The sequence below is a fragment of the Bidens hawaiensis genome, unplaced genomic scaffold, assembly GCF_021521415.1.
Source record: "Bidens hawaiensis isolate Kalapana, Puna unplaced genomic scaffold, B.hawaiensis_p1.1 tig00011192_1, whole genome shotgun sequence".
Classification (NCBI taxonomy): domain Eukaryota; kingdom Viridiplantae; phylum Streptophyta; class Magnoliopsida; order Asterales; family Asteraceae; genus Bidens; species Bidens hawaiensis.
Window position 1 is genome coordinate 515,638 of NW_027491870.1, and position 72,089 is coordinate 587,726.

General features: G+C 38.1%; 3 protein-coding genes and 2 pseudogenes across 4 annotated transcripts; 3 read left to right on the forward strand and 2 right to left on the reverse strand.

The window, feature by feature from the left end:
• Positions 1-25,789: 25,789 nt before the first annotated feature.
• LOC143537484 (uncharacterized) lies at positions 25,790-28,845 on the reverse strand. The gene is made up of 4 exons (XM_077031242.1): positions 28,769-28,845; positions 28,484-28,684; positions 27,293-27,526; positions 25,790-26,134 (listed from the first exon to the last, which is right to left on the reverse strand). The coding sequence occupies exons 1-4, from the start codon at positions 28,787-28,789 to the stop codon at positions 26,087-26,089; spliced, it is 504 nt and encodes a 167-aa protein (XP_076887357.1). The 5' UTR covers positions 28,790-28,845; the 3' UTR covers positions 25,790-26,086.
• Positions 28,846-42,011: 13,166 nt separating this feature from the next.
• Positions 42,012-43,278, forward strand: LOC143537454 (uncharacterized; annotated as a pseudogene).
• A 1,454-nt stretch (positions 43,279-44,732) lies between these two features.
• LOC143537485 (uncharacterized) lies at positions 44,733-47,204 on the forward strand. Its single transcript, XM_077031243.1, has 4 exons — positions 44,733-45,012; positions 45,941-46,298; positions 46,673-46,832; positions 46,919-47,204. The coding sequence occupies exons 1-4, from the start codon at positions 44,786-44,788 to the stop codon at positions 47,095-47,097; spliced, it is 924 nt and encodes a 307-aa protein (XP_076887358.1). The 5' UTR covers positions 44,733-44,785; the 3' UTR covers positions 47,098-47,204.
• A 2,464-nt stretch (positions 47,205-49,668) lies between these two features.
• LOC143537455 (uncharacterized protein At5g48480 pseudogene) lies at positions 49,669-53,305 on the reverse strand (annotated as a pseudogene). Its single transcript, XR_013136056.1, has 2 exons — positions 53,058-53,305; positions 49,669-49,942 (listed from the first exon to the last, which is right to left on the reverse strand). The product of XR_013136056.1 is annotated as an uncharacterized protein At5g48480 pseudogene (transcript).
• A 2,149-nt stretch (positions 53,306-55,454) lies between these two features.
• On the forward strand, positions 55,455-59,819 carry LOC143537486 (protein PEP-RELATED DEVELOPMENT ARRESTED 1, chloroplastic-like). The gene is made up of 9 exons (XM_077031244.1): positions 55,455-55,817; positions 56,748-56,903; positions 56,995-57,063; positions 57,152-57,322; positions 57,410-57,553; positions 58,208-58,366; positions 58,465-58,518; positions 59,084-59,143; positions 59,312-59,819. Exons 1-9 carry the CDS (start codon positions 55,500-55,502, stop codon positions 59,354-59,356), a joined length of 1,176 nt encoding a protein of 391 aa, XP_076887359.1. The 5' UTR covers positions 55,455-55,499; the 3' UTR covers positions 59,357-59,819.
• The last annotated feature ends 12,270 nt before the right edge of the window (positions 59,820-72,089 follow it).

Genomic DNA, 72,089 nt, shown 5'->3' on the forward strand with positions numbered 1-72,089 from the left:
GAAACTAACCAACCCAGCAGGCCAAGAATACACTTACGCTATTCGACTGGATTTTCCAAGTACGAATAACGAAGCAGAGTATGAAGCATTCTTGGCCGGGCTGAGAATTGCGCGTAAGATGGGAGTGAAACACTTGGAAGCCCACGTGGATTCCATGTTAGTAGCCAATCAAATCAACGGGACGTACACGGCCGTGAACGACACAATGGCCCTGTACCTCGCACAAGCAAAAACCCTTATGCGCGATTTTAACGATTGCAAAGTCATACACGTCAAGCGTAGTGAAAACAAATCTGCGGATGCGTTAAGCAAGCTTGCATCATTAGCCTTCACCCACTTGGGAAAGGACATCCGCATTGAACTCCTCGAGGCACCTTCGGTCCCGCACAAGGAAATTTGTGTCATCCAAACAGGCACAGAAACGTGGATGACACCAATAATAAAATACCTTGCGGCAGGTACACTACCAGAGTCAAAAACACAGGCAAGAAAACTACGCTGTAAAGCACTGAATTATCAACTCATCGATGACATCCTTTACAGACGTAACTTTCTTGGCCCACTCTTAAGATGCGTGGACAACCAAGATGCTGACTACCTTCTAAGGGAAGTACACGAAGGCATCTGTGGAGTACACGCAGGTCCACGCGCTGTTGTATCTAAGCTAAACAACGCAGGATACTTTTGGCCGGGGATGCATACGGATGCGCTGGCATACATCAGAAAATGCAGGTCTTGTCAGCTCTACGCACCCAACACGCACCGCCCGAAGAATGAACTTGTTCCAGTCACCTCTTCATGGCCATTTCAGAAGTGGGCCATCGATGTGACAGGCCCATTTCCTACAGCAGCAGGAAACGTTCAGTTCCTAGTGATAGCCATCGACTACTTCACCAAGTGGATTGAAGCAAAACCCTTAGCCCAAACAACCGCGAAACATATCAAAAAATTTATTTGGGAATTTATTATTTGTCGTTTTGGACTTCCACAGAATTTGGTGAGCGATAACGGTACCAACTTTGCTGACAAGAAGCTACAAAAGTGGCTGGAAGAACTTCAAATCACCCACACTTTTACCTCAGTGGCGCACCCGCAGGGTAATGGTGAGGTAAAAAGAGCAAATAAGAGCATCGTCGAAGGCATAAAGAAAAGACTCTTGGAACATAGATCCGGCTGGGTGGACGAGCTTCCGCACGTCCTTTGGGCAAACAGAACGCTAAAAAAGGCCAGTACGGGAGAAACCCCGTTCAGTCTCACTTATGGCACTGAAGCCATGGTCCCGGTCGAAATTGATTTACCCTCACCAAGGGTCTTGATTCAGCCAGAAGACAATGATGCGGAAAGACGGTTAGACTTTATGCTAACCGAGGAACGCAGAGACTTAGCCGCAGTGCGTGAAGAGAACTACAAGCGACAAATGCAAAAGTACTACAACACGCGGGTAAAACTCTGCAACTTCAATGTAGGAGACTACATACTGCGTAACAACGAGGCTTCAAACCAACAACGCCCAGGAAAACTGGCCTCGGTCTGGGAAGGGCCATACATTATCAAAGAAGTTCTGGGAAAGGGCGCGTACCGGCTCGAAAGGTTCGATGGCACTCCCATCCCAAGAACATTGAATGGAGCTCAATTACGCAAATGTTAAATGTAGATCAATTCCAAACTTGTAAAGAAAAGGCCTTGAGCCACTTCTAATGGAAATGATTCTCCTTTCACAATGTGTTGATAGCCTTACCTTTATACTTATGAACTTCCCACACTGATGTGACGGTATTCACCGCATAAATATGGGAAGAAGTAAGTCGCTACGTGTGGAAGGCGGCAAAACCCGCATAAACACAAAACGGTAAAAATTTCAAAAGTTTTAAGGAAAACCTACACGCAGGACAGATGTAGGCAAAGTTTAGCCATCCTAAGTGCAAGTGACGGTCTTACCCGCACAATCACGAACAAGGAGGCAAAACTTCAACCTATTATCTACCACGTTCAAAGGTTAACTTATTCTAAACACTTAGAAAATTTCAAAGGAAAAGATGAGGGAAACTTTCACGCAGGTCAGATATAAGTAAAGTTAAGCCATTCTACTAAGTGTAAGTGACGGTCATACCCGCACAATCATGAAAGAGGAAGCGAAACAAACTTATAATTTGCCACGTTAAAAAGTTAACTTATCTACTAAAGAAATTGCTAAGTTAAATCAAAACATGCGTAAAATAAACAAGGCAAGGAATTAACACAATCTTTATTTCATCAAAATTCAAATATTACAAAGATTGCTGGGTGCATACCCGCATACAAAAGCTATACAAAAATAAAAATCTACTCTAATGGTGGAAAGGGATCTTCAGGATCAAGCTTCAGGACCACTTCCACTTGGACCCGCACCATCAGTAGAGCGTGGCGGTTCAAGGAAAGCTTTAAGGATAGCTAGCCCATCATCAGCAGCAGCAACTTCGTTCACCTTCTCCACCACCGGATGCGGGAAGGCGGCATACTGGTTCACTGCTTGGTCATAAACAGCATCAGTATCCACATCGTACAAAGGGAAGTTGGAAGGCGGGATGCCTTTCTCAACAAACCCTAGACCAAGCAGGAAGCCGGCCTTTTCTCCATCCTCATGAGAAGCGTTGAGGGCTGTGCTCATAGCATCGTCATAAGACGTTTCCGTGAAGACCCGATGCACAACCTACAAAAAAAAAATACAAAGTGTCAAAATCTCTTCCATGTGCAAAGAAAAGAGTAAAGATGAAATTACGCATACCTGAGACAACGCTTCTCGAAGAAGCCATTCCTTGGTAGCCAGAGCTTCCTGGAGGGCAGTTTGAGCTTGGTTACGGGCGCGTTCGGCTTCACTTTGGTTGAGGTTGGCAAGCAACACTTCTTTAGCCGTAGCCTCTTCAACGCCCTTTAGCTTCCGCTCAGTCTGGTCAAGCACCCCCCTCTGGTCCAGGATCTCTTGGAGCTTCTTCGCGTCTTCCATCGCCAAGGCATCATGAGTCTGTTGAAGCGCCTCTAGTTTGGCTTTAAGTTCCTCATTCTCGAGGCGTAGAGGCTCAGCAACAGCTTCAGCCTTGGTGGCCCTTTCAGTTGCGTTCCGAGCAGTTTCCTTGGCCAGCCGAAGCTGTTCGTTAACAGCTTGGGCAGCCTTGGAACGGGCCTCGAGACGGGCCTGAACTTCAACTTCAAGGGCCTTGAACGCCTTCTCCTTCTCCGCAGCAGCGGCGGAGAGCCTCCTATTCTCCTCCCGGACAGCCAGCGCCTGAGCTGCTTCTTAGATACGAGCTGCTTTTAACTTGTCGTTTTCACGACAAAGCAGCTCGACGCGCGGCTGCATCCGGGCCAGGAGAACCCGAAGCTCATTGGTTAGCCTACCCTCCTGGTAGCTAGCCATGGCTTCCCCCAACGCACCACTAGGAGCTGCGTGACGAGCCCACTCCACGCACTCCACAGGTGTGCGAAGGGTTGTTCCTCGGCGGATGTTCCATCGTGGAACATACACTTCATTGGAATCCGACACTGCAAAAAACATAAAGCAGTTAGGAAAAGATGATATATATAAAAAAAAAAGGCCAAAAGAACCCTACGCACCTGTAGGGTCAACAACAGGCCGATAGCCGCCAAACCCATCACCTGAACCCAAGGGAAATCCGTCCAAGAGATCAGGTAGATGGTAGGAGGCAGAGGTTGGCGAGAAGCCCCATGCATACCTGAAGGATCGACCGTCGTTGCCGATGACGGAGGAGGCATGGTGAAGGCCGCCGCGGTAGTAGAAACCAACGGAGGTGAACTCACTGTAGGTGAACTCACAACCGAGGTCGCCGCTGCGGAGTCCGCAGAAAAAGTAACCGCCGGCTCAGTAAAAGATGCGGTAAATATGGCACTGACAGCCGGCGGTGATGTCATCGCAGCTGGAACAGTTGGCTCAACGGAGTGAGCAACTGAACCAGCGGAAGCAGGCGCAGCCGCCTGGGTCGTCGCCTCAGGTAGGCTGACCAAGCCTACCGTCATGGGTCCGGAGGTACTCCTCCCCGCTTCACCCTGGAATGCGGTAGCATCCACACCTGCACAAAGAAGATAAGTATTAATGATGGAAAGCTATGAAGTTAAAAATAAGGGAAGTTTGTACTTACGGGTTTTCTTGAGCCTAAAAGTGCGGACAGGCGGGGATGAACCCGATGGAGCCGGCCTCTTCACGCCGCTCACCGTTGTCATCCTGGGCTCTCCGGAGGTGACAGTCGTCGCAGCCTCCGGAGCAGTGGTCTTATCACCACCGGGATTCCCCGCCACCTCCTCACTCTCGGTCTCTGAATCAGACCGAGGCACCGGATCGGCACTGGAGGCCACCTTCGCCTTCCCCTTCCCGCCGGAAGCCTTCTTCTTCCGCACCAACGAAGGACCATCTGCGGATTCCTCATCTAAACACAAAATTAGAGGAATTCCAGCAGAGGTTTCAGCATTGAGGGGTCGAGGGTTGAATAACGCCTTACCTGGCCGCCTGGCGCTCAGGATCTCGTGGCCTGGCGGGTAGACCTCCACGAACCGATCCGCCGTCTGTTCAAGGATGGGCAACTCGTTCTCATCTAGAGCACGAGTACCCATCCGAGCGGGACTGTCAGCCTCCCGCGGATACAGGAGCGACTGCAAGTCGTTCCCCTCTGAAATAAAAGAAAAACAGTTAGAAGACAAACCTATATAAACAAAGTAGACAGAGCATACCGTAAGGGACAGAGTTCAAACCGTATTCAAGGACGATCGGGATCTTTTGCGCCTCCGCATCCTTCCACACCCGGCTCATCCCGAGCATCACCATCCCGGACTCCGCAAAGCGGTAAACCGGAGATTGGACTCGGGATATCTTTGAGAACCATTCCGCCTCCTGGTAGTTGGAGGCGTGAAGGCTGGGGAGTGCTTGCCCATTCTTGAACTTCATGGCAAGGGGGATGGCGCGAGCGGAGATAAAAAAGAACTCCCGCTTCCACGAACGAAGACTGCGCTCGGTTGCGCAAATCTTCAAACCCTTGATCCGGGTTATCAGAGTATACCACCCCTGGATGCACCTCCAAGAGTAGAAGGTCATCAGGCGGTCGACGAAGGGCTCAACGCCCAGAATCCGGCACACCCACTCGAAGTGGCGAATCTTCGCGATCGCCATCGGGTGCACCTCGGTCAGGTGTACACCGTGCCTCTCCAGGACACGGTACACAAACTTTGTCAAAGGGAACCTAAGATTCCCATAGACAAAGAATGCAACATATACCCCGATCTTGCCTTTGGGGGCATCATACACCGTCTGATGAGGTTCAGGAAACTCAGGCTCGAGAGACTCGAGCATGAACTTCCTGACGATGTACTGATATAGATCGACAGGCAGAGCACACTGGCACTCGCCAGCAGTACTCTTGTCATCCTTGTCGGACGTGGATGACGGGTGCTCGGCGTACACCCCAGCCTCCTGGGCTGTAGCCTCAAGATCGTGAGCAGAAGACATCTTGCAGGTATGAAAAAGAGAACGATTTCAAGAGAATGCTCGACTGAAAAGATGAGTATTCGCCGGAAATCGTTTTGAAGATGAAGAGAAAAGTGAAAGTGTGGATTACAAAAGACCCTCTCCCCCTTTATATACTAATCGCAATTAATGCGATGAATTTAATGCGGAAGAGAGAGAAATCGCAGGTGCAATGAAACCATGACACGTGGCAAAAAGCAAGCTGGCAACAGCTGTTGAAAGGACGCGTGCCAGTAATTTCGCGGCCACGCGCCCGAAAATTCGCGCCCACGCGCCTGAAAAAGCGCCTGGAATGACCATATACTGTCACGTCGCCATAACTTCCTGCACGTCCTGACACTGTCAGAAGAAACCGTCGGACGACGTTTCAATACTTTGGACTGTTCTTATCCTTTCACCAACTCTTCGAATTTCAAAATTTCAAAAAGATTCAAAAGCGGGAAAATACCCCTTACCTTGGCAACCAAGTAACTATAAGACAGGTGCGAGTAAAGTGTTAAGGCAAAACCCTTCACATACTTAGCACCCGCAGGGAATTGACGCCAGGAATACCTTGGAAGTAAAGTAACCGTAAGACGAGTGCGGGTACAGTGTCAAGGCAAAACCCTTCACATACTTAGCGCTCCGCAGGGAATTCAAACCAAGAAGGATCTTCTGGGCCATGCTTGCGGAAACGGGAATAACATCCCCGCATGGCGGGAACGTCGAGAACTATATTGTTTGAAACTCCAATATGGAATTGGTGGTTTTAACATAATTGATCACTATGTTGAAAACTACCAAAACCCCATGAAGAATCCACACAAGTGGGACTCAACGCTCCTGACTTGCGAGGAGGTTACAGACCTACCGCTTCATACCCAAAGATCAAGCAGAAAAGTCGGGAATTTCTGCGTGACATTAGGAAAACCGCGGGAAGAATCCCCACGGAAAACCTTAAAACTAAAAACCCTTTTCAAAACCCCTTGCTAGTCCAAAAGTTCAACTCACTTATTAATAATTCATGAGAAGAACATTGGACTGGGGGGACTTGAAGAGGTAGGTCCCAGCAGAGCCCAGTTGGACCCGCAAGACTCACCTTGAACAGGGACGTCTGCGCAGCGACCAACTGCTTCCGCAGGACCCACCATGCTGAGAGAAGACCTTACGCGCAGTACGCCAGCTGTACCCGCAGGGAAAGCCTCCCAACGGTGAAGTACCCCGCTTGTTCCCGCAGTTGCGGATACAATCCATCAGGGAAGGCTACCCGCACTGATAGCAAGGCTACACGCAAGGCACTAACTCTTGCTACTTCAGTAGTCACCTGAAGGAATGAGCAAGGCGGGAATACTCCCGCCCAAATGAGCCAGTCCGTATGCTTCTGGAAGATCTTTTGTACTATACCTACCAAGGTATGGGCAAAACAGACGATCTGACCAGAACAGCCCATGAACCAACCACAGGGTGACAGCTCACCGACAACAGTACGAGGAGGAGCACCCTCTAGTACTGTTTGTCACTATTAGCCGCTGCCTACTCACCAACCCTTACTATGGGACGTGCGCAGCCTACAGTTGGTGGAATAGTGCATAGCCGGCAGTAAAGGAACAGTATACAGCCGACCTTGTCACTGTCGGCCGCAGCCTATCCACCAACCAGCATGGCTTGTGCGTCGCCCACTGTTGGTAGAACAGGAATACTATTCAGCCGGCTGTACCTTCTAGGAAACCTACCTTCGGCTATAAATACTCCAACACCTTGGAATGGTAAGGACATCATCTGATATCTCATTATCTTATCTTCTCTAGCAATTTCTTAATATACACTTATATTCAGAGCAATCTAGTCTGATTCTCACGCCGGAGGGTGATCACAAGGAGGAACCCCCCCCCCATCTCACTGACGAGCTTACGGTGTCTGTTTTGCAGGTCACCTGAACAACTTTCTTTGCTGGACCTCATCCGTGGGAAACATTACTTAACCCCCAGATTATCCGTAATCTGCATAGGGTCACTTAGTGTTTCTTCAGTCCTTTTTGCAAATGAAGAAACTGGCGACGGGTGTTTTACGACAATTTAAGGTGGTTCCGGTCATGGATGATGACAGGGAGCCTATTTTAATCACGACTCTAACGACGAAGATATGGATGACACAACCTTAATCTAATTTGCAATCTTTACATAATGAGCCCCTTACCTAGAACCCTCTACGTCCCTCTTTAAGTGTCATGATTTGGAAAACACAAAGTTTAAGGTATATTAAATAAGTAATTTTTTTTGTTTACCAAGTGACAATAATGCATTGAAAATTGGGTCTATCAATATTGTTTATTATAATGCTAGTTATGTGTGTTTAAGGGTAAACCTGGAAATTGATTTATAAAATTTGAAAGTGAACATTTGTAGCGGAACAAACAAAAACGAAAATATGGACACTTTTAATGGACGGATAGGAGTACTAAATACATAATAGACATTAAACACTTTCTAATAAATATAATTTTGACCCTGACTTTAATTAACAATTATGACTTATGAGGCTAACATGTATAACTAGGTTTGTTTCGGGTTATCAGTATCACAAAAAACCAACAAATTCGATATATTGCTTGTCATTTTATTATTATAATCTTACTTTATGATTTAAGGATTCGATATCGACAGTCAGATTTTATTACTAATGAGATTGTTTGTTTCCAGCATCTTCAATATCTATATGCCGGGTTCACATTTTCATTAAATTTTGATTGTTAAATAAGATGCATCATATATTGGCACATACAAACATATAAAGTAAGGGGTAAAAAACAAATCGGCGAAGGAAAATACCTTGTAAAATGGACCACATACCACATAGGAAGGAGGCAAGTATAGGCACTACGTACCGTATTAGACACAGCATTGTCGTGAGTTGGAGTTTGTTCGGTCTTGGCCAAATTTGGCACCCCACTTGACACAGGGTTAGCCAAAGATTTAATGTGAAAGCTTATAGTTATAGAAGGAAGCATGTGATACATGCCCTCTCAATGTATGCATTTAAATGTTAAGTTGTTAACTGAAAGGTTACATTGGCGTTTTGTTTCCTTGATAATCCCTTTGAAAAAATGCAAACACGTTTGTATGATTAAAGAATGGATAAATGACACTTGGCATATAATAGAATGAAGAAGGATTAACATTAAACAAATGTAAAAAATCATGTTAATGTTATCTTTAATATACAAATTAGTATTACAATTTTATTTCATGATTCAAGAATTCGATCTTTTACAAATTGTTAGTCAGATTTTGCTATTAATGGGCCCGTTGTTTTTTTCGAACATCTTCAATATGCACAGAGATATGCAGAGGTTCACGTTTTCATCAAATCTTCATTGTTTAAAATGATGCATTGTAAGAAGACACATACAAACATAACAGAATTTGCAAATATTTGAAAAGGTAAGGTAAAAAGTAAAAACAAATTGAGGAAACAAAAGACCTCACAAAACGGACCACATAGGCACATAGCATATAGGAAGGAGGTAAGTCTAGGCACTACGTTGTGTTGTTGTCATGAGTTGGAGTTTCTTCGGTCTGAGCCAAAATTGGCACACCACTTGACACCGCGTTAGCCATGGAGTTAATGTGAGAGCTTACACTTATATATTGGATTTTTAAATGCTTTAAGAAGCTTGGACTTGGTCAAAAAGATGCATCGTATATAGGCACATACGAACATTATAGAATTTGCAAATCTTCAAAAAAAGGTAGGGAAAAAAAACAAATGGTGAAAGAAAATACCTTGGAAAATGGACCACATAGCACATAGGGAGGAGGCAAGTCTAGATACTACGGTGTTTGACAAAATGTTGTCGTGAGCCGGAGTTTGTTCATTCTTGGCCAACATTGGCTCGCCACTTGACATAGGCTTAGGGACAGAATGAGAGCATCCATAATGCATCCGGAACACAAGGTCCGAATTTTTGTGGCATGCTGGGGGACTTTGGGCAAACAAACTTCATCATTGTGGGTTGAAGTCCATGGGGAAGTCTGCTTCTGCATTCAAAAATATGGATGAGAGTAGTGGCCCCCTATGTCATTTCCTCTCACTCTCACTCTCACATACATACACACATATATATACACACACACATTGAGACATGTTCAAAATGGAACTTCAAAAAAGTGGGAAGTTGGGGACTCTCTTCCCAGTCCTTAATCACTTAGCGGGGTAGGGGTTTAGGTTTTCTAGCGAGGGGTTGGATGGGGGTTAGGTTTTTTATCCGGAGGGGAGGGGGGTTTAGTTTTTAGCGAGTTTTTGGGTTTGAGAAAGTCATGTGAGATGTAGAGGATTAAACAACACACAATGTGCACTGTAGGATTTGATGGATAAACTAAGATTGAGTTCCGTAGGTCCCCACTTTTTTAAAGTTCTCTGCTGAACTCACCCCTATATATATATATATATACAAATAAAATATTTTTATTAAACATGGTTTGTGAAGATTAGGTGTTGTGGAATAAAGTGAAGGTTTTGAGAAAAGTTTGGAATATGATGTGACGTTTACGTGATCGTTTGTGAAGTTTTAGCGTTGTAGTTGCTCTTAGTATACAAGTCGGCTATAGGACAAAGACACATGGTTTGTAATAATCTCAAGTTTGAACTTATATATTTAGAAGAAGAAATTAAAGTTAATGCTTATACTTGAAGATTGGATCATATTATACATCATCTCAATGCATGATTTCAGAGGTGCATGGAAAGGTCAAACTGGGGTATTGTTTTCTTGATAATTCCAGTGGCGGATGTAGTATTAGGAGGGGTAGCGTTCTCGTGGGTAATGTAAAAAAATAACTTTTATGTCGTTACCCATGGGAAAAAAATAACGTTAGCCCTATGCGTTTTAAGCACAACCAATTTATAATTTCAACCCAACTTAAGCTCAAACAAAAGTGTAAAGCCCAAACCAATAACACTCATTAACCCTCAAACTAATATATGTTACACTTAAAATATTATATATATACTTATTGGACGATATTTTAGGCCTCACAAATGCTGTATCAACATTTTCAAAATAATATTAATAATAATAAGACTTGTTAGAAGCGTCTAAGCTGATAAGCGGGACAAATCGAGCATTGAATAATTTAAGACAAAACGGGTTTGACAAGATGTTGGCTAGAGAGGCATTTTTTTGTGAAAAAAAACAAGATTCAGATGTTAGATATGATGGAAAGTTATGATAATCAACGAAACCGAAAGAATATCATTACTAAACGGGATCATTTTGAGGTTGAAGTTTTTAATACCGGTATGGATATGCAAATTCAAGAACTTGAAAACAAATTTAGTGAGGTCTCAACTAGTTTGATTGAAAATATGTCCTGTTTAAATCCTTGTGATTCATTTTCTAAGTTTGACATATCAAAGATAGAAACATTTTCTAATATGACCCGAATGACTTTAGTAATGAAGAAAGAGAGTGTATTTCAGGTGATCTTACGACCTTTTATCACACTTTAAATGAAGATGATAAATTTTTAAATTGGGAGGAATGTGTGACCTTGCTCGTGTAATGGTGAAACCGAAAAACTCGTAAATAAATCACCCAACTTTAGTTTTTTGAGTTACATCTCAACTAATTTAATTTAATAAATCTTGGTATCGTGTTGTTTCGTTTCTAGATTTGTATGGAAAGTCCGAGTTCGACTAGTAATATTTTATCAAGTTAGAGCTTGAGCTTGACTAGTAAAAATTTTCAAGTTCAAACTCAACTCGTAAAAAGTTTTAAGTTCGAGCAAGACTCTTTGAATACTTAGTAACTGTTTTATTATTAATATAGTGTATCATAAATTTTTAAGTTCGAGCTTGACTCATTTAAATTTTTTTTCAAGCTCGGCTTGACTATAACACGGTTCACACATCCGTGGACACCACACCAAGGTGAGTGGGTGACACATTGTTGGATGAACCAACCATTTCCCGAAATACTAGACTTTCACCAGACCATACATCTCATATGCGGTGCAACCGGTCGTGCAACCTATGTGCATGCTCCTCGTACGTCAAGCAAGTATACGTTTAAGGTGCACTCTCGATGGGACTATATACACGCCCAAGTCTCAACACCCGCCGATCCACCACCGGGTACTGCATTTACTTGGGTAATAATTAATTTGATTTTTTGGCCTTTCAAAAGACAGGGCAATCTCACGTTCTAGTCTCGAAGACGTGTACCATGGAAAGGCTAATGTTATGGTTTAAATCTGTTGGCTTCGTAACCTCCTTCATAAGTCGGGTCGCCCACCCTTCTATACGTCCTTGCCTATTATGATAACGTTAGTGCCATTTGCATGTCCGGAAATCACATTCAACAGCAACACACTAAACATATCGAAATTCACATTCACTTTGTTCGCGAGAAAGTTCAAAAAGGGCATACTCGGATGTTACATGTTCCTTCTCGCTACCAACTGGCAGACATCTTCGCAAAAGGCCTATTACAATTGCAAGTTCTATTCAATAAGTTTAGATTTGATCTAAGTATATATGTAGTATTCATCATCCTTCTCTTTATTATGATGAGGTAGACAAAACATAACATTGTATGTATAATTACCTCCTATAAAATTGGTTGATTGGTTGTCATTAATTGTCTATTAGAACCTCAAAGGTGTAAGAAATAACAAATTTAAGAGTGTTATTGTAAGCACAAGTTCTAAGGGTTAAAAGAGGTTTAATGATAACACCACATACTCATTTTGAAAGGTATTGTTGTGTCGTTAGGTAAACCATGGAACGAGTTCAATGGACCAAGGCACGTGTCTAAGGACCAAATCCCACATCAATGTCATTGTCTAGCTTTAGAATTTGGTGCTAATTCAATCAAGAATTATGTATGTGCCTCTAAGCACTTTGGCGTTTTATGTGTACACTATATTAATATCTCGTTTGATGGGTTAACTTTGGTACCACCATTATGAAAGGGTAGTTCTATGGGTAGCTAGCGTTAGATAGGTATAGATAGTTATGCCAACAATATTTTTTCTGTTTTAACTTTAAACTTGATTTGTCTGTTAATAAGAATATTAGATTACAAATTTGTTAAGCTGTTCTTAATTATGATTGGGCAATTTTGTATATAGTTGAATTTCATTGTTTAACTTATTACCGATTAATTTTTCAACTAATTTTATTAGGATTTAAGCAATACAAATATGCAATGTATAAAAGTTGTCTTTTTAATGTTTTGAATTTAATAAGGGTTAATGGATTTAAATACTACCGACTTTCATTTGTTGGCCGAGAACACTTCTAATTAACGAAATATTTTCTGCAACTGACAACTTTCATCTTATTTCCTCACAGCACTAACAAGCCATTTCAAAATTGTCACGTCAAAAAAACAACTAAGTTCACGTTACTTGGAAATGATGGTAAGCAATTCATTAGTTGAAAGTGATTTGGCCAATTAGTGAAAATTGAGAGTATTTAAATTCGTTAACTCATTTAATAAAGACGTGGAAACTTAAATAAATAAGTAATAGGATAAGAATATATTGGTTTAATTAAGAATAAAAATTAGATTTTAATAATTCAAATTATTGCTCATTTTGTATTATAATCTATATCAACAATGTAACTAACGGCATTCCAAACTTTCACTTTTATTGCCATTTATAGTCTCAATTGCATAATAATCAACTAATCGTGGATCTCCACTCGGTTGCACTCATGGTTACAATTACGAACAAATTAGAGAAACATACATTCCTTTAGTCGTTGTGAGTATCAAGTGTAAATCTTTGATGATTATGTGAGCAAAACTCCCATCAATAACGAAAATAAAATTTACCAATGTCGGTCAAATTACCAGCATGACTTATTATCAACCAATAGATGATAATTAGATTATTAAATTTCAATTTTCCTTAAGCAACATATATTATTAATTTAACTGAAATCAATGGCTTTTTAAGCACCCACCCATGCAATCATGATAACCATTGCTAAAACGGCATTTTAGTGCACATAAAGCAAAGACAGAATTACAAATTTTGTCCTTTAAAAAAAGCCAAAAACCGGTTCGTGTCCTTTTCTAAGTTTCCTTGCAGGCGGTGTCCTTTAAACTTTTTTTTTCTACACGTTATGTCCTTTACGCTAACTGGGTTAGAAAAACTCAGTTAAATGCCCTCACGTGAGACGCATGTGAGGGCATTTTTGTCTTTTCACCTGTACCTGCAACTCCTTCTTCTTCTTCTTCTTCTTCTTCTTCTTCTTCTTCTTCTGTACCTTCACTAACACCATCACCTGCCATCACCCTTCCTCAACCATCACCCAACCTTAACCACCTGCCCCAATCGATTCAACCTACCTGCAACCAAACACCAAGCCGACCCTATGAATTCAACCACTGCCACCATAGCTTTCACCTCCGGCGAGCCACCACCAGAAGTTTCACCCTTCCTCCGATTCACTTATTTCCCTGATTCACGTGGAGCGCCTCCTGCCAAACTCCACTGGCCACCATCGTTCTCTCTCTCTCTCTCTCACTTGCCGGAAAAACGTGGACCACCGCCGGCGATGAAGACTTGCAAACACCACCTATTAACTACCACCGTCGGCGACAAAATCATCCGTATTCAATCCCCAAATGCCGGTGACTGTACGGAACGTGGGTTTCAGGTAGATCGAGTCGTAATACTTTAATGGAGCTTTAATTAGGGTTCCGATTTGGCCGGAATCGAAAGAATGAACTTTTATTAGGCTTCCGATTTGCCAGAATAGGATGAATGAACTTTGATAGGCTTCCGATTTGGCCGAGGATGATGAATGGGCTTCTATTAGGTTCGGATTTACCAGAATATGCTAATGGATTTTGATTTGGGTTTTGTTTTGATCGGACGACAATGGTGGTGGTGGTAGTGTTGGGGGATGAGTGAGAGAGAGAGAGAGAGAGAGAAAGAGAGAGAGAGAGAGAAAGAGAGAATGATGTATGGTGGTTCCGGTGGCAGTGTCGGTGGCTTGCCGGAGAAGACAGTGGTGGTGGCTCGCCGGAGGTGAAGCTATGGTGGCAGTGGTTGAATTCATAGGGTCGGCTTGGTGTTTGGTTGCAGGTAGGTTGAATCGATTGTGGCAGGTGGTTAAGGTTGGGTGATGGTTGAGGAAGGGTGATGGCAGGTGTTGGTGTTAGTGAAGGTACAGAAGAAGAAGAAGAAGAAGAAGAAGAAGAAGAAGGAGTTGCAGGTACAGGTGAAAAGACAAAAATGCCCTCACATGCGTCTCACGTGAGGGCATTTAACTGAGTTTTTCTAACCCAGTTAGCGTAAAGGACATAACGTGTAGAAAAAAAAAGTTTAAAGGACACCGCCTGCAAGGAAACTTAGAAAAGGACACGAACCGGTTTTTGGCTTTTTTTAAAGGACAAAATTTGTAATTCTGTCTAAAGCAAAAGAAAAGAATAAGAACCACCCCTACTAATCATCACCCCTAATTTTTAAACTCATTGAGCCCATCACCATAATCATGATTATGGTCTTGATCACCCAACGTTTGGGACCACTATCTCCCTTAATAACACACACACTATTTATACTACATCCCAAAACCAAAACAATGCATAATATTATTAGTAATATCATTTAACATGTTTAGAAGAGGAGCCATCACCATCTCCTTGTTTGCGAATTCCACCACCATGGTCGGGTGGTATCGCACACGTCAAAGGCTAAGACGAAGGAAGAGTAAAGCCATTAGATTGGGAAACAAGTACCGGAGGGTGTGCATGAGCTGGCAACAGCTGTCGAAAAGACGCGTGCCGTAAAAATCGCGCCCACGCGCCTGAAAAAGCGTCCGGAATGACCATATACTGTCACGTCGCCATAACTTCCTGCACGTCCTGAAACCGTCAGAAGAAACCGTCAGGAGACGCCAACGTCACTTCAACAGTTTGGATTGTTCTTGTCTTTTCACCAACTCTTCGAATTTCTAAAAGATTCTAAAAGATTCAAAAATAAGAGGGAATATACCCCCTTACCTTGGGAAGCAAAAAACCATAAGACAAGTGCGGGTACAGTGTCAAGGCGAAACCCTTCACATACTTAGCACTTGCAGGGAATTGAAGCCAAGAAGGATCTTATGTGCCATGCTTGCAGGGAATGGCGAATGGTGTCGTTTCCGTTTGTAATATTGAAGAAGTTCATCATGAAGATGGTGTCCGATGGGCGGTTTATGGAGGCGTATTACTTGTCGCTGCCGATTCTCAGGCCGCAGTTGTTTCCTATGTGTTGATGTTTTGGCACGATACATGTATAGGGAGAACAAGGCCCTCTATGCAAAATCAAGTGTTCATAATGGGCTATGTTAACGTATCATTAGAATTAAATATAATAATAATAATAATAAAGATCAATGTGTCATATATACGAATAAATTAAATTGTCGAGAAAACACAAAGAATATACACCAACTTAGATTCCGTTGATATTTGAGGATTAACATGAAGTAAGATTCTGTTTTAGATAATCAAATACACATGATTGTTTTGTGTTTGTTTTCCTCAGTTAAGGAAACATGAAAATGTTTTTTTTTTTTACTTTGTATGAATAAGATATAAATTATGACGTAACATAAGAGTGTAATATGATTCAAACCAGGGCCGGCTCAACGAATGTAGGGGCCTAAATCGACAAAATTTTGTGGCATTTTTGTGACAATTGTTAAGAATATAAAATATACTTATTACAAGTTTTGAACTCAAACTAGTGAAATACTTGCATTGACTAAGATTTATCTTAGTTCTTTGATGCACGTTGTTTCTTTAAAACAGATTTTACGTATTTATCTGTCGATCTACATAGTACATTAACCAGCGTACCAGTTGTATTGTTGATAGAATATGAAATCACGAGTCAACAATAATACTGAAACTTTTGGTGTTTGAGGTCAATTGCGAAAAAACAAAAAAAGGTGTACTCATGTTTATACTAAATGATATGGTGTGCGCTTATCTCTATATCATGATCGTCTAGTTTCCGAACCTCCACTAAAAGTCACTCATGTTTATACTATATCCTCTTCTAGTAAGGTGTACTTGATCATGTTTGAAGAGGTAGGTCCCCGCAAAGCCCAGTTGGACCCGCAAGACACACCTTGAAGAGGTACGTCTGCGCAAAGACTAACTGGTCCCGCAGGACCCACCATGCTCAGAGAGATGAAGACCTTACACGCAGTAAGCCAGCTGTTCCCGCAGGAAAGCCTCCCTTGGTACAGTACCCTGCCTGTTCCCGCAGCTATGGGTACAAGCCAAGAAGGAAGGCTACCCGCACTAACGGTAAAGCTACACGCATAAGGCACTAACTCATACTTCAGCAATGTCACCTGAAGAAGGAATGAGCAAGATGAGAATATTCCCGCCCAAAAGAGCCAGTCTGTACGCTTCTGGAAGATCTTTTGTACTATACCTGCCAAGGTATGGACAAAATAGACAAGATCTGACCAAAGCAGCCCATGAACCAATCACAGGGTGACAGCTAACCGACAATAGTACGAGGAGGAGCACGCTCTAGTACAAAACGTCACTATCAGCCGATGCCTACCCACCAACTCCCATCGTGGCACGTACATAGCCCGTAGTTGGTGGAGAAGGAATAGTATACAGCCGGCCATGTCACTATCAGCCGCTGCCTACCCACCAACTCCCATCGTGGCACGTACATAGCCCGTAGTTGGTGGAAAAGGAATATTATACAGCTGGCCGTACCTGCTTGGAAACCTACCTTCGGCTATAAATACTCCAACACCTTGGAATGGTATCATCATCTTATCTTCTCTAGCTATTTCTCTCTATATACACTTATATTCAGAGCAATCTAGTCTGATTTTCACGCCGGAGGGTGGTCACAAGGAGGAACCTTCCACCCCCCCCCCCCTTCTCAGTGACGAGCTCACGGTGTCTGTTTTGCAGGTCGAGAAGAATAACCATCTTTGCTGGACCTAACCCTCGTGGGAAACATCTACTTAACCCTAAGATTATCTGTAATCTGCCGGGGTCATTTAGTGTTTCTTCATTGGCGCCATCCGTGCATAAAGCTAGAACTAATTCTTTTTCTCAGTTTTTTCAAAACCTCTGGAAAGATGGTTAAGGTTACTCCGATGCCAAGGCCAACGAGTGACCAAGAAACTCCGGTAGCCACAACCCCAGCTACTGGGGGGAACACCGGCGAGTACACAATTTTTACGAACACTACCCCGGTTACCCAAGCCGGGGCAAGTGAAGTAAACAATCCTCCCTTGGGATTCATTGATACCCAGTTGGAGAAGCAACAGATGAGGCTTCCCCGCCAAACACTGGATCAAGTTAAAGCTTGGGCGGAAGCACGTCAGAAAGAATTCCAAGCAGAGATGGATGAACGTTTACGTTCACTCCAACAGGCTAATGACGAATTCGGAAGCACTCGACAACAGCTCAACATGAGAAATGATTGCGAATATTCGGATGATGAGTGGGAAGAATCTGACAGTGACGCAAACCCTCGTCATAAGGCGAAAGGGAAGCGAAAAGAAGTAGACTTCCACTCGAAAAGAAATTTTGGAGAAACTTTCAAGCCAAAGAACGCGGGGGGAAACCCACGTGACTTCTCCAAAACTTTCAGACCGACTGTTGCAAATGCGGGAACGTCCAAGTTTGCAAGAGACATTGCGGAAGCAATTGCTCCAAAGAGTGCCAAACAGATGTCCAACATAGGCACTTACGATGGCGTGTCCGACCCAGACGATCACTTGAACAGATTCATAGCGGGGGCAACCGTCAGCAATTGGACGGAACCCACGTGGTGTTACATGTTCCAGATGACGCTCGTCGGAGCGGCCAGAGCATGGTTTGATCGTCTACCAGTCCACCACATCTATGATTGGGCAGACTTCCAGCACAAGTTCAGCCAGCACTTCAGTCAACAAAGAAAATATACTGAAGAGCAGTGGACGATCCTCAACTGCGTTAGAGAGGAAGAAGAATCTTTGCTAGAAATAATCACTCGCTTCAACTCAAAGAAGCTGAGTCTGGGCACCATAAGCGAAGATCTTGTTCGCGCCGCTTTCATCCAGGGCGCCGAATACCCAGAGCTTATCCGCACTTTGACGGGTAAAGATGGCATGCCATCCACGTGGGATGCCATCATGACGGCAGCTAAACGCTTTGCCGAGACGGAGAAGCAACTGGGTAGAAACCTCCCCCAGAGCACAAACCTCTACACGCAGAGGACAAGAGAAAACAACGTCCGTACCGCCCGACAAAACAAAAAGCGGAAGCTTAGTATTTGGCAGTCAAGGATAAACTTTGACACCTCATCCAGCTCCCGCCCTCTTTTAGGCGGAAGGGACAACACACACTCGTCAAACCGGAATCCAAGATGGACGTCACTCACCAAAAGCGTCACCGAGATATTTGCCACCGAGAAACTCCCGTGGCCAAAGGCTCCAATAATCCGGCAGCGTCACAACGCTGATCAGAGCAAATCCTGTGACTTCCACGGGACAAAAGGCCACACCACAGAGGAGTGTACGTCTTTGAAGGATATTGTCGAAATATTCGTCATAGATGGAAAACTTACACACCTCGTGGCGTCAATCAAGAACGGAGGGTGAAATAACAATCGGTACAAACCGGCACGGAAACATGGATGACACCAATCATAAAATACCTTGCAGCGGGTATATTACCAGAATCGAAGACGCATGTAAGAAAGATATGCTGTAAATCACTGAACTATCAACTTGTTGATGACATACTTTACAGGCGTAACTTTCTTGGCCCACTCCTCAGATGCGTGGACGACCAAGATGCCGACTACCTCCTAAGGGAAGTACACGAAGGCATATGTGGAGTACACGCAGGTCCACGCGCAGTTGTAGCTAAGCTAAATAACGCGGGATACTTTTGGCCAGGGATGCATACGGACGCGCTGGCCTACATCAGAAAATGTAGATCCTGTCAGCTCTACTTACCCAACACGCATCGCCTGAAGAATGAACTTGTTCCAGTCACTTCTTCATGGCCATTCCAGAAGTGGGCTATCGATGTGACAGACCCATTTCCCACAGCAGCAGGGAACGTTCAGTCCCTAGTGGTAGCCATCGACTACTTCACCAAGTGGATAGAAGCAAAACCCTTAGCCCAAACAACCGCAAAACATATCAAAAAATTTATTTGGGAATTTATTATTTGTCGTTTTGGACTTCCACAGAATTTGGTGAGAGATAACGGCACCAACTTTGCTGACCAGAAGCTACAAAAGTGGCTGAAAGAGCTTCAAATCACCCACACCTTTACCTCAGTGGCACACCCGCAGGGTAATGGTGAGGTGGAAAGAGCAAACAAGAGCATCGTCGACGGCATAAAGAAAAGACTCTTGGAGCATAGATCCGGCTGGGTGGACGAAGTTCCACATGTCCTTTGGGCGAACAGAATGTTAAAAAAGGCAAGCACGGGCGAAACCCCGTTCAGCCTTACCTATGGCACTGAAGCCATGTTTCCAGTCGAGATTGGTCTACCCTCACCAAGAGTCATAACTCAACCAGAAGACAATGATGCGGAAAGACGGTTAGACCTTATGCTAACCGAAGAACGCAGAGACTTAGCCGCAGCGCGTGAAGAGAACTACAAGCGACAAATGCAAAAGTACTATAACACGCGGGTAAAACTCTGCAACTTCAATGTCGGAGACTACATACTGCGTAACAACGAGGCTTCGAACCAAGAGCGCCCAGGAAAGCTGGCCCCGGTCTGGGAAGGGCCATACATTATCAAAGAAGTTTTGGGAAAGGGCGCATACCGGCTCGAAAGGCTCGATGGCACCCCCATCCCAAGAACATGGAATGGAGCTCAATTGCGCAAATGTTACATGTAGATCAATTCCAAACTTGTAAAGAAAAGGCCTAGGGCCACTTCTAATGGAAATGATTCTCCTTTATCACATTGTGTTGATAGCCTTACCTTTATACTTATGAACTTTCCACACTGATATGCCGGTATTCACCGTATAAATAAGTGTAGAAAGAAGTAAGTCGTTGCGTGTGGAAGGCGGCAAAACCAGTATAAACATAAAAACGGTAAAAATTTCTAAGGAAAAGATGAGGAAAACCTTCACGCATGTCAGATATAGGTAAAGTTTGGTCATCCTACTAAGTGAAAGTGACGGTCTTACCCGCACATTTTGTTTAGTTCAATTACAAATGGTATATAAGTTTCTTTCCTATATAATTTATGTTTCACTCATGTAGTATTTTGCTTCAAATTATGAATGGTAGTCCTATATGTGATTCAATAATTATGACCGGTGCTTGCAAATCCAAAGTATTGTTGTTCAAAATAAAGCCAGTATGTGTGTTACTTTACAATTTGTAGCTTTTGCATTGTAGAGTTATGGTTTCTCATAAAATATGACACTTTGTAACTAGAAAGACGGTACCGTATTTACAAGGCAAACTAACAAACGACTAGTCACGAACAATTGCAGTTACAAATAAGACATGAGGTTACACACTTACACGTCTAATACATCAAACTCGCACCTTAACCAAATCGACTACATTTTCTTTTATCTTGAAACCACTCATTGGAAGGTTAGAATCTTTATATCCTCCACGATTTTATTTGGGCTCGTATTGATTCCATTGAAGCTCTTGTAGTTCCTTGCTCTCCATAGAGTCATAGACTCCAATCGTGACTCGGAAAATTGTTTGAATTAGCATCCTTTGTATTGGGTCAAGGCCCATATAGTTTTGATAGTCCATAACATCAGTAATTGAGAATGCATAAAAAAGTTGGAAGCATTCACCATCTTGCAATACCTTACGAAACCGTATCCGCCAACAAGCATGTGATTAATAAGTGTACATCAGTTGTTTCTTGATGTCCCAAATAAAAAGTGCAAACTACCAACCCAACCTAGATGTTCCTCCTCATAAGTATGGGACTTGTAGCAATCCTTTCTAACATAGTTCTTCAAAAAAAATCACCTGTTTAGCGACCCAATTAATCCACTCATAAAGACGAGGATTATTTACAACAACCTTGTTTTCGGTTTTCCAACAATTGAGGTGCCAATTTAACCATGAGAATTGCCGTCCAAAACTACAATCCAAACCCATGTATCTTCCACGTTTGTTATCGTTACGGAACCAAGAAGTAATTAGTCAAGTCTTGGATCAATAATCAACACACGAATTAAACGACTAACTATCGTTTATATTAATCAGAAAATCTCACTCAAAAAAACTGATAACAAACCTCAAACACTAAATCGGTTTGACTGTTGATGAACCCTAACGCGGTTACATCTCGTGTGTGTCTCTAGATGAACCCTAACTCGGTTACGCCTCACACCACACACTCTAATGTCTAACCATAACTCGGTTTATATAGACAAACCTAACTTACTAGCCAAAACATTACCTATTATAATCACAATACAATTAGAAAACATAACATAATTAGAAAACACAACCAACTATGACATGTTTATCATTATTGGTCCTTCAAGTTCAACGACTTGTAACTTGAAGTCTGAAATTACATTCAACAATTAGCTTTCATGAAGTTTGATTCTTTTCGTGTATTTTTAGGAAATGCCACCAATTCCAATCCCACACAACGATGTATTCGAGCCTGTTTTAAGAGGCTCGGATACCTTACAATCTTTGTACCAAGCAATTGCAAACATAAAGGAAACCTATCTAGTGGCTTACCAAAAACATAAAAAAAATATTACATATATAAAAAAAAGTTTAAAAAGGTTTGTTTAGCAGTTAATGTCCTAATGATGTATCTAGTGGTTAATGGGTGGGTTACCACAATGCATAAGCATAAATAAAAGCTGGTGTGGGAAACAGAAACAGTGAAAATGTTGTGCATGCGCACCCAATTCCACAAATGCATTTGATTTTGACCACCTACGGTCTTCACCCTTTTTCCCTCTGTCTGTCTATACCCAGTTCTTTGTTTTTGTTTTCTTTTTTCACCTTCTGTTACTTGTACGTGTTACATTTAATCTTTTACGGCCGTATAACCTGTTACTGACCAGGGTATCATTTCGTGGTGGGCCGCTGGGGTATCAACATTTTACCTTTGTTTCAAAATAAATCTAACTGCCAATAAAATAAAATACTTTATTTGCTCAGTCAACACATTTAAGCGATGTTTTAGAAACTTATATTTTACTTGTACCGGATTGGTTAAAAATATGGTATAACAGGTTGAACCGGGTTATACCGGGAGGTTTAACCGGTTGAATAGTTTACCTTATAATTTCCTATAAATGCAACTTCAACTCTAAAAATAACCAAAAAGTAAATGATCTCATAACAAAAAATAATCCAAAAGTTAATCTACATTAAAAAAGTAATACAAAAGCACTCCATTTTAAAAAATAGTCTTAAAGTTTACACGTTTGAATGTTAATTGTTGGGTTAAAAGTAATTTTGGAAAAATATGGGCCGTAAATATAAAAAATTTCTCGTACTTAAAACCGGTTTTCCGGTAAAAACCGGTATTTTAGGAAAAAACCGCAGGTACGATGTTCTAGCAAACCAGCCAAAAATACCGGGCTCAAAATACCGGCCTGCTATACGAAATCCGGTTTAACCGGTTCAACCGGTCGGTTTGAACCGGTTTTTAAAACATTGCATTTAAGTGATTTTCTTAACAACCAACTTTTATACATACCAAATTTCAGTGATTTTCGTTGGTCGGAATTTTAACATATATAAACCTCTAACTGTTTCACAAGATATGGCTAATCCTTAAATCATAAGTTGGGTTCGCCACTGGATTTTCATGGCTTAAAAAGTCGATAGACCCACTTGATACATAAACGGATGTTAGGATGTTTATTACTTGAACCGGACATGAAAACACCAAAAAAATTCAGGTTTTCAAAATATTCGAATCGAGTATTCCAATTTCAGATTTTGAATAAAATCTATGGATTTCACACAAATCGACTCTTAAACTCTTAAAAATTGTAAATTATTTAAAAATGGAGTGTCCTAATTTACTCATGTCTTATCTATTATAGTTATAGTATAGATATTTTGATAATAATTTTGTCATAACCGGGGGAGCAAATGACGGTTCCGTTTGGTTAGCACCTAGGGGCGGACATACCTTAAGACCAGCCGTAGCCTCCGCTACGGCTCAAATTTTTACGGGTAGTGTAAAAAAAAATTTTGGTCGATTTTCGTGTTTCGTTACAGCTGGAAAAAAAATAACGTTACCGCTAAGATTTTAAGCCTAACTAATATATGTTTTAAACCCAATCAAAAGATAAAGCATAAACAAAAAAAACCCATTAACCCAACCCAACCAACCCATTAACCCACCTTTCACAACAAAAAAAAAATCATACGCACATACCGGTGTTAAAGAATTTTATGAATCTCTTGGCATGGTTATTAATACGGTTGGTGCTTCTTTCAAAAGAAAAGATATGATGTTGGAGTTAAAAAGTGAGAGGGTGAAAAATGAAATTCTTCTTGGTGAGATTAAAACAGGAAAATGATTAAATCAAGAGGTTTCCCTTGCACGAGCCGGAGACACGCGATGGGGTTCTCACCATAGAACAATCACAAGTTTGTTAAAATTATTCCCGGAAGTTGATGAGGTGCTTCAATTTATTAAATTAGATGGAGATAGTGTGCAACAAAAATACAATGCGAAAGGTATTCTATCATATTTTTAGACTCTTGAATTTGTGTTTTATATACACTTGTTGGACGAAATTTTAGGTCTCACAAATGCTTTATCAAAACATCTTCAAAAAAAGAGTCAAGATTTGTTGGAAGCGTCTAAGTTGATAAGCGTGACAAATCGAGCATTGAATAATCTAAGATAAACCGGATTTGACAATATGTTGGCAAAAGTTACATCTTTTGTGGAAAAACAAGATTAAGATATTAGATATGGAGGAAAGTTATGGTAATCAAAGAAACCGGAAGTATTACTAATCGACATCATTTTGAGGTTGAAGTTTTTAACACGGTCTTGGATATGCAAATTCAAGAACTTGGAAATAGATTTAGTGAGGTCTCAACTACTTTGTTAGAAAATATGTCGGGTTTAAATCCTTGTGATTCGTTTTCCAAGTTTGACATATCTAAGATAGTGGCTTTTTTAGAGATGTATCCGAATGATTTTACTAACGAAGAAAGAGGGTGTATTCCGGGTGATCTTACAACCTTTTATTACACTTTAAAGGAAGATAATAAATTTTTAAAACTTGGTGGAGTGGGTGATCTTGCTCGTGTAATGGTGGAAACCGGAAAACACACAACTTTTCCTTTAGTTTATCGGATATTAAAGCTAGCATTGGTTTTACCGGTTGCAACTGCAACCGTTGAAAGATGTTTCTCTAAAATGAAGCTTATCAAGACGGATTTGCTCAATCGAATGGGTGATGAGTATTTAAACAATGCTTTAGTTTGTGCGGTCGAAAGAGAAACGTTTGATAAAGTAAATGAAGAAGATATAATGGCTCGGTTTCAAGCTATAAAAAACCGAAGAGGAGATATTTACATGCTTACAGCCCAACCTAGATACGCCACTATTGGTTCGTTAACCCGGTTAGTTTAAATTTATTTGTTGTCGTGTTCTTTATATTTGTTTCGTTAACATTGTATTAAATATGGGGAAAAAAAAATTGAGCGCTACGGCTCGGTTTCGAGGATAGATCCGCCACTATTAGCACCCTTAGCCATAATCGGTTCACGATTATAGCTTATCAGTTATGGTTTTAGTTAGTTTGGTGTGGCACGCGATTGTTAAGAGTTGTGGTAAACAACTAAACATAATATGTCCGTAGTTTTTACCTATAGTTTACGCTAATTTAACATCAATATAATTAGTGTCTCGAATATTTCACTGGTAAGTCTTTCTAGGCAATAACCAATGTATCCATTCAATTAACGTTCAATTACGAGACATCCTTAATTATAAGTTATAACCATAACCGATTCGGTTAAACAAAGAACTTAAGCATAATTGTCAGTTAATCTAGGTTATCAGTTAATTTGTTTAGTGGCGATCCGGTTGTCAGTTAACATTACGACATGTTCACCCCTACAGATTATTCCTTTAATCCGGATTCAGATCTAGTTTAAAAACTTTCAAATATAAACACCTAAATGATTGTTATGAGCTGTTTATCTTTTTTCTCTTTGTTTTAAATGTCACTATCATATCTTGGAAACAAAATCAAATATAGAAGGATGTGACTTAATATGATAACAACAAATTATATAAAAGATAACCTTACTCATCACTAAATAAATAATTACAAAAAAAGTGATAAAATAGAAATTGGAAAGAAAGATTCCCAACAAAAGCTAACAAAACCAACAAGTGTTTTTGGGAAACAGCTTTAATATCATCATCACCATCAATCCATCATCATCACTCTTACGACACACTGAATTAACAGATGTCAAGTCATTATATAGTGTCATAGCCCTCATGGGCCTGGATCACAGGCCCAATTACAAACAAAAATAGTAAGCCTACTATTTGTAATAATCACTTCACTTGCATTAATAATCCCCTAAATAATATGTACCTTCACTTCACATAACACAAGTTGGCTGCATGCAGCTTGAAAACAATCCCCACTTCTGCATTAACATAAAAAAACACTGTAAACAACACCTTTCTATTTTGACTTTTCTTTTGTCACATTACATATGACATTGTTTATCCTAGATTGAAACATGGCTACTTATTTAATGAAAACATGGATCATTTTTAATAAAAAATAACTTCGGTTTTGATATGTTTAAAAAATAACTATGGTTTAATTTAATTGATAAATGGTAAAAGATTACAATCCCCACTTTTATGAAATGTTCGTTTAGACTCGTCGAGTTTTACCAAACCTTGTGTATTTAAGTATTCCAAGTTTGGATTTCCATATATTAAATTTTCACTATACAATCGAGTTCGAGCTAAATTTTTTCTAATTTAAGGTGCTACACGAGCTCGAGTCAAGTTTAGACTAGTTAAATAAAAGTTTTTTTTCAAAAAATATATATATAATAAAAAATAAAAAAAACACTCGAAATGAGCCTGAGTCAAGCTAAACACAGCTCGACTCGTTTACACCCCCGGTTTAAACTTTAAAAATAAATATTAAAATTAGGTTCGAAGATTTACCTTTTTCAATGTACATTTTTACAACATTAGAAATAAAATAATGAGTACTCACTTTACTAGACATGAGGGATGACCCTGGTTTGCTAGAGTTCGAGTCCTGATCTCACCCGGTTTTACCGGCTCCTCGCTGTCGTGCCGTTTGACGGGCGTGGGGGTCGGGTTTTATCCGGTTAATCCCTCAACAGGTGGACCGCTAGGGGCTCCGTCCGGACTAATGGCCGGCTCGGGCTACCTTTAACCAATTGAGGCCACGTACAGAGTACCCGGCGTTACTTAGTTGACCGTTCAAAAAAAAAGAAATAAAATAATGAAAGTGTGACTTACAACGAAAATAATGTTGATTTTAAGCATAGTAAAAATGGGGCCCACACATTAATTATGTAACTAGACAAAAATGTGTATTTACGTGCCTAAATTGCGGGGAAATGATGCAAACGTGTCAGCGGACTCGTGATGTGTGATCATTTCATTTCATTTCATTTAAGTTTGCCTAAATTGCGGGGAAATGATGCAAACGTGTCAGCGGACTCGTGATGTGTGATCATTTCATTTCATTTAAGTTTAATAATAATAATAATAACACCACATGTGTGAGAGAGAAAGCAAAATTACGAAATTACCCTTCTAGGTTTGGCACGGAGGAGAACCGGCGATATCCGGTAAAGATCTTCATCAACGGCCTTGGGTTTGACCGGTCGTTTGGGTTGTCTGGGTGGCGGTGGTGGTGGAGTTGCTACACTGACAGGACTAGGTGGTTCTTTTGCGTCACAGTTGTAACTGTAGTTGTACTCGTAGTCACAGACCACCCATGCGTCTTTTTTCTCTTCTTCCACATGGGGGTAACCTGCTTTACGCTGTTATACCATAACGTACTAGTCAAACTTTTAACACCCAAAAAGCCTAAAGATTAAAAAGACTAAAAGAGACTACTTTTTATTTTATTCAGGTTTTTATATTTTATAAGTGAGTGTACAATTGTCAAGGCAGAGTTTACTTATCAAAAGCAAAATTAAACCCAAGACGTATGAAACTAGGTTAGTGATCCGTGTATGACAGTGCATGAAAGTTGATAAACGGACTCGAAACCAAATTAATCAAACTTAAAAAACAAAACCGAAACAAAAACTTACGTTTTAATTAATTACTCCCTCCGTCCCATTTTAAATGTCTATTTTTTCATTTTTGATTGTCCTAATTTAAATGTCAATTCTATACATATAAATTCAAGTTTCAATTGTGCCCTTACTATCACACATACTAGATTGTTATTTTAGCCATAATAACTTAAATGACTTAAAGGACATTATTGTCATTTCACAACTCATAAAATAAAATGATCAAACATTTCTTAATTTGTGTGTTTTGGGTCTCATGGCATTTAAAATGGGACGGAAGAAGTATTAACTAATAAAAACATTTAGGTCCAAATTTATTATTATTATTTTTTTTGCCTAACTTTTGTTCCGCCCAAATGACAATAGAAAAACCGAAACCGAATCAAACCAAAACCAGACGGCTTTTTAAATCAAAAACCAACATTTCGGTTTTGGTTCGGTTTTAAAACAAAACCGAACCAATCATACACACCCCTAATTACACGGGTAAATAAATGTTATTTAAAAATTCATATTTATTTGAAAAAACATATCATATAATTGTCAAATATGTTTTATAAAAGTTAAATATTAGAACTTTTGTTCAATAATTATTATTTAATAGAAAAGAGGGACCAAAACTAAATAATATAACTTTTTATCGTCCCCGTTATTTTTGTTAATAATAATAATAAGTTATATAAGATATAAAATTACCGTCCGGCGAGGAACAACGATCATAGCCGGAGTAACAACATTATTATCGTACAAGTCTCCAGTAACATACAGATCACGATCTTCAGAATAGCTATACCGAAGCAACCCAGCTTGTCTAGCCGACTCAAAGCACTGAGTGAACGGCAGATCATCGTTACAGTCCCAGCTTCCAAAGGCTGGAACATTGTTTCTCTTGTACTCCTATAAAAACATAAAGAGAATAAAATGAACAACAATTAATAATGAAATGAATATGTTGAAGTTGAGTGGGATGTAAGAGGTTACGTAGTCGTAATCGTAGTCCATTGTGTGTAAGATTGAATCTAGAGAGAATGGTAAAAGGGGTTTGGTTACTTTGGTTTTGGTTTGTAATGAATATACGGAAAGTGGACCTTTTAAAGGCAATGTTTATTGGGGTGACTATGGGTTTTGTGGATCTTTTGTTTTAAGTCCTTGGTGTGTTTATGTTGTACAGTTTGATCCTTGTACAATGTTGGAAAGTTTTTACTATGCTTTCATCAAATAGACAAAAACGGAAAACCATTTAAACATCTAATAGTGTTTGACGTTTGTAAGTAACCACTAACCATTGTTTCATCCAACGTGTTGCGCCGGGCAGGTCGGTAAAACACTTGGCGATGATAAAACCCAAGCGCTGAGGCGGTAAGCTGACACAAATTCGATAGGTTTTGATTACGTGCGTTATGGTATCGAAACTAAACCAAAAGTAAACAAAAAATATATATATATAATAATTGAGGTGGAACAATTGGGTTGCGCCGGTCGTTAAAATCTGGCGTTGATAAAACCCGAGGTTTGTCGATCCCGAGCGTTCGGGCGTCGTGTCAGCATAAGTTCGTTTGGTCTCCATCACGTTTGTTACGGTTATGAAAAACTAAAACAAAAACAATTTTTGTATTCGGTCGGTTTTATTTGCTACATCGTTACAATACTAAAACTAAAACAAAATGCAGCAAGGTTGCACTTCCATCGGCTTCCATCATGTTCATTATAGTACGGAAACTAAAAATTAAAAATAAAAAAAATGTTGGTAACCACTTAGGCATCGCCAAGTGGCCCAATAGAATCCTTGCGACGTCAAAGTTGTATTTTATACTATATAATATGGTTATAAGAAATTTAGTGTAAATGATTTTTTTTTTCAATAATGTTTGACAATGAATAATTATATGACTATTATTAGAGTACTTATTATTTAGTATGTATTTCTTTTGATAAGTGAAAGTTTTGTAATGAGTATATATCAAAATGAAGTTAAAATAAATGAGATGTCTTTGTTTGAAGTTATGTGTTTGGGACTTTAGGTGACCAAAATTGCGAAAATGTGAAGAAAATGGAAAAAAAAAAGTGTATGGTATAAGATGTTGGTATAAACATGTAGCGGTATATAAGTGGAGCCGATATTGTTTTATTAGACATAAGGAACAAGTGAAAGTTTTATCTTCTATTATTCACGCCATCACCCACTCCCACTGGGTGTTGCGTAGCTTGGTCGGTGCAAAGTTACCACTAGTAGGCACAGTTATGTGTTGCCACTGACATTAGTTCTTGTTGATGTCGCGGTGCATTTGTGGTTGTTGATCAATTATCGTTGACGATTTGGTGTTGTATTTGTTACCACTAATGTGGCTCATTGATTGTTGTTGAGCTCAATTACCATTGTACCGTTATTGTTGTTCGGTTCTCACTGATGTCTGATGGGACGTTGTTGATGGTAATTCCCATTTTTTAAATAGTAACTCGATTACTTCTTGGTTCCATTACTTGATTATTGTTGTTGGGCATGAGTTTTTGTCTAGACAACCACAACGGTTTTAATTGAAAATTATGAATGTTAAATCGACGTGTAGTTCGCTTATATGCTTCAGAGGTTCCTATTGTGATTGGACTGTTAAACTAAGGTTATGCTATATTTGAATGGAGCCTTTGCATACTATTAATTATATTGAGAATAGCAAGAACACACCAACTTTTCCAATAATTTTAGCATACTTTTCATATGTAAATTTGGACTTGGTAGTAATCTCTAATAGTGCAAACCAGATCTTGTTAATTTCGTAAATGTCCGCAATTTGTTTTAACTAAACCATGTAAAGACACGACTACACGTGGTCTGACAAAGGTTTTGTTCCTTTGATCTTTTAGGTGCAAAAATCCTCGTTGAAGACACCAGTTTTAAGTTTTTATAATTTGTTTTGGTTGTAGTATTGAGTTTCCCATGAATAATAGAGCCTTGTTATTTTATATTGAAAATAACCAATTATTGTCTTAGATTATATATATATATATATATATGATTGATTTCTTTTGAGAACCACTTTGAGTTTTAAGAACTTGAAAGAACTCAACGTAACAACTTTTTTTTCGATTTTTTTTACACGTGTGTAATACGTAAGTGTAAGTGATGTACAAAAAATTACGGTATTTTTTTACACACTGAATCGACTTTTTACACATGTGTAACTAACGTTTAAACTTGTATAATTATCAAAAATACTTATTCTCTCTCCTACTTCATTTTTTAATTAAATTTAATCTCAGCCACATATTTCATATTATTTAATTAAATATGTGGTTCAAAATTGAGTTCTTAAAACTTACTATGATTCTCAAAATAACTCTCCCCTACATATATATATATATATATATATATATATTAAATAGCTAATTGACACACTATCTTGTTAGTGTAATCTTGCATAAGTGGAAATACCTAGTTGTCGTCCATACAAGTCTACAACCCTAAGGGGGTTTTGAGTTAGTTTTTCTCGTTCTTGTCTAACAAAGAATTTTGTCTTCAAGTGTAACTTCTTAACCGTAAAACTAAAACTCTCAACTACTTAAAAGTTGAAACTAGAATCTTCTATGTCTAGTTAGCACTATGTATCGTTCCCATGTTCTATAATTATGACCGTTTAGCACTAAACTCGCTTATACGTAGTTAAGTGTTTAAACTGACTCATTACTTAAAAAAGTTTTTAAGTCAGAAATGTTGAATATTGATTTTTTATTATATCTATACTTTTCATGTGTATTTAAAAATAAAAAATCAACCTCTCATCTACTAATGTCCAGTGTAATCATGTCCCTCAAGTTTTCAACAACCTTCATCTTTCCCAATAAATCAACTTCTTGGTGGATTTCACACAATGCAAACCCCACAGCCCATAGGCCATAGTTGCAATTCCGTAAAAATTTCATAAATTAGCATAATTTTGTTCATAAACTAGTAAATCAAAGGAATAATAGAAATGGCCTAGTCCCCATTGATAACTATGTATTCGACTCGTTGATTTGGGTTCTCAAAAAATAAACTTCTTTTGCTAGGAGAGCATGTCTCGGTAGAATACTAGAATCCGGGTTATATATGGTAGAATTAGCGTAAAGGAATATAGTCTTACTGTCCAATGTTTTTGTTGTTTGTAGAGAGTCTCTTGAAACTTTGGACCATCTTCTAATTTCATGCAAGCTTGCTAAAGATATCTCATATCTGGAACATGGTGAAGGTTTTGAACAATATAAATCAAACATTAGGAGACTCACGATCAGTCTATAAGATATTGCAATTCTACAAAATGCTATCGGTTTCAAGACTTGCAAAAACTTGGGGCAAGGCATCATCTTGACAACTTTATGGTTCATATGAAAGCTAATAAATGATTTTAACAAAATAAACTCGGATGCAGTGAGGTCGTGGGCGATATTAAAGCAAATTCACTCACTTGGGTGAGAAATAGTGCCAAATTTAGCTCCTTGTAATGGAAAGCTTGGTGTACCCCTATAATGTTATGTAAATTTTATTCTTGCACTTCCTAGAGCTTTGCTAGAGTTGTGCTTTATTTATAAATTTACCTTGTCATTTAGAAAAATAAAAATATAACATATAGTGTAGTGGTTTATGTGCAACATGCATACGGCTAAAAGCCTAAAAATGCTTAACCTTCCCATAAATTAAAAAAATGTTAGTATTGTTGTAGAAGTTCTTACTTTTGTTCCTAGGTACTATATTCTTGTGACAAATTGGTAATATCTTGCACAATAATTAAAGTGGCGCCATAATTTGTTGATTCACGATGTTTGAATTGAAGTTGCAAACCCACAAGAGTGAATTACCATTTTGCAGATATCAATACATCATAGCTTTGAACGAGAAACATCGAAGGGTTTAAGGGAATCTGGTTGGGTTTGGGGAAGAAGACGATGGCATACGAGGATGAAGGATTAAAGAGAGTCAAATAATGAATGGACAAAAACACTCCTTGCATGGGGAGGTTTAAACGGAGTTTTGGTTGGAGCTAGCTAATTTGATAAAAAAAATAATCAAAATTGGAAACTACAAAGACTCAAAACGTTAAAGATTTGTGAAACGGATTCAAATAGTTAAAATTTCCAAACCACGGGGACTCTGACAGCAGTTCACTTGAAAAAATTTATTGAAATCTAATGACAGTAGGTTAAGCGAAACTCTTGAACTCCAGTTTCAAAACCAATGACAAACATTAGTTGAGCTTTTGTTGGTTCTTTATTAGTGGTGGGTGTAAAGGAAAATAAAGTGCCACCAATTACCAACTATATTGAGAATGTGAGATTGACATTTGAAGAGATTGTAGGGCATGGTGGTCAATATGATACAAAGGAAAAATAAACATAAACCCCACAATGCCAATATCAATATGATACAAAAGAAAATAAACTTAAACCCCACAATGGCAATATCAATATGATAAAAGAAAATTAAACATAAACCCCACAATTGCCAATAAAGGCTTGCTTTTGTAGGGTATGAGAAGTGACAAGATTAATGTACAAGTGTATGTACATGAAGTACATGTGGGAGATGCATTATTTCTTGTGCAATGATAATTATAGGTTTGCAAAACTTAGTTATCAACCTTAAGGAAATGCAAAGGAAAGAAAGATGAGAACTTTTAGGTGATGAAAATGAAAGAGGCAATAGTAGAGGGTCTATTTTGCTTTATTAGTATAGTGAAAGGTGGGGTTTCTACATCTTCAATTGTCATTATCTCTAGTTAAATCTATATGTATAATGTATATACCTACTTTTCTTTTTCTTTCCTTTTTATTCTTTTCCTTTTGGTAACCTTTTCTCAAAGCAAATTAAGTTGATAATACATTAATACCCACATATGTACACACATAGAAAGGATCATTAGAAAATAAAAATGGCCCTTGATGTTTACACATGTTCCAACTATATATTTGTGTGTGAGAGAGATTATCGAGTGAAAATGTTTATTTTTAAATAATAACATCATAAATTTGTATATAAGTCCATGGTAAGTCTAGAGAAAGAGAAGTAAATGAATTTTAAAGTTGTTTTAACTTTTAATGTGACTTAAATGAAGAATTGTATGTAATTATTTTGTCATTATTATTATTTTGAATGACTAATCTACTCTAGATTTTATGCTAAACTAACTTTTGTATGAACACATATTTAGTTGGGTTCAAATAATAGGTTTTAAATGAAAATACAAAGAAGTATGAAGGTGACACGTCTATCACAATTCCATCTTCTTTCTTCTGTTGATTTTGTTTTCATGTCAGATGACACTTGAAGATTTTTGTCATTCTTCTTTAAAAGTTAAAACACCATCCCTATTCTCTAACTCTCCTTCTCTGTAAATATACACAATAAGATGTCTATTATGGGACCCTCTATTATCTATATTTTTCAAAGTATTCTTTTTATTTTTCATATCCAAAACTAAAATTATAATAAAAATTACTAAATTTTCTCTATACTTTTTAATTAAATGATATTTGTATACATTTGTAACTAACTTCTCTTTACTTCACTTACAATTGCTTTAAAAAAATATTAAAAAATTATAGATAGTGAACAGGTTTCTATTGAATTTTTTCTTTACTTCTCTAGAGCTTTTATACCTTTATTTTACTGAATTTTAAAATTTCATAAAGTTTCAAATTTACCCATTTTCAATTACTCGAATACATATGCATTTAGTAAAGTTTACAAGGAAGTATTTTCAAAGTAAACTTCTTCATTTGGAGGGCGATTTTAAATAGAATCTTAACGAGAACGACGCTTGTCTCAGTGGACACAGTGATGGATTGAGTGGTCTCTACCCGGAAACCTTCACACATCGGGCGATTTAAAATAGAATCTCAACGAGAATGACGCTTGCCATAGTGGACACAAATGTGGTGGATACATGTTGTGGATTGAGTGGTATATACCTAGAAACCTCAACACACCAACTAATTAACTGTAGCTTTGCAAGGATGGTTTGGACGGTGATATTCATGTGGGTTAAATTTTCTTTCGACAAAACCGTATATTTGCTTCAAGAAATACTGGAGTTACCTATAAAGCAGCAGTTATCTAAAGAGAAGAAAGAATTGAAGCGGTTCAAGCAATTTTTGCGATGGCGTTCTGAAAGATTTGGAAATGGGTAAATGAAAGAGTTTTAACGAACAAAGAACAAACGATCAAAGGTGATAACGGATGTTAAAGAATATTCCTTCTTATGGGTGAAAAACCTGGGAAGAAGTACTTCGGATTGAGAAACTTGATGTATGTTCAATTTTATTAAGTTTCCTTTATAAGAATGGGTCGTTGGTTAAACTTGGTTGCGTCTCTTTTCTTTTTTATTTAATGTATTTGAGCTCCTAGCTACTAGTTAAAAGTTTTCCATTCTAGTTTAATATATTCGGCCTTCAAAAACAAAATTGCAATTCTTTAACTAGTATGTTTGCTTTGTTATCTTGGTCACTATCCTATTCCATCTAATCTACATCAACTCTCCTAATGGCTTTGCCATTAGACACAACACCTAGTAATGGTGATTACTTGTCTTTCTTTTACTTGTCAACTTGGAAATTGTGTTTTTAATAATAGATTATACTATGTTTAAGAAACTTCAAAACCTACACAAACCCGCACACGCATAGAAATGTTATCCTTGTGCTTTGTGTCCAACAAAGCCACTAATGTTATTAACACCTTTTATTTTCTCTCTCTCTCTCTCTCTCTATTATAGGGGTAGCTTTCAAAAGGCCTTTTTCCATATTAAAATCTCCATAACCCACAACGATCCTATTTGAACATTAAACATGTACACCATGCAATCAAATGTGTACGTGTTGGCCCCGTACCCTTTGGTTAAAAATTACTAGTGGAGCCAATACCAAAAGTTCATGCACACTTATGGACAATTAAATTCGCATCTTTTATTGGCACACTTTTTTTTTATATATTTAAAACAAGTATTCATATAAAGTAAGAAAACGCAAAAGTTCATGCACACTTATGGCCATGTATCTTTTATGTACATAATATTTACCATTGATGATATATAAAAGAAAACTCAATTTTCATTAATTTAGAACACCAATAATAATATTATAATATTATATGTAAATATTAATTATATAACTATTAAATCAACTAATATGTTGTTAATGGTTTTTCGCGACTAACAAATAAGCATTCTAATTTGAGGTAAAATGAATGAGCCACCATCGATTAATTAGGTAAGCCAACATGCATAATAAGCATCTTTAGTTGTGTTTTACCATATATTTTAACAACGCGCAAGGCGCAAGGGTGCAAACTTGGTTTAAATGATCAAAATCTTCGAACTTGTACATGTGTGTGACCTACACGGACATGATAGTTGAAACAAAACTCTCGGACTTTCACAACCGGATTTTGATCCCATCAATCAACTACTTATCTTTGAACTAAGTGATAAAGTAAGTTTAGAGACTATAAGTGGTCTAGCGAACCCATGCTAAAGACTCCATTGAGTATTGAGGCTATGAGTGATTTAAGAGGCTTCTCCTAAAGTTGTGTAGACTAATTGTCTTTAACTAGTGACCAAATTGCGGAATTTTGACTAGTTACAATTAGTACAACAAGTTTGTCAATAATTTCAACCATTTTAATTAGCATGTAATTGTTAAACCGTGTAAATTGCTATTACTTAAGACATCAACATAGTTTTACATACAATCAATTTTTTTTTTTTTTTGAACAACCAACTATCATTAAAAGAAACAGGAAAAGTAGCAAGAAGGTAACCCGAAAAACCAAACACCAAAACAAGTTACCTAGGGTATATACAATCAAATGACTGAATAGTTTCCTTTAATATCACATTATCACCATAAAATTAAGGTCTCTACCTAAGTTCAACACGACAAGAAAACTACAATCACAAAACTGAGAGAAACATATGTATTTTTCTTTAGCGGATTACAAATACAAACACGTGAACTTTTAGTCTCGTGAGTTCATCTTTTACAGTACAACTACAATTCCAGATGTTTATCCTGGAAAATAGCTTCTTGTGCAAGCGAAGCTAGTTAAGTAAACCATGACAAACACAAGTTACTAGGCTTTACTTTAATCATATAGATTTCATAATCATATTTAACACTTGGTTTTACTTGGGAATTTACTTGGGAATATTTGGGACAAAGGAATAAAAATAAGTAATTGATGACCAATGTATTTTGTTCATTTTGTCACCTCTTGTTAAAGGGTGAAGACATAGAGAAATGAAGGAGACTAGTGAGTGAAAAATAAAAGTGAAAAGTAAACAACAGTAGAAGGAGGGGTCAACAACATCTCAGCTTTGGGGTTCAGTTGATTCTTTCGTACCAATCTTTGAACTTGCAGCTTTTGATGTTGATCTCTCATGTCATCCAACATAAATTCTTGTTTCCAAATCAAGAATTTGAACTTATTGTCATTTTTTATTATACATGTGTTACTAATTTATGCTGCCTATCGTGATCTCTAAATTTGTAATACCTTGATGTTGATTTTTCTATCACTCACATAACTTACTTTATGAAAAGAATTAAAAAAAATAGTAAAAGCGTAAACATATATTTACTTTATATGTGATAAGTTTTATATTTTTCGTTTTATAAACTTTAATATATATAGAAGTTAGTATGACAATTACTTTAAAATATAAATAACTAGTTTTTATCACCCGTATTACGGAGGCTGTTTTACATTACTCGTTTTTAATATTTATATACTTTTTTGGGTTTAATATTATTTAGACTTTAATGATAAAAAGGTTTTACAAATAACTTAGATGTTATAACCCGATTTAAAAGTTATATGAGTTTGGTAAGACCCAAGACCCGCTTATTTTTTTACTATAAAATTGTTTATTAATTATAAATAATATTTTTTTTAAAAAAATCATATAATAATTTTTAGTATATCCTATTTTATAGGATTTTCACATCAATAATTTGGTGAGAATAATTTTTAATTTAATGAGATGTTATACCCCGTTTATGAAATATCTAGGTTTAATAAAACTCATACCCGTGAATTCGGGTCAAATGTATGAGAAACTTCCATTTAAAAATCAAGCAAATCTGATGACTTTAAAAAAGGGAAAACGACCACATCGCGACACGTAGGATTTTTATGTTTTCGTTTATATATATTATAGATTTGAATACCATTTAATTTTATGTAAAACAAATATGGGAATTTAGAGTTTAGACAAAACAAAAAACAATAAAAAGAAAGAGAGAAAGATCGAAACTGTATTTTTAGATTTATCATAACCATCAAATTTTATTAATTATAAGTGAAAATAACAGTTTTAGAATCTAGGGTTGGTGACCTGGCATTTGTTTTTTACTTTCATTTTGAATTTGGGATTTTAAATGTGGTTAAATTTTAATAGGTTAACTTAGATACACAAATTTTATAAAAAAAAAATTCTCATTTTACACTCTCTTTTCCATTTTGTACTAAAACCATCAATTTAATTTTTAACACCATGACTAATTTATAACCCGTGCTTAAGGTTTAACATAGTCAAGAACACAAATTATATTATATGTAAACCGAGTATAAACAAATAGTTATACATATTTTGTTATTGGTGACCCTCTACCGCCATGGTCGTCATTTTAAACTCGTTTTAAGTTAAAAAGTTTTATAACAGTGATCGACGTTAGTCAATTATATAATCTTTAGAAAACCAAAATAAAACCCTAAGCAAACTCAATTATAGTATGTTTTCATAAAATGTCAATATCATCTATCACAATCCTGGGCCCATATCTATTGTTTGGTTACTATTAGTGTGTACCTGAATCACATAAAAGCACATGGCTTGACATCGGCCCAAAATATGGGCCCATTGTAAACCCGTGACATCAATAGTATACTATGTTAATTCCTTCACGTAATCACGTGCCTTTAAAAATTGGGCCCTACTATGGGCCCTTTACTCAAGTATTCAAGTTTCAACCACTTGCAACTCGTGACCACATAAAGTGATCTCAAAACTTACTAAAATGGTGGTTAATGTTGTTTATGGTAAATGAATTACTAAATAGTAAACAAAGCACACATGTTTGTACATGATTTAGACTTAAATCATAGGATAGAAGATTAATGTACAAATAGATTGTTATTAAGAAAAGGATACTGTAGCATGATCGGTTTTTCCTACACTTGTTATTATCGGATTCATTTCGTGCTCATTTGACGATAAATGAGGAGGATCTTGTTACTACCATTCGTCTTAGAGTGGATGTTAACTTAGCGGAGTAGAAAAGTCGAAAACTACGATAAGATTCTAGTCTGGTGGTTTGAGGCTTTTCCTGTAAGGGTTTTTTCATGTGGTGGTCCGGGGTTGATCCTAACGATAGGAATTTTGCTAGCACCCTTCACCTCCACAGGAATAGAAATTTAGCTTGACAAAAACAAAAAAAAAAGAAAAGAAAGAAAAATTGAAAACTGGATCAATTGAGAACCCTGTGATTTAATTATCATTTTTTTATATAATTGCTTTTATTGTTTAGTTATGGTTAATACATATAAATTATGGAACTCCACCATAGTTAAAACCTATCTTTATATTTTTTTCTTACGTATAAAGCATATCGTGTGTAAAAAAATGTTTCAATTGGTATAACTAACACATTACTTCCCCTAGGGTTTAATAATAACTGAAACATTAAGCGAACTGAATCAAAGTCTTAGAAAACAAAACCGAAATTAATTGAAAACTGAATTAAACGTAATCAGTTATCTTTTATATTTGTACCCTCGGTTAACCGAACCTAGCCATTCAAGATTTTCTTTAATTAATTCTAACTTCTATACCTCTATTTTATATTTTATACCAGCATTTCTCATATGACCTCCATTTAATGTTTTTATATCTTCATTACATTTATTTTATACATCCATTTTTTATATTTCCAAGTAGAAAATTTAGCACAAACTTGTTTTTGGTTATTAACTGACACGAACTGAAAACCAAAAAAACTAACCGAATAGACCAAACTCATTAACTGAAAATCGATTGTTTAATCTGGTTAAGGCTAATAACCGAATCGAGCCGTGCACACCTTACTTTCCCCATTCTCTTTTAAAAGTTAATGAACTTATTGGAATTTTGTTAGACAGGAATTCCTATTTGATTTAAAAACTTATAAAAAGGGCTTGAATTTTACTGAGTCTAGAATCCGCAAATAAAAGAATTAACCGAATATCTTTTGCAATAACCTTATTAATCAAAACTAAATAATAGTATACTTCTAATTTCTAGATTTAAAATACAAGAAAAAATAGATTTTTTCATATACGAGCTTTTCTAAATTGTGAAAAAAAAAAAGATTTATCGCCTGTTATGGAGTTTGGGCCCAATTGGTCAGAAGATGGTGGGTCTATTGGATAGACCTATCTGTTTGTCTTTGGGCCGAGTCAACTGGTTCTGTTGCGATTTCATTGGTCATTACGGGCCCAACAATTCAATCCGTACCAATGTACCATCTAAGAATGGCAATGAAACGGGTTTGTGATAAATAGGATAACCGAACGCCCATCGAATTGTTTGGCGAAAAGTTTGTTTATATTTGGTAAGCTTAATGAACGAACAAGAACCTGTTGTGTTTGTGAACTGTTCGTTTACGTCCGCCCAGTTATGTCTATTAACATGCGTCCGGTTAGGTCGATGCATACATATTTTGCTGTTCATATTTTTTTATTTGTTTTCCTACCCTTACATATAAACCACTAGCATAGAGCCCCCGTATTACACCGGGGGGGGGGGGGGGGGTTGTTAATCATTTGTCAGCTTTTAATTTAATTTATTGTAAAAATCGTAGGGGAAAAAACTAACACTGACATTTAATCAAACACTTGGTATGTATATACCTAAATATCATTAATCATATGAAATATGTACAATTGAACCCTAAATTCAAGTTATAACCACACTAATCTTAACACTAAAATACAATAATACGCCCTCGGTATTCAAAATTCATATAAAAATAAGGATTGGGGTCATTAACAAAATTAACTGGGAACCAAAAGTCAGTAATTGAAGCACAAGTAACTGCACTTTTATTGGATTTTTTTTCATAAAGCAGTATGTTTTACTAAAAAAATGGATTTTAGGTGTCTGACAAGATGGTTAACTGATCTAATAGCACGTCAAGCCAGCGGTGGCATGTAAACTGTAGCTGATTGGATCCGTCATCTGAGATGACTGGATCCAAGATTTCAATCTTGTGTCACGTGACAGCTTATCATGAAAGTTTCCATTGAGATGGAGAGATTGAACTCTACATTTTCAATTTTAGCAAACTTATGTGTAAAAAAAAAAAACATATGAAATGCATGGGGTTATTTGAAAATGAGTGAAACCCTTAATATATAAGATGGGGAAAATTTACCTATATACAATACTTTTATATCACATGTTGCATACACACGTTTGTTGGCTGGTTTGTACAATTTAAAATACCAACACCACACAAATGAGATTGGAGTTTTTTTATATCCAAAGAAATTGTTTGTAAAAAGGAACACCACATATTGTTTCTCTCGGCTAATGCATTCATGTCTAGAGTTTATTTTTTTAACGAACTCCAAATATTATCAAAACTAGCAATTTAAGTACTAACCCCTTGCAATAATACAAGTACCAAAACCAATATCTCGGCTTTCACTATAAGGCTGTGTGTAATGGGCGATGGTTGTGGGCGATTTTGGGCGACTAAGGGCGCAAACACCGCCCCCTGGGCGATATTTGGGCGATTCAAGGCGGGGGCGAGGTGTAATTGTCGCCGGCGAGATTGAGTAATAATAATATAATAATAATAATGTTACCGATGGGGGGTAACGGCTAAATATAAAAAAAATAATAATTTAAAAACTTAATATAAATATCAAACACAAACCCAAACCAATTAAACCATTTTCACCCTATCGATCATACACAAACCCAAACATAAAAATACTAATCATTTTTATTATTTTCGTACTTCTTCAAACTCAATGAGTTCCCCGGATTCCACGAACCCTGCCGAGATTTGGGATCAATTAATCAACGAGAGTCGAAGAATTCATCAGATTCATCGACAAGTGGCGGAAGAGCATTTATAGGTCACAAACGCGGTTCAGGCCGTCGCCAATAACATGGTGTCCGGCTCTGCTCCATCTACGGCACCACGTAAACGGTCATATATCCTTCGGGATCGTAGGCAAGCGAACGCTCGTTTAATGAAGGAATACTTTGACGAAACACCTACATTTAACGACGCTATGTTTCGACGTCGTTTTCGGATGTCCAAGCGTTTATTTTTGCGCATCGTTGGAGATATGTAGCGGGAGTATGAGTATTTTCAACAGAAACCCGACGCAAGAGGATATTTAGGATTCTCCGCCATCCAAAAGTGTACTTCGGCTCTACGCATCCTCGCATATGGCAACACGACCGATATCAATGACGAGTATTTAAAGATGGCTGAGAAAACAACGAGAGATACGTTGGAGAATTTTTGTATCGGTAATATATAAATTGTTTGTATTAACTATTGTTTTTAATATAAATATTGTTTAATAATTTATTTGTATAGGGATAATACAATTATCCTCTCGTCTTTATCTGAGGATTCCTACTTCAAACGACCTGACTCGCATATATGATGTACACGAAAGCAAACATTCTTTTCCAGGCATGATCGGGGGTATAGATTGCATGCATTGGGAGTGGGCCAACTGTCCAACCGCATGGCGAGGTCAATACACTTGTGGTGACCATGGAGTGCCAACGGTTATTCTTCAAGCCATTTGTTCACACGACCTCTGGATTTGGTCAGCCTACTTCGGCTCAGTCGGGTCCAACAACGACATAAACGTTCTCAGCGTGTCACCCGTGTTAGAGTATTACATCAGCCGTAGCATACCAGTCTTACCGTTTTATGCCAACGATATCTTCTATCGTCACGGATACTATTTGGGAGATGGGATATATCCAGAGTACTCGATCATCGTCAAGACGTTTCAAGACCCTATCGAAGAAAAAAGAGATTATTTTAAGAAGAAGCAAGAGTCCGCGAGAAAGGATATCGAGAGGTGTTTCGGGGTTCTAAAAAAACATTGGCATTATTTGAAAAACTCATGTCGTGTATGGACGTTGGCAAAAATGAGCGATGCCATGTATACGTGTATCATATTGCATAATATGATTTTAGAAGACGAGGGAAAAGCAATATGTCAACACTATATACCAGGAAGCGTTTCAGAACAGTTCCTTGAACCAACCCAGGAACAACGAACGTATAACATTCACCAGCTCACATCAAGTGATATACATAACCAACTGAAGGCGGATTTGGTTCAACACGTGTGGGATAATCGTCCCGTTGAGGAAGAGGACGAAGATGAGTACGAGGACGAAGACGAGTACGAGGACGGGGACGAAGACGAAGATGAAGACGAATAACTTAGTTTTTTTATAGAAATTTTTTTGTGTATTTTTATTTTGGTGTGTTTTTTTAGTATAATTTATTTTTATTATTCGTGTATTTTTTTTTAGTTTATGGTATTTTTTTTTGTATTTATTTTTTAAATTTAATACATTTTTATTTAATTATTTAAATAAATTGGTTTTTATTTAATTAGTTTAATTATAAAAAGAAAATAATAAAAAAACACACTGTGGGCCCAACTTGTAGCTCATACACCATTACACCCTAAAAATAAATTTCCACTCCATGCTGACTGGTCGCCACGTGTCACAATTCGCCCCCAATTATAGCCTCTCCACTTCAGATAGCCTAAATCAAAACTGACCATTGGTTTCCAACCCGGTTTGGTTTTTTTTTTTTGGGTTAGGTTTGTTTTTTGATTTCATGCACATTCCTTGTTACAATAAATATTCTTTACCGTAAAGAAACCAATATGCTCAAGTAGGAAAGAGTATTATAAATTTTTGAAATAAAGGAGTTAAGATGAAAGTAAGTTGTTCTGTTTTTGGACGGTCAACTAAAAAACAATTGTCCAGGTATTCCGTATGAGATAAGCGAATGGCTAAAGGACACCACTAGCTAGCCTAATCCAGACGTACGGAGCTCTAAGCGTCTTCAACTTACCTCCAGTTCTTGAATCCATCCCGCCCAAAAGCCCACTGGTGGTGAAACTCGGACGCCATCATGATCGAATTAGAGATCACAAACTCTTCCTTTATCAAGCCACGCATGCCCATCCAAGGCTCCAATGAGTTGTAAGTGGGATTTGAACTTAAATCACCATTAAAAAACCCAGCTTCCTACCACTGTATCACATAAAAAAGTAAATAAATAAAGACCACTGCATCACGTTAAAAAAATAAAAATAAAGGACAGAAGTAAGAGCTTTCACAGCCCGTCCCCCCATTCCTATATCTATAGCTACACTAAAAAACACTATATTTCTCTCTTCTGTTCAATTTAATAATATTTTTTATGCATTTATCATTGAAGTTTTCTCTATCCTCTACTCACACCAATTCAACAAATTTTAAAAGTAAATAGGGGCAAACTAAGTATCCCCAAATTAAAAAAAAAATCCTTGCATTTCTCTCTCCACCCTATAATTTATAATCACAAGCACTCACAACTAGGGATGAGACCGGAACCGTACCGGTACCGATCGGTCCTGGTCCCGAAAATCGCAAATTCTTGGTACCGGTACCGAAATATTCGGTACGGGTACGGTACGAGACCGGTATTGACAGAAAAAATTCGGGAAATACAGATATCCTACTCACAACCTCACCCTATAATTTGCAAATTCACGTCACATAATAATAATAATAATAATAATAATAATAATAATAATAAACGGTTTGAGAATGCTCTAAGCTATTCTAACTTTAAAAAATAAGAAAAAGTAAAATGAAAAAAAGAAAAGTTTTCCACATCTTCCTATAGAAACAAAAATGACCACACCTTGAAGATATTCATTATCAGATGGCGGTTCAACTGTTTCTGTTACATCCATCATCTTCTTTTTTCCAATGTAAGTTTCGGTCATCTATCACAACACGCACTTCCAATCTCATCAAAGACAACACCACTAGAAAAACAACACTTCATGTGTTCTCCAAGGTTAAGGATTTGGAGTCCAAGATTTTGAGTAAAGAAGATGAGGAGAACCAAAGTTATTATTATGTAAATAATGGGAATGCTATTAACAGGTTGGTTTCATTCTATCCTTTTTTTTATAATAATAATAATCTTTGTTAGTAGATATTGAACAAATAACAATGTAGATAGATGCAAATGAAACAAAACATAGTTAGTTAGTTAGTGAGTACTGAGTGAGTGAGTGAGTGAGTTTGATTATCTTTTTCTGTATATGATTAATATTGTTATGGGCATAAAATACTATTTTAAGTATGAATTGTTTTAAAATCCCCATATCTCTTTTCCAAATAATTAATCATAACTAAGCCTATGTGTAGGGGAGGGCTACAGATTGGGCGAATTGCGACACGTCCAGTCATATACCACACACAAACATATATAATAATAATATGTAATAATAAATTTCGCCTGACAAATAATTCCCCCCCCCCCCACACACAATTTCGCCCCGGGCCGGTGTTGTAGCCCCGGTCGCCCACAATTCGCCCAAAGATTTTCCCCACTACGGGTAGCCTAATTGTCTTACCTGGCGTGTTGTGCCGGGCTGGTGTTGTTAGGCTGTTATATGTGGCGAATGTTGTTTGCGCGTTGTGACGGCGAACTGACATGAATTTGGTCGGTATCGGTTAGGTTCGTTACTAAATTCATCAACGCCCAAATACAAAATTTACATATTAAAAAAAAAAAAAAAACTTGTGCGTTACTAAATTCATCAACACCCAAACACAACAAATTAAATTATATAAAACAAACAAAAGTAACATGTCGCGACGGTGAACCAACACAGATTTTGTCGGTATAGGTTAGGTTTGTTATAGTTAAAAAAAAAAAAACCCGACCGTCGGTAAATCCCAGGCTTTTTGGCTGCGAGTCGGTGGAAATTTGGTCGGGATGAGTCACGTTCCTTGCGTTAACATATTTAAAAACAGACAATAAACATGTAGTAATGGTTGGTCTTATTTGTGTAAACTATACAAGGGATGACATTGTCTTCAAAGACCCACAGCACTCGGCTAAACTAAGCAGCATCTTCGGTTTGCATGCTACTCTCCCTCTTGCAGCAGCCAGCTTCCTTTTAAACCCACAGGATGCATTGTCTGCGGGCGGTGAGTTCGGGATTTTGGAGGGGAGATCAATGGCATTGATTCATCCGATTGTGATGGGCGGTCTCTTCGTTTACACTTTGTATGCCGGCTATTTGGGGTGGCAGTGGAGGAGGGTCAGGACATTACAAGATGAGATTAATCAGTTGAAGAAGCAAGTACCTGTTACTGCTGATGGTATTGAACCACCGCCTGATTCCCCGCTGCAGCTCCAGATTCAACGACTGTCTGAGGTAATTCATTTCCAGGGCCGTCCCCGAGAATCTTTAAAAAAATTTGGGTCTTAAGTTAAATATAAATTCGATAACTCATATATATAAATAAAAAAAAAGTAGATGATACAATAATAATAATTGTGATTTCTTTTATTAAAAATGAACCGGTGTTGTTTGTTTTTTTAAAAAATACAGATTTTTTTAAATATATTTGTATATATAAAATATATAATTTCTTTAAAATTTGGGCCTACGTGGGTGATTGGGTCAGGGACCGTCGACCACCCTGTCTCCTTATCAGAGACGCCCACGTTCATTTCCACTTCTTTCTAAGTTTGCTTTTGAATTTGAAAGAAAGAATATTAATTAGTTGATAATTTTGCGGCGTACAGGAGAGAAAGGAGTTGATCAAGGGGCAATATAAGGATAAACATTTCAATGCGGGATCAATATTGCTTGGCTTTGGTGTCTTCGAGTCCATTGCCGGTGGAGTCAACACGTATCTCAGAACAGGGAAGTTATTTCCAGGGCCTCATCTATACGCTGGCGCAGGTAACAAACGCACATATGTCGTATTTGTTGTTGCAACTGTATTCATGTTTTATTTAAATCGTTTTTATATATATTATTTGGAACAGCAATCACGGTGCTATGGGCTGCAGCTGCGGCATTAGTACCCCCTATGCAGAAAGGAAGTGAAACTGCCAGGAACCTTCATATCGCCTTGAATGTGTTAAATGTTCTCCTTTTTGTAACGCAGATCCCAACCGGGTGGGATATCGTTCTTAAGGTCTTTGAGTTCACCAAATGGCCCTAATTTCTTCGCTGTTTCAACTTGTGCTCATAATATATCATTGATTGATTTTTGTATCTCAAATGATTCAAACTCGGTGTATCTCGTATAAATTGAAACATTTTTTCTACCTTAGTTATGAGTTATGACGTCACCTGGTTTAACCAGTAAACTGGTAAGTCTTATGGTTTGATGACCAGACGGTTTAGGCGGTTATCGGTTTAGGAGTGTTCCAATGTGCAACCTCTTTTTTTTTTGTTTAATCTGTTGGAGATCGCTTGTTCAAGTAGCGAACTACCTATTTGTGTTCATATTTCAAACACCGACCTAGGAGCACGTAAAAGCTTTCTAAGCATCCTACTTATACAAAAAAAAAAAATCTTTAAATGTGATAGTGAGTGAAAACCAAGCGTCCGTAAGATATCTGATACCGACTTCTTTAAGAAAAGCAAAAGAAAACGAAAAAGTGTGGTAAATTTTGGAACGTAATACATCCGTGTGGATAACACAGTCACAACTATCGTCCTCACATCCTCCATCCATGATCTCATGGCAGCCACACTCGCTTTTCTTCAAATCATATTCACACCATCAAATATCCATTTCCACGAATTAAACCGAATATCTTTTGCAATAACCTAAATTAATATTAATAGAAACTTTGCTTTTTTTTTTTTTCTAATATTAAATAAATTAAAAAGCACCCAAATGATTACAGTGAAATAACAGGTAAACAGGCAATAAGCTGAGATTCAATCCCTACTCAGTTTATGAAATCTGAAATAATAATGTTCATATAATTTCTTGATTCAAACTGCAAAAAGAATAAAAGGAGATTTTTCTAAATACAGGCTTTTCTGGATTGTGTTTGTCTCATTCACAGTTTATGGCCCGTTGTTGTCAGTTTATTGAGGGCCCAATTGATGTGAAGATGGAAGGGTTATTGGACGGACCTATTTGTTAGTATGTGGGCCAAGTAAACTAGTTCAGTTGTGTTTTTATGGTCATTACTGGCCCAACAATTCATTATCATATATAATAATTTGGAACTTAGGTGTCCCAAAGTCCCCATTGGGTTTTTTCGACACCTTATGGGTTGGTGTTTTTTTTTTCTTTTCTGTTTTGTTAATTCAAGTCCGTAACATATGTCACAAAAATCGATCGAAAACTAATTTTATCTATGTTTTGTTTTAGTTATGGTATCATAACAAACATGACGGAAACCGACCGGATTCGCGTAAACTAACCGCATTTTTTTAGTTATAGTACCATCAGTGGCGATGCTTGAACTGAGGCACCGGGGGGGAGGGGGCGAGCTCAAAATTTTACAAACGAGGGGGGGCCGGACTCAACTTTTCGACCAAAAAAGGCTAAGCTTACACTACGTAAAAATTTTCGGCCGAAAACGGGTAAATTTACACTACTGTACAAAAAAACAGGGGGGGGAGACACCCCTGGCCCCAATGAAGATTCGCCCCTGAGTACCATAGCGAACGTAATGAAAACCAACCATATACTATTTTTTTCGTTCTGGAACGGTAACGAACGTGACAAACCCAACCAAATTCGCGTAGACTGTCCGCTTCAACCCCATAATCAATAACGGTTGGGTTTTACCAACGATCGGTTTTACCGACCGACTCTACCCCGTTAGTCCACCTCAATATTTTATTTATTATATTTATTTGTTTTAGTACCTATATAATAACACACGTAACCAAAACTAACCGAATTTGTGTTAACTTACCGTCGTTTGAGATTTACAACGCTTGGGTAAAATACTAATTTACTACAAATCAAGAATAGCAACAAGAGGTGCATGAATCGGGTTTCTACCATACCATATTCGATTGTCACATATATATGTTTGGTATTAAAACGGGTTACCATTACTTATGCAATCATGCAATGAAAGTAGAGTACCAAGTAATTACTTTTTATCCATAAATTCACTCAAATGCAAACTATTTGCTTTATAATATGGATTCTAAAAAACTTTACATAAAAGTTGTAAAATATGCATAAAAATATACTAAAAATTAATGTATTAGGTATAGGGCATTACTGAGTACAGGTATAGGATATGCCCGATTCCAACTTCCAAGTAGTTTTAGGTATAAATCAAATTCAATTCTTCTAGTTCCAACTTCTACATTCTAAATATGGGTAGTTGGGAATCAAACTCAAAATGCACATTCTATACGTACCCTACGGGTTGTGTCACTTTTGTGCACCCCTATTCACCTTTGTGATAAAGCAAATAAAAGTTCTACACTGAAAAGTAAAATTTATCCCTAGTACAGACTACAGATTAGTCGTGAAACCAAATATGAGCAACTAACATCATATTATGTTAACTATACTTGTTTTTCAAAATATGTTATTTTTTATAATATATTAATTAATAAATTAATAACTTCGACAAAAAAAAAAGGTACTGTAAAATGAAAACGCAACATCAAATCCTTCATAGAAATCCCATAACTGGTCAATTTAGTTACCAAAATAGAAAATACTAGCAATTAGTAACAAACATAATCCAACCGTTTGCCACTACTACGGAAATAGGTTTCCTACCAACAGTCGTTAATTCTTCATTAGCAAAACAGACAAAAACAATATTTTTCAAATACTTCTAATCCATCCCACGGTTGTTAAGCCTCCACGTCAGCGTGTCTTTTTGGCAGCAGGAGTGCAGATGAGCCAGACAATCCCATAGGGATCCTTGAGCTTCCGCACGCGCTCTCCAACACAGCACGGGACATCAGCCTCAGTGGTCACTTCACTTTCAGCTACAGCACCAGCCTTGACAGCCTTTTCCACAGCGGCTTCAATGTCCTCTGTTTCCAAGCACAACACCAGACCCGTACTGTATGTATATTACAGACGAACCATGTACGATGTGTGAATATATTAATTATTATTTAAACTAAAGAATAAATTGTGGTCTTCGAAATAAAAGTCTCAAAAGCATCAACCATAGGAACCACCGTATCGATATTCATGATGTAAGTACGAGTGTGAAAAAAATAATAATAGAATAGCAACCGAATTACCGGATATTTCGAACCCGAAATATTAAAAATTTGAATATTTTTAGATGTCATTTTAGGAAAAAATTTCGGACATTTCAAATAACTAAATTATCCGAGATATAAGTTGTTTGTGGCTCAATGGTTGAGCACTCACTTTATAAGTAAGAGGTAGGGGGATCAAACCTCACTACCACCAACTTATATGGGAGATATGAGGGATGACCCTGGCTTGCCGTTTGGCGGGCGTGAGGGTCGTGCCGTTTGGCGGGCGTGAGGGTTGGGTTTTATCCGGTGAATCCCTCAACAGGTGGACCACTAGGGGCTCGTCTATCCGGACTAGTGGCCGGCTCGGGCTACCTTTAGCCAATGGGGGCCGCGTACGGGGTACCTGGCATTACTTAGTTGGCTGTTAAAAAAAAATCCGAGATACTCTTTTTTTAATTAAATAATAAATATAAATTAAAAATTTCGGATAATTTTCAGAAATTTATGATATTTTGGAATACAGATTAGGTGTAAGAAAACGAAACAACAAATTGCTTGAATAAATCGATTAAATGTGTTCAAAATAACAGAGATGAAACCGAAAACACGAACGTTAAGCATACGAAATCAACAAATCGCCAACAAAACAGTTATTAGAAAACAAAACAAAACAAACCAAACTTAGCATGATAAACGTAAGTTGGGGCATAAAGTCGTATTATAACAAAGAGCATATGCAGTGATAAACTGTGAAACAACACAAGCAAATCACCAACTTAATGCAGCAATCTCGTAACAGAATCGCTAATAACTACAATAAATATTAGACAGATCTTAGCAAACATACAAAATATCAAGCAAATAGCACTAGCAGATCAACTTAAAACGTTAAATAAAGCAAAACAGCATATAAAAATGAACATAACCAAAGCGTAACTTAACCGCTGAAAACCACATTGGCAGCAATACTATACAGGTCTACGCAAATGTATAAAATATCAGGCAGATATCACTAGCAAATCAACTTAAAAATAGAAAACAATGCTTAAGGCGCATAATAGCACGGAAAATTTATTATACAGATGAGTAACAGATCTACACTAGTTAACCAACTTAAAAGCGGTTATGTATCGTGAGGCAAATAACACAAGTAAATCTACAGATTGAGGTAACAATAGCGTAACAAACGTGCTAAAACCTACAACAAACAGCTACACCAGTAAACCAACTTAAACTGAAAACAACGCTTACAACGCATAATAGCACGAAAAACGTTATCTAGGGCAGAAAATCATATATAAACGAAAAACGTAACCGTCAGAAACAATACTACAAGTAAATCGACACATTGAGGCAGCAATAGAGTAACGAACACGCTAAAATCAACAACTAGCAGCTATATTACAAAGATCTAACCAAACTTCCAAACTAAATCAACCAGATATCACTAGTAAATCAACTTAAAAACGAAATACAAAGCTTATGGCGCATAATAGCACAAAAAAACGTTATCTAGGGCAAAAAACCGTATAAAATGGAAGAACATTTGTGTAACAAAGTGTAACAAACACGCTAAAATCAATAACTAGCAGCTATATTATACAGATCTAACCAAACGTACAAAATATCAAGCAAATATCACCACTAAATCAACTCAAAAACAAAACCTAACGCTTACGGCGCATAACAGCACAAAAAATGAAGAGCATATGCAATGTACAATGAATAGCGTAACGAACATGCTAAAACCCACAACTAGAAGCTATTATACACAGATCTAACCAAACGTACAAAATATCAAGCAAATATCACCACTAAATCAACTCAAAAACAAAACCTAACGCTTACGGCGCATAACAGCACAAAAAATGAAGAGCATATGCAATGTACAATGAATAGCGTAACGAACACGCTAAAATCCACAAGTAGCAGCTATTATACACAGATCTAACCAACCGTACAAAATATCAACCATAAATCACTGCTAAAACAACTCAAAAATGATATATATCGCTTAGTTATACAGATCTAACCAAACGTACAAAATATCAATAACTAGCAGCTATTTTATACAGATCTAACCAAACGTACAAAATATCAAGCAAATATCACCACTAAATCAACTCAAAAACAAAACCTAACGCTTACGGCGCATAACAGCACAAAAAATGAAGAGCATATGCAATGTACAATGAATAGCGTAACGAACATGCTAAAATCCACAACTAGAAGCTATTATACACAGATCTAACCAAACGTACAAAATATCAAGCAAATATCACCACTAAATCAACTCAAAAACAAAACCTAACGCTTACGGCGCATAACAGCACAAAAAATGAAGAGCATATGCAATGTACAATGAATAGCGTAACGAACATGCTAAAATCCACAACTAGAAGCTATTATACACAGATCTAACCAAACGTACAAAATATCAAGCAAATATCACCACTAAATCAACTCAAAAACAAAACCTAACGCTTACGGCGCATAACAGCACAAAAAATGAAGAGCATATGCAATGTACAATGAATAGCGTAACGAACACGCTAAAATCCACAAGTAGCAGCTATTATACACAGATCTAACCAACCGTACAAAATATCAACCATAAATCACTGCTAAAACAACTCAAAAATGATATATATCGCTTAGGGCGCATAATAGCACGAAAAACGTACAGATAGTAGCGTAACGAGCACGCTAAAATCTATAACTAGCAGCTATATTACACAGATCGAACCAACCGTACAATATATCGCAAATATCACTACTAAATCAACTCAAAAACGATATATAACGCTTACGGCGCACAATAGCACCAAAAACGTACAAATAATAGCGTTAAAAGCACGATAAGATCTACTACTAGCAGCTATATTATACAGATATAACCAACCGTACAATATATCAACCAAATAATACTCCAAAACCGTCACAAAAACGAAATATAACGCTTACGTAGCGGTTGAGCCATCAGCAAGTTCAGAAACCAGAATAGTCGACGAAGCGAGTTTGATTTCAGCAGACACAAGCAGCGGAAGCTCCTGATCAGCTTTGCGTTTCGGATGAGTTACACCGTTCACTTCCTGGGCTCCAAACGCGGCTTTGTAGAATGCAACGGCGTCGTTGACCTTTGAAGGTTCAACGAAGAGTTGTGGCTTGAGAGAGGTGAAGGTGACCGGTGGTGATGATCCGTTGGTAGCCATTTGTTTGGTGAGTGAGATTTAGAGAGAGAAAGTGGTGGTTTTAGTGAGAGAAAGTGTGTGGGTGAAATGAGGAATTGGATATTATTATTTTTATAGAAGCGAGGAAACGGAACCGTTTTGTGGGTGGAGACGTGTAAAAGCGCATCATGATGGGGGACGTGGCATTTAATTTACTGGTTTTGTAACTGAAAGTTTAAAAAGTTATTATGCAACAATTTAATTTAGACATATTGGACAAAAATCTATTGCCATATGCTTGAAAACGATTATATTATATGTGTGTGCGTTATTGCATAAACTAAGATCGTGAATTAGACTTTTAAGCTCATTATCATGCTTTTCATCGTTAAGTAACAATGTTTTTCATTAATCAAATATAGGACTCATAGTACTCATAGAGTTGTCTATTTATCAGGGTTGACTTAGTATTTTTCGAGGTTTAAACCTCTAAATTTTGAATGCTTAAACCAAGAAGTTGCTAAAAGAATTGACATATTCTTTGAACATTATAAAAATTATGTGATTCTGGACACTCAATGACATTTTATCTTGTTTATGTGAGAGTTTTGTTTTGATTAAAACGTTATCAATGCAAGTAACGTATAACCCTAAAACCCATCCCAAATTAGAATCTCAATCCAAAAAACAAATACTTTTGGTAAATAACCACATTTGAACCCAAAGGGGTTGGGCAGGTGGCAGCTCCAAGTAGAGGTATAAAAAAATGGTTTGGGTTTAAAACTGGTTTCACCCAAACCGGCTCATAAACCGTCAGTTTCATGACTGGTTCCCCTTAATATCTACCGTCAGTTTCGGCCTATCTTGCTTCTAAACCGGTTATAAACCGAACCGGTTTGACCAACCGTTGACCAAACAGGTTCTGTTTGAGTTTAAAATCGGTTTTGTACACCTCTAGCTCCAAGTTTGTTTCTTTAATACTTAGATACAACTTTTTACGAAAATGGAAGAATATTATCTAGTTTTCCAAACCCCTTTTTATGCAACTTTTTAATATGCTTTTACTATTTTGTTGCTGGTCTTGTATAAAAATATTGTCTAATGGTAGATGCTTTTGACAATTTGACCAAATCCCATTGAGAGAGTCCGGGTCACCATCAGCTTCCTCAGCTACAAGCTCATTAAGTCCAAACTCCAAGCCCACCAACAATATACCTTAACTTTATTAAACAAATGAATTTTGAAGATAAACAAGCATATATAGATTTTTTATAGTAACAAAATGAAAAATCAAAATAGATATTTTATCTAAACTTTGTTTTAAACCATTATTGAACTTATCTTAGCCCGTAGTAAAAACCCCAGCCATCTCCCATTGCATGGAAGTGTAGTCAAAACTTGAGAATTGAAATTCTTAATATTAAGTTTGAAACCTGACTTAAAAGAGTTTCTTCACAATTATGAGTTTCCTCCTTGATTATATTTTTAGGTAAGTCAGTCATTAAGTGCTAAAATCGGCATTAACTATTAACATACCAGGGGCGACCCGTGGGCCATTCAAAACAAGATAGGGCTTTGGGCCCCAACTTGTTAAGGCCCACAGCCAAAACATGTTTAATATAATATGGGCTTTAATAATTGGGCAGTTGGGCTTGTATTTGGTTTTCTAGAGATGTCGGGCCACCAGATTGAAAAGAAGAAAGCCTCATTTCCACTAATTGATCTCTCGTCCAGGTTTTTATGGCATTTAACTCACTGAGCAGCCAACTATAAACTTATTAGTTTATTATTGTTGGTCCCAAGTCCGGGTAAAGGAGGAGGGTTTATATTTGGTTTTTGAGAAATGCCCCAACGTTTTAGTTCGCTTTAGGCCCCCAAGAACGTAGAGACGGCCCTGAACATACAGTCTCATAAAAACACACTTTGGTAGAGGTACACAAACCGGGTAAGAATCGTGTCCAGTTGCGGTCAACAAAAGTCAAAATCGGGTCGTGTATGAACCGGTTTCGAATATAGTCGGATATTTGACCGGATTTTTTTAGTGTAGGGTTGGGTCGTGTTTTGAAATCCAATACCAGGTCGTACTATGCGGGTTGTGAACCGGTTTCGGGATTTTGTGTAGGAAATAAAAAAAACAACAGTCAAAACCCCCTCCTCCCCTGAGTCAGAACCCCAGCCAAATATCGTCTCATACACCAGCAGCAGCGCCTTGTTCACCAATCCACCTCTACAAAACATGACTTCCATAACCAAACCCATCATCTCCTCAACCTTACTATCTCCACCACCACCACCATCTCTTCACACCACCACTCATAAACCATCATCACTTTCCCTTTATAACAAAAAAACAGCATCCACAATATCCGCCAGTTACGAGGTCGGAGGAGGCTACACGCAGGAAGAACTGGACGCACGTGACCAACGTAGGACCAGCAGACAACACGATACAACAACAAAGGATGAAACAAGCACTTGGAGTCCTGCTCAGTATGAAGCTTTACTTAAAGGCGGTGAACAAATTACTTCTGTCCTTGAAGAGATGGCGAATCTTGTAAGATATTATTATTCATTTTGATGTTTAAATTTGTTACGGGTGTGTGTGTTTTGGGTGTTATTTGAGTTTTTTTTTCAGTGTGGCATTTCATCATACAGTGCATGTGTTACACTCCCTTTATCAATTGTTTTTGTTACAATTCAACTTAGATTTTGATGCAGAGCGGAAGCGACAAAGTAATAAAAGAGAGATAATTTAGCGATAATTCTCAAAGTAGAAGAAATGTTGTTTAGAGACTCAACACGTGTTTATCCCTTTTGCCTTTGACACATTTTGTTTTGGTTCAACGGGTCGTGCACTCGTGCATAGTAATTTATCGGCTCTAAGAACCAAAAATTTGTTTTTAGTAGGATTGAGTTTGCTATCCAAAACGGGGTTGTGGCGCAGCTTGTTGCTCGTTTACCTGCCGCCTCATTGTAATCGTTTGGATGTTTCAGTATATTTTCTTTTATATAAGGGATTTCTAAATTTGGCAGGTTTGCCACATTTTCGAAATTAGAAAAGGATAATGGAAACGTGAGCTTAAAGCTTTAGATAAGGGTCTAAATTATATCGGCAGCTAGAAAATGTGTCAAGCTAATTTTGGAAAGGTTTGAATGCTGCAAAATTTAGGGAAAAAGTGTTGTCTGGCGGAATGGTTTGCCATAAGGTCCGGTTCATTGAGACCTTTCCTTTGATTGTTAACGGCCCCGTAATTCTACTCGTAGCCCAAGTTATGCCCTTTTTGAGTTCGGGCCATTTTTGGCCTTTTTTCCTCTATCAAGCTGGTCCATATAATTTAAATATCTTTCGGCATAATCCATGTATATCCCTATCAACAGTATACAAAAACTTAGTATACTTGCAATTGTAATATTTGTTAGTTACAATTGGGATGCTATCATGTTAACTAACCTATAATTTAATCGGTTTTGAATTATCTTATAGTTGGAAGATGACCAAATGGATGAAGAATCTGAAGAATTAGCAGTGCTGTTAGCTGCACAAGGTGTGATCGGTAAACGAGTTGATCAGATGGAATCAGGCTTCATGATGGCTTTAGATTACATGATCCAACTAGCAGAAAAAGATGAAGACGACAAGGTTATTTTTCAACTTATCTTTTTGTATTTAAAAACCGTTTAAATGCCATATGTCATAAGTCATAACAATCTTTTTGTCATATCAATTACAGCGGAAGTCGTTATTGGAAGTGATCAAGGAGACAGTATTATCTCATCTCACCAAAAAATGCCCTCCACATGTAAAACTAAATGACTACATGTTTCACGCCAACAATTTTAATACTTATCACATTATTTAATAATAGTTTGTTTTACACTCGTCTATAGGTGCAAGTTGTCGGGCTGCTATGCAGAACTCCTCAAAAAGAAAGCAGACATGAATTACTCAGAAGAGTGGCGGCAGGTGGCGGTGCATTTGAAAGTGAAAACGGTGCAAAAGTTCATCTTCCAGGGGCGAATCTAAATGATATAGCTAATCAGGCTGATGACTTGTTAGAGGTGATTTTATTCATTTCAAACCCACAATAATTTATTATGTTTCTAAAAACACAGTATTCATATCTAAATGAGCGTTTTTTAATGCAGACTATGGAGAGTAGACCCGTTGTTCCTGACAGAAAGCTGTTGGCAAGACTCGTTTTAATTAGAGAAGAAGCCCGGAGTATGATGGGTGGTGGATTATTAGATGAAAGAAATAATCGCGGTTTAAATACTCTACCCCGATCAGAGGTCTGTTTATTAAAAAAGAATTGTTTATTTTGGAAAAAAATGTTCCAGGCCTACCTAGGCCTACAAACGAACCGAGGGAACACAAACAAGGCCTGTTCATGTTCGTTCGTTTTCTTTAACTGAACAAATAAACATTTAAACAAACAAATTTTCTTGTCCATGTTCGTTCGTTAAGAAAATGAACATTATATTCGTTCTTATATATTCTCAATGAACGTAAATGAACATACATAAACGAATGAACAGTAACAAACGCAGGTAAACAAAGAAAAGTGAACGTGTTCTTGTTCGTTTGTTCATTTTGTTAGCCTTAACTCAAAGCTTGGTTCTATGAGCCAGTTAGTATTGGTATAAATTTAAATAAATATGTAAACTAACTTAAACGAACAACCATAAATGAACAAACATAAACGTATGTTTATGCATGTAATAGAAAGAACATGATGTGTGTTCATGTTCATTCATGTTTGTTCATTTATTAAATAAACGACCTTCCTGCCGAACTCTTTACTGAACGTACGGTTTGTTTAGAGGTCTAGGCCTACCCAACCTGTTTTTGAAATTAACCATTTTGATCCTAACCCATATGACCCGTTACAAAATTACCTATCTTTTATTTCACCCATTTCAATATTACCCATTTTGTCAATGCAGGTTAACTTTTTGACCAAACTTGTTGCTCAGAAACCCGGGAAACAGGTGCGTGACATGATCAAGAATGTGATGTTAGGCAAAGATGAAGGTGCTGACCGAACCGATGAAGAAGAACAAAGTAAAAGACGGGGTAGCATTTCAAATGGGATTGCAGGAAAAGTGAGCATTTATACATGTTTTTAGCAGAAATTAATGTTATTGAATTCAGTAAATCTTATATGTTGCTGACACAGCGTCTTTTTTTAAATGATTTACAGGGTTCAAAACCAAATCCAGTGCGACCTGGCATGTTTTTAGAAACAGTCTCCAAGGTACTATTTCTTTTAATTCATGATTTCAATTCATTTACTTATTATTATTATTCGATCAATTCAGGGTATATTTTTTTGATCGTTTATTTTGAAAAAAAAATGAGCTAAAATGGGAACGGGTCAAATGGTTTGAGTGTTTGACACCCATAGTGTAATTTTAATCCCTAAATTATCCTAATTCACTTTATTCAACAAACTAGATAATTATTGAAATTATTTAATGCGAATGGGTCAAATGTTTTGAGACCAATGAGTATCATTAAGAGTATTTTAGTCATTTCATATGCGCTTAACTGGTATTCCAAGGACCAACCATGTTCCGCTTTCGAAACAGTGGGGGCATACATGTAATTTTTCTAACTTCACTCTTGAAATAATTTTATTTTTTGTAATCATATTTGACTCACTAGTTGTTTATATAGTCTTATCGAAAGTGTTTCGAGTCAACCCAATTCATACCAGAAAATTGCCCATTTGACCCGTTTCACCCGTTACCCACCAATCCCATTTTTACTTCTACTTTTGGGGGTTTAATAAGAATTCATACGTGGTGTCGGACACGCAGGTGCTAGGTGGCATATATGATGGAAATATCTCTGGCATCACTGCACAACATCTTGAATGGGTAAGTACAATATTGTTTTAAGTTTCAAATGAAATCACAATATCACATATATGAAATATTATTTAACATGATTTGTTTATACTTAATTTAAATCGTGACAAAACACGATATACCCATTAAAGATCCGTTGCATGCCTCTTAACTTGTATATTTACTTGATATCTTCAGGTTCATCAAAATACACTTCAAGTTCTTCAAGAAATAGCATTCTAAGCTACTCCGGCCACATGCAAATACGCTACACAAATATGTCCAGACATGTACTAGCGCGTGATCACCTAAGGTAAGGTCGTGTGTTCCTACGAAATTTTCCACGTCACCGTGTCACAAAGCTCACTCTGCTAACTGGTAAGGCAAATGGTCCAATCAAGTGGAGCAAACCGAGTGTATATGTGACTAATTGTCATATAACATAGTAAGACAATCTGCTCTGTTATATAGGATGATGCTACAAAAAGTTAAATAAAGGTTTGATGTTTATTAACTTGATTGGAAGCTATATATTTTGACCACTTTAATCAATGTGTCTCTAGGATGTTATTTGGTATATTTGATGATTTTTAATTAGCCTGTAGCTTTTTGAGTCTTTTATATTTTGACCGTTTTCTTATAACTTGTCTTATACACAGTGTTGCAGAAATTGCTAGTCGCTAGTCAGGCGCTAGGGTGGGGAGTAGTGATTAATCGGATGAGACTTTAATGTATAATTTTAAGTTTTATAAATACACACATTTTTATATATAATTTTCAGGTTTATATATACACATATACATTTTGGCCGGAATCTCATTAGAAACCGTACTAAGTCTGCTTAATCGCGATTTTGGCCGGATTTTGCCACTGACTTAGCCCAAAATTAATCAGCAGGGTGGAGAATAACAATTATTCGGGGATTAATCGGCGTCTGCTTATACATAACTAAATCAAGAGTTATAGCACTTGTTAATGCAACAATAGGTAAAGGGTACAGAGGTTTAAAACGGTTCAAATTTAAACACCAAGTTTTTATATATTAAAGTTATTTGATTCTGTGATTTCTGTTTATAATTTGCAAATGCGTGATATTTTCTTGTTCGTTTGAATTTTATTATGTCAATTTTAGTTTTCAAGATGTGACGTTACAATGTTACATGGCAACTAAAACTGATTATGATTTATGAAAATGAATTTATCTCATATATATAAGTTTGAAGTTGCCTACTATCATCCTTTTCACGTATACTATTTCGGACTTCGGAGTTGTCCTATTTAGGTTCATAATATTTTAAGGCCCAATACATATTTCAAGCTATTTCATAAAAACGATTAGTTTGGTTTTCTTAACTTTAAATTTTAACAAATTTTGTTATGTTTGTAATCTCAAAAAAACACAACAAATAATGTCAGTTTATTAACTTATTGTTTATTTATAAATGTTGCAAATTATATTGTATGTTGGCTTTATATTAATAATGTATGAATGTATGATAAGTATATTGTTAATTTGCCTTTTGATTATTTTATTACATATTTTATTTTAAATAATCATGTGTGTAGTGCACGGACCTTAAGCTAGTTTTATATACAAATGCTATACAATTAAATTATTGAAACTATTTAGTGGATTTTTAGATTTATTTATTTCTTATATATTAGTAGTCAAGATATTTTGTCACTTTTAGCACGCTTCCATCAATTTGAAGTGAATGATAGCGTTCAATACAAATCTAAAGTTTACTTGGTAATAAAAAGTTAATAGATACGAGTTACTTTGATACGAACATGTAAACTTTATTAATTAACAAAGGTTCCTTTTATTTTCTTAACAACATTTGAAACTACTCCTAATACCCGATTAAGTTTTTCTGAGACGTGATATTAACTGTCAATACTGATTTGACGTTTCATGTCTGAATCACTCAAAAACACCATTAAGGACTATTAAGGAGGGAAAAAAGATTCCTTTTATACTAGTAGTTTGTAAAGTCTTGAGCCACCTTTTGACCAATGTTATGATAATTTAAGTCACATTTTCTGCTTTCGTAAGGTCAGGACCATAAGACTGAAAATGATCAAAAGATTTGTAATTTCTTTCATTTCAAAACAACAAAGTAGATTGTAAGTTAATTAAATATTCAAATTTTAAACATGATAGTAATGGTGTAGTATGTTCATTTAAGATTTAATTTATAGAATTAGGTTTCCGGATATTTAAACTAGAAAGGCTATACGTGGTGGGTGTGAATTGCCTTGCCAAACCCCTACCAGGGGTGAATGCTATTGGCGAGACACGGTCCACCACTTTAACTAATCACCAGCTTTATTTATTTATTTTTTATTTTTTATTTTTATTTAAGATAGGGCTCTCAAGCTCTCAACAAACTTACATCATAAATTCATAATAACAACCTTTGACAAAGAAAGAATACTTAGTCAACTAATAATGCTTTATTTTTCTTAAGCACTTAAATTGTTGGTCGACCATGTATTAGTTTAGTGTGTAGTTTAAATCATATTAAAGATAACTTTATTGCTTTAAAGCATAACATTTTTAGTTTTGTTTTATTATTGTATGTATAAAAAGAATGAATATATTTTTTATGCGAAGTATTACTAATTATTCGCCGATGTATAAATAGAGAAATACTTGCAAATTTCGGTATAAATTTAAAGTTCACTAGATAATAATCAACCAAAAGATAGATGTTTAAACATCGAATACTTCTTAAATCGGGAGTCAATAGATATGAACAATAATACGTAATAATATTAACAGTTAGAAACATATTATTGGGGAAGGTTAACGTACAAATAAAATTAACGTGCTAAACGTGAGAATCAAGTAGAGTAATTATATATACAAGTAGAGTAATTATCATAGAGTAATTACATAATTACTCTACTTGTATATAAAATTACTCTACTTGATTCTCACGTTTAGCACGTTAATTTTATTTGTATCTGATCCAAACCCTACATTATTTTAGGTTTGTAACCAAGGTTGCCATGAGTGGCTGTTTTGGATGGTAATAGGTTAACAATGATTCAGATTTTAGGTATTAATAAACTTTAGAAATCACATGTTTTCATACAATTCATATGATTAACTATCATCATGATAATACTCAAGATTCCATACAAATAGATATCTTACGAATGACCGACATGTTTAACATGATCAGGCTTCTGATTGTAACATTTCAATAACAACCCTAGAGAAAGAAACAGTAGTTGTTAAACAACAATGCCTTATTTTTCGTAAGCACTTAAATGCTCCAACTCTTATAAGTTATAACCGGATTTTTATTCAATTTGTAATTTTCTACAGAACTATATGAGGTGATATATTAAAGAAGACTTTACTACACCTTTTATAAAATTTCTGTTATTGTTTGTATAGAGAACATATATATTATATATTATACTATTACATACTTTAAAAGTGTTACTACTTACTATCATATGTAGTACACACATGCCCGATATTAGTTCATGTAACCTTTTTGTCGTTGTTTGGCACCTAGATGCCGACTCATCACATCCTAGGGTTGAAGAAGGTCCCAAGGGTTTGGTTGTTCGCCGATTCAAGTGGTACGTGAGTTGGGTTTAGAACGTCGTGTGGATCTGCCATATAACATACTTACATATAATTGTATAAGTTTAAAATTATGCTATATATATTTACAGTGAAAAATAATATTTTTTTATTTCGCTCTTGTCGTGTTAATTAAGTTAAAGTGAAACAATCATAATGTTAACATAAGTCTTAAAAGATAATCTAAGATTGTTAACAAACCTAAAATCTTCATCTTAAAGGTGAAAATAATAATAGATGCCATAAAAGAAGATAATTAAGGATGAGACTTGAAGACTAACATCTTAAAAAGCTCACAATCATGGTGAAGGGGTATGCACCCGCCCCAACATCGAGCGGGGCGGGTCAACCCATAAAGTACGGATAAGAAGCTTGAAATCAAGATGTCACGAAGACACAAAGCCGAAACCTATGCGCAACCGCACAAAACACCTGTGTGTGGCGCATATCGCATATGCACACAGCGCGCACACTCAGTGTGAGAATAAGAGAAGACCCCGCGCATCCCCAGGATAGGCGCATAAATGAGACAATAATCTAATCCAAATCAGGATAAAGACAACCGTGATTGTGCTCATCAGACAACCTTCCAGAAGGTATCTTTTAAGGAATAAAGAATGTGCTGAGGTTGACAGCTGCCAATGAAAAGTGGACAACTCAGCAAAGCCCATGTGCTACCACGTGATGGCACATGGGTCAGGTGAAATACCTTGGTCAGAGAATAATCAATGAAAGAGCACCAGGTGTCCTAAATACACGTGGCGCGAAGCAATAGGGGGAGGCTAAAAAGGCCCTAATTGGGTCTGAGCCAAATCATTGAAAACCCTAGCACTATAAATACTAGGCCGCCTCCACAGTTGGGGGCAGGCAAGAAAATATATTCTAAGTCCTTTACTCATTTTCACATCCTGATTATCCTCTCCTACAATATCTGATTCTCACACCGGAGGGTTACCCCAAAGAGGACCCCTCTGTCCCTTTCTGAGGGGTAAGCTCACGGTGCTGTTCGTTTTGTAGGTGGAAGAACTCGTATCTCGGGAAACCATCGGTGATATAGCACACTCGTACCCGAGGAACGTTGATCGTATACAAGTAAGTCGATACACGCTTCTTCATTGGCGCCATCACCTGTTACAACGGCAACAAAACCACTATTTCATCAATTTTCTCTCTGAAAATCTTCACCATGGTTTCCGGTGTTCGAAACAACGATCAAGTTCTGGAGGATAATGAGCTTGAGGATGTTAATGAGGGACATCAGGTTCTGAGGGCGCCGCGTGACATTGCGCGCACCACCAGTAACCATCCCTTCAACACAACACCTCATAGTCAAACTGAAACTCCCCCAGACGATCTCACGTTCCAAAATCTGACTGGTACAAAACAAAAAGGACCAATAGGCCCGGAAGTTGAAACCAATGACCCTAAAGAATGACTCATAAACGAACAACGACGTTTAATGGACAAATACAATGAGTTGGTAAAACACAAAAAGTTAGCTGATTTAACACAAAGGCTCGCATTTGATAAACAAACCATGCAGGGAACAACAAAAAAGACGCGCGCGCTGGAAGACGGTCATTCTGTTCACACCGAACAAGCTGATATTAGTGATGAGGAAGAGGTGCACAACATGAAGAAGACGAGAGATACTCATGCAGGAGGTTCACAGCTTCGCGCACACATGCACATAGCACCTGGAGCCAAAGCTGATATGGATTTATACACACCATACAACCCACAAGCGAAAGGGCAAGTGGACGTAACCACACCATATAGGCCAGCCATCTTGGTAAAACATTCAAAATTCGCTGAGCGCATTGCGAAGGCTCCCATTCAACACAAAACCAAGATGCCAAGTGGTTTAGGCAAGTACGATGGTACAACAGATCCAGATGATTTCTTACAAGGTTTTTATAACACTGGAAACTTAGAAAGCTGGACGATGCCAACATGGTGTCACATGTTTGCTCGCTGCCTCACGGGTGCAGCGCGTGTCTGGTTCGAAAGCTTGCCGACAGGACAAATCGATGGGTTCGAAGAGCTATTGGAAAAGTTCCAGGCTCACTTTGTACAGCAGCGCAGACACACGCGCGACTCCGATGACATCAAGCACTGCGTACGCAGGAATGATGAAACCATTGAAGACTACATAACTCGTTTCAATCAGGAATCTCTTGCAATTGGAGGCATCACTGAACAACTCTTGCGCATGGCCTTTATACAAGGTGCGCGCGGTGATCAACTCCGCAGAGCTCTCGTGAGCAGAGAAGGCATGCCAACCACTTGGGCTAAGCTTATGGAAGCATCGCGAGTCTTCGCGCGAAATGAAAAACAAATTGCCCAAGAAAGAGCAAGAGATAAAGGGCATCAAACAGAAGCACCACGCAACAATGAAAGGAGGGGCAAACAAAACTCCGTATGGTCCAGGTTGCAACAAACCAATTATTCTCCTGCAGGAAAAGCAAGCGCAACAAAGTTCACCCCAACCCCAAAAAGACATTCTTAATCGCGGAGAAGGTGACAAGAAGGAAGGCGGCAGAGAGCCTAACAGACCTCTACCAAGAATATGGACTCCCCTCACCAAAACGCCTTCGCAAGTGTTAAGCACAGAGAATGTCCAGTTTAAAAACCCCAGGCCATTACACCATAAGGGACCACCGAACAGTGGCAAATATTGTGAGTTTCACAAATCCACAGGGCACAACACCGATGCATGCCATCATTTGAAGGATGCTATCGAAAAAGATGTGAAATCAGGCAAGTTGGCTCACCTGGTAAAAAATCCAAGACCAGAGAACGAACAACCAGACGGAGCCTCAGCCAGTAAAAAATTCAAAAGAATCTGTGTAGCTGAAGGAAGAAGGCAAGGGCAAGGATCGAGGAAGAGAAGCGCGCAAATCCAAGGGGATTGGCGCGAGCAACAAGTAATTTTTCCAAGAATCAGAGGAGGCCCGTCTATCAGCAGTCCTCTAGTCATCACTGCACACATCGCCCATTATGAGGTGTCAAGAGTCCTGGTGGACACCGGTAGTGAGTCAGACATCATGTATGAGCAATGTTTCAGGAAGTTGGATCCAGCAGACCAAGCAAGGCTCGAAGTTGTGAGTGCACCAATCTCGGGTGTCTCAAACGAAATTATTCACCCCCTAGGTCAGATACAATTCGAACTAACTATGGGGGATGAGAAGCACAAGCGAGCTGAAATTGTCAACTTCCTGGTCTTGCCCACCACTTCATGCCATAGTATGATCTTGGGTAGAGGAACGATTGCCCAATTCAACGCCATACCGTCACCAGTGCATGGCGCGTTGGGGTTCCCAACACCAACAGGAGTAACATTTGTGTACCGAGATCATTTATGCGCAGTAATAAGTATACCTCGAGAGGGGAGAATGAAGCTTCCAGTGGCAAACAACGCGCCAGAGGAATGGATTCTCAACCCAAAATTCCCAGAACAAACAATCACAATCGGAGCTACGATATCAGATGACACAAGAGTGAGAATGAAAAGATTTCTCACAACGTATATGTCAGTCTTCGCGTGACAACATTCTGATATGACTGGGGTTCCGCGAGACTTGGCGCAGCACTCTCTCAACACATTCAAGTCCGTGGAGCCAATTGCTCAAAAGAAAAGAGTCATGGGAGACGAGAAGACAGAGGCCATGAATGAGCAAGTAGAAGATCTACTGCGCGCGAATATCATTCGCCCAATACGATATCAAACATGGGTAGCCAATCCTGTGATGGTAAAGAAGAGCAATGGGTCATGGAGAATGTGCATTGATTTCAAGGACCTCAACAAGGCGTGTCCAAAAGATTGTTACCCCCTCCCAAACATTGATGAAGGTGGACTCTGTGGTGCCATTTAAGCTCAAATGTTTCCTGGATGCCTATAAGGGCTATCACCAAATTCAAATGGCACCACAGGATGAAGACAAAACTGCTTTCAGAACTGACAAGGGTGTTTTCTGTTACACAAAAATACCCTTTGGTTTGAAGAATGCAGGAGCCACTTACCAAAGACTCATGGATGCAATTTTCAACGAGCAGATTGGAAAAAACTTAGAAGTCTACGTGGATGATTTGGTGATTAAAAGCAGGGAGGAAAAACAAATGCTCAAAGACATCGAAGAAACCCTTCGGCGCCTAAAGGAACTAAACATGAAGATCAACCCGAGCAAATGCACATTCGGCGTGGAAGAAGGGAAATTTCTCGGCGTAATGGTCACCAAGGATGGTTTCAAGGTGAACCCAGAGAAGGTGGAGGCTATCCTCGGCATGCCCTCACCATCCACCATGAAGGAAGTTCAAAAGTTGAATGGTAGATTGGTATCAATTAACAGGTTCCTAGCAAACCATGCAAGCAAATCTACCCCATTCATTAACACATTGAGAAATTGCTTAAAGAAAAGCCAATTCGGGTGCTGACAGATCCTGAGACGCGCTACACCATCATAGAAAAGTTAGTTTTATCACTAACGCATGCGTCGCGCAAGCTTCACAGATATTTCAATGGTCATCCTATTGAAGTCCTGACTGATTACAACATCCAGCAAGTCTTGCGACGTCCCGCGCTCTCAGGAAGGCTGACAAAATGGGCGCTGGAATTAGGGGAGCACACGATCACCTACAAGCCTCGTCCAGCAATCAAGGGACAAGTCTTAGCTGATTTCATCGCAGAAATCCCTGAAGGAAAAGTTGAAGAGGCTCAGCGCGAAGTAGACCCTCCGCAAGCCAATAATGAAGAAAACGTTTGGAGATTATTCACTGATGGAGCTTCAAACAACGAAGGGTCCGGCGCAGGCCTCAAACTGGTGGATCCAGAAAATCATGAGTATACTTACGCAATCAGGTTGGATTTCAAGAGCACCAACAATGAAGCTGAGTATGAAGCCCTGCTGGCTGGTTTGCGCATCGCGCACAAGTTCGGAGTTAAAAAGCTAGAGGCTCATGTAGATTCATACCTGGTAGCAGCACAAGTCAATGGCCTTTATGATGCCAAGGAGAACACCATGCCTCTGTATCTAGAGCAGGCGAAGAAACTCACCGAACAATTTGACTTTTTCAGAATCATACACATTCCGCGCAGTGAAAATAAGTCTGCCGACGCGCTAAGCAAGATGGCATCAACCAGCTTCGATCATTTTGGCAAAGATGTCAGGGTGGAAGTAATGAGCAACCCGTCAGTGGGAGCGAAGTCTGTTCTTGTAATTCATACAACACCTTCATCATGGATAACTCCAATAATGGAATTCTTGAAGGAGGGAAAGGTACCAGACGATCGCGCACAGGCGAGGAAGATAAGACACAAGTCGCAGAACTACGAAATGCTCGATGGTACGTTATATCGACGCTCTTATCTTGGACCACTCATGAAATGCCTAGACGCTGAGGAAGCAAGCTATGTGATCAGAGAGATACATGAAGGAATCTGTGGAATACATGCTGGCCCGCGCATGGTGACTGTCAAGGCAATGAACGCAGGTTACTATTGGCCAGGCATGTACTTGGACGCGTTAAAAGAGATCCAAAAATGCAAAGCGTGTCAGAGCTATGCGCCAAATACCATGCGGCCAAAGAACAACTTGATTCCGGTGACCTCTGCATGGCCTTTCCACAAGTGGGCAATCGATATTGTGGGTCCCTTACCACAAGCGCCAGGGCGAGTAAAGTTTTTGGTAGAGGCAGTAGACTATTTCACAAAATGGGTTGAAGCCAAGCCACTGGCAAAAATCACAGCCGAGGCAATGAAGCAATTTATTTGGAGCCACGTCGTATGCCGTTTTGGCCTGCCCATGGAAATCGTGAGTGACAATGGCAAACAATTCACTGACAGGAAGATATCCAGTTGGTTCAAGGAATTGCACATCAATCAGGTCTTCACTTCAGTATACCACCCTCAAGGGAATGGCCAAGTGGAACGCGCGAACCAAAGCTTGATGAATGGGCTGAAGAAAAGGTTGGAGGGAGAGTCCCATGCATGGGTCGAGGAGTTACCTAATGTCCTGTGGACGCACAGGACATTAAGCAAAACCAGCAATGGCGAGTCCCCGTTCAGCCTAACCTATGGAACGGAGGCTATGATTCCAGCAGAGATTGGATGCCCATCCTATAGAGTGCTCATGATGAGTAAGACGGATAACGAGCAAGAAAGGAGGTTGGATCTCAATTTACTTGAGGGACGTAGAGAGGCGGCTATCATCAGTGAAGCCAAATACAAGAAAAAGCTAGAAAAATACTACAATCAGCGCGTGAAAGAATGCCACTTCAAGAAGAATGATTTTGTCCTTCGGAACAATGAAGCTAGTCGCGCAATACCCCCGGGAAAGATGTCTCCCAACTGGGAGGGACCTTATCAAGTCTCGGAAGAATTGGGAAAAGGCGCATACGCTTTAAAAGATTTAAATGGAAAGAAGATCCCGCGCACATGGAACGCAGCACAACTTAGAAAATGTTTCATGTAAAAGTTGTCAAGTTTGTAATCAAGGCTTTTTAAGCCATTATGAATAATGATACGCTCTATTTTTTCTTAATATGCATTCTATTACCTTTTGCATACATGTTTCATACTTCCCTTTATTAATTTTGAGCAATATGACAACATTGTATTGACATCAAACTAAAAATAAAACGAAGTAAAACATACATGTGCGAGCTTCAAGCTCAGACGCGTTAACTGTAACACCCCGACCAAAGGCGGATTATACATCGGGGCGCCACATATTGTTTCATTACTCGTGACACTATTGGGTGTCAATATTTAATAAATACATTCATTCGCGCACGCGCAGGGTAAACACAAGATAACATAAACCATCATAAATTAATATATTATAAATCATAATATTCGAACAGCAAAGACTTGTCTTGATACATTTTAATCTAGGTCCAAAATAATGAAAACTTCCTACGTGTCCACAAGCTCCAAAACAGCTACTGCAAACCTGAACATGTGTTAAAATAAACGTCAAACACTTGCGTGTTGGTGAGAAATCAAGTTTAATACAATACATAGATAACAATAAATCTGCGCGCAACACGTGTATGTCTGGTGTTTAACAAGGGTGCAATCAGATTGTGATCAAGCCTAGATAGATCATAGCTCATAGTTCATAGTTCAATCCGTGCTCCCAATTGAGCACAAAAACGAGAAAACATCTGTGCAAGTGTAAACAAAGAAAACCGTAAACGATAGGTCTCCCGTGTTCATCTAATGGATCCATGAAAACTTCGGAATAGGCCGAACAAAGCGGTTAATGATACACACATACAAATAAACAGCCAAGTAAACGTCCTCAACACATGGGATACTGCGCGACTAAAGCTCATAAACAAGTTTAAGACTCTAAGTTTGTATGAACACATGAACATCCCAAAACATTAAAAGCAAAAAGGGATTAGGTACGAGATTACTCACATGATAAACGATGCGGTGTAAGATAAAGCAAGAACCAACTTTAAACAAGCACAAGTTAACCTATAAACAAGATTATTGTTTTAATGATTTGTTTTAAGTCTTGATTATAAGTTAGCATAATTAATAAGTAAATTATTATATATAATATATATATTACCGGAAGAGCAGGACAGAACAGGGAGGAAGACGGAGACAGAGAGGGAGGCGGCAGAGAGCAAGGGGCAAGAGAACAGGAGAGATTAAGTGTTTTGTGTGTGTAGTGTTATGAAAATATTATTATTATTTATAGGAAAACCCTAGGAGACATAATCCCTAGAAAAGGGGAAAAAGATCTCAAAAAGCAAAAGATTCCAAAAGCAAAAGATATGGAAAGATATGGCAGCTGCAGGGGGCAAGAGAACAGGAGAGATTAAGTGTTTTGTGTGTGTAGTGTTATGAAAATATTATTATTATTTATAGGAAAACCCTAGGAGACATAATCCCTAGAAAAGGGGAAAAAGATCTCAAAAAGCAAAAGATTCCAAAAGCAAAAGATATGGAAAGATATGGCAGCTGCAGGGGGCAAGATAAAGCTGTCAGGGAACAGTAAAAAGGCATGAGCGGTTCAGAAAAAGGTACTGGTCAAGCATGGAAAAAGCAGATCTCAAAAGATTATGTCAGTCACTTTATCTGCCAACCAATGGGGTTGGTGCGCATGCTGCGCCGAAAGTAACTTTTCAGACATAAAGCAGATTAGGTCAACAGCTCAAAAGATAAGACAACACAAAAGCAAACGGCTAGATTCAACAGAAGAAACTCAAAGGGTTCAGCGCGAGAAGGCTAAGGCGCGAAGGCAGACACAGAAGGTCAAGAGAGCGCGAGCGCGAAGGCAGACAGAACCAACCTTAACGCGTCGCGGAAAGAACCACATTTCTAAGCGCGCCGCGGGAAGAATCACATTTCTTAGCGCGCCGCGGGAGGAACTAAAATTCCTAGCGCGCCGCGGGAAGAACTATAATTCTTCGCGCGTCGAGGGATGAACTACGATTCTTAGCGCGCTGCGAGAAGAACTACAAATCCTTAGCGCGTCGCGGGAAGAACTACCGTTATTAGCGCACTGCGAGAAGAATTACAATTCTTAGCGCGCTGCGAGAAGAGTTCGTCTCGCGTATCGCTGAAACAGGTGGTCTTCACGCAGGATTCCTTGTAAGGGGTCTGGCGCGTGGAGCTGCGCAGACAACCTTAGGCGGGAAGGAACAAAGGACAAGCAAAGAGTTAGAAGAAAAAGAGGGAAACAAGGCGTAAGGGCGGGACGGCGACAAGAGGGAAAAGAAGGCGGAAAGAGAGAAGGAGAGGGACGGGACGGCGGAAAGAAAGAGAGAGAGGCGGGAAGGAAAATATATATATTATTTCTAAAAGTAAAATATAAGTATAAATAAATACTAAATCATAAAAGAAGAGATCGGATCGGAGAAACGGGTACCTGGGTCGGGTCGGATCGGGGCAGATGTCACAGTCTCCCCTACTTTAAGAAATTTCGTCCCGAAATTTATCTCGAAGTAGGTTGCGCAGAGAACAGGTGCGGGTACTTGATCTTCATTTGATCTTCCCTTTCCCATGTAAACTCGGCTCCGCGCTTGGACTCCCAACGAACTTTCATGATAGGGATACGACTGCGCTTGGTTTGCTTAACCTCGCGATCCATAATCTCAACAGGCTTCTCAACGAAATGCATAGATTCATCAACTTGAACTTCATCAAGTGGAATGTGAAGGTTCTCGTCGGCTAAACACTTCTTGAGATTGGATACATGGAACGTTGGATGCACATTACTGAGCGCGGGTGGCAGGTCAAGTCTGTAGGCAACTTTTCCCACACGCGCGAGAATCTTGAATGGACCAACATAACGAGGAGCAAGCTTACCCTTCTTCCCAAAGCGGACAACACCTTTCCAAGGCGACACTTTGAGG

Coding starts and splice junctions, on each gene's coding strand:
- LOC143537484 (XM_077031242.1), bottom strand. CDS start 28,789: ATGGACTACGATTACGACTAC. Junction 28,685..28,768: donor TGGACTACGATTACGACTAC/GTAACCTCTTAC, acceptor ATGTTTTTATAG/GAGTACAAGAGAAACAATGT. Junction 26,135..27,292: donor TCCGTGCCAAACCTAGAAGG/GTAATTTCGTAA, acceptor ATGTTAATGCAG/AAGTGGGGATTGTTTTCAAG.
- LOC143537485 (XM_077031243.1), top strand. CDS start 44,786: ATGGCGGTTCAACTGTTTCTGTTACATCCATCATCTTCTTTTTTCCAA. Junction 45,013..45,940: donor AATGGGAATGCTATTAACAG/GTTGGTTTCATT, acceptor AAACTATACAAG/GGATGACATTGTCTTCAAAG. Junction 46,299..46,672: donor AGATTCAACGACTGTCTGAG/GTAATTCATTTC, acceptor TGCGGCGTACAG/GAGAGAAAGGAGTTGATCAA.
- LOC143537486 (XM_077031244.1), top strand. CDS start 55,500: ATGACTTCCATAACCAAACCCATCATCTCCTCAACCTTACTATCTCCA. Junction 56,904..56,994: donor AAAAAGATGAAGACGACAAG/GTTATTTTTCAA, acceptor TATCAATTACAG/CGGAAGTCGTTATTGGAAGT. Junction 58,519..59,083: donor TTTTAGAAACAGTCTCCAAG/GTACTATTTCTT, acceptor TCGGACACGCAG/GTGCTAGGTGGCATATATGA.